The following is a 72089-nucleotide window of genomic DNA, read 5'->3' as shown; positions in this document are numbered from 1 at the left end:
GCTTTTTTTTCTTTTTTTTTTTTTATGTTTTTTGGGGTTGATTTACAATGTTGTGTTAGTTTCAAGTGTGCAGCAAAGTGAATCACTTATACATATATGTTTGTATGCTGTGCTTAGTTGCTCAGTCATGTCCAAATCTTTGCCACCCCATGGAGTGCAGGCGCCTCTGTCCATGGGGATTCTCCAGGCAAGGATACTGGAGTGGGTTGCCATGCCCTCCTCCAGTGGATCTTTCCAACCCAGGGATCAAACCCAGGTCTCCTGCATTGCAGGTGGATTCTTTACCAGCTGAACTACCAGGGAAGCCCATGCATATATGTATATCCACTCTTTTTTAGATTCTCGTACTGAGTAAAGTTGATGCTGGTAAAGACTGAAGGCAGGAGGAGAGGGGAATGACAGAGTGTGAGATGGCATCACTGACTCAATGAACTTGAGTTTGAGCAAACTCTGGGAGGTAGTGAAGGACAGGGAAGCCTGGCATGCCGCAGTCCATGGGGTCACAAAGAGTCAGACATAATTTAGCGACTAAACAACAAATGAGTGAAGTAAGTCAGACAGAGAAAGACAAATAATCACACAATATCATTTACATGTTGAATCTAAAAAAGAGGGGGAACAGAGAGTTAGTGTCTAATGGGGACAGAGTTTCAGTTTAGGAAGGTGAAAAATTCAGGCGATGGATGATGGTGAGAGTTGCAGAATAATTGAATGTACTTAGTTCCACTGAACTGTACAAATATGATTAAAATAGTCTTTTATATTATGTGACTTCTACCACAATTAAAAAAAATTGAACATTTTTAAAAGGCTACTGATGAACTTATCTACAAAACAGAAATAGAGTTTAAATGTAGAAGACGAACTTATGGTTACCAGGGTATAAGGAGTGAGGGAGGGATAAATTGGGAGATTGGGATTGATGTATACATATTATTGTATATAATTAGGTAACTAATTAGGACTTACTGTATAGCACAGGGGACTCTCCTCAATACTCTGTAGTGGCCTGTATGGGAATAGAATTCAAAAAATCAATTTCCCAATTTTGACATGAATGTGGATATTTATCACCTCTTGAGGAACTAGGAGAATTCAGGTCTGTAAAGTGCTTGCAGGGCTGTATTTGAAGACTCTGTGGCTGATATTGTCACAGGAACCTTTATGGTGGGGGCACGCTTCATGGGGGTCATTGCGGGGGCTGGCCAACCACTTTTTTCCTTCTTTCCATACACTCTTTTGGCATCTAGTAAGGCCAATGGACTTGATATAGACTGAATGTTTTTGTCTCCCAAATTCATTAGCCCTAATTCTCAGTGTAATAGCACTTGCAGACATGCCTTTGAGAGGTAATTAGGTCATAAGGGTGGAGCCCTCACGAATGGAATTAGTGCCTTAAAAAGAAGAGATATGAGAGAGATGATCTCTCTCTGCCACATGAGTGTAAAACAGGAAGTTAGCTATCTGCAAGCATTTCCTCATCAGACACTGACCTTGATCTTGAACTTCCAGGCTGCAGAACTGTGAGAAATCCGTGTCTGTTGTTTAAGCCATTCAGTCTGTGGTATTTTGTTATAACAACCCGACTAAGACAGGACTCATCCTCAGAGTGTTTTTAAAAGCAAAAAATAAAATATATAAGATTACAAAGGAAACTAATAATATTGACATACAGTTATCAAAATACAAATAAAACAGATATGTGGTATAGTCATATGTGTGCTTCTTTATTATTAACTCATCAAAAAGCAAGCTATGCTTATGGGTTTAATAACTGACATGTCAGAAATAAATAATATTTTGAGAAATCTGCAACAATCATACTAAAATAGCTGATTTCTACTGTTGACAAATCATGTGTGTGTGTTTGTATCCTCAGTCGTATCTGACTCTTTGTGACCCCATGGATTACAGTCTGCCAGGCTCCTCTGTCCATGGGATTTTCCAGGCAAGAGTACTGGAGTTGCCATGGGTTGCCATTTCCTTCCTCAGGGGATCTTCCTGACCCAGGGATCAAACCTGAGTCTCTTGCATCGCCTGCATTGGCAGGTGGATTCTTTACCACTAACACCACCTGGGAAGCCTGTTCACAAATCATATCATTGCTAAAATAACTGTGGTTTATTGCCACATTTGTCATTGAAGGAAATGCTATAGTCCAACTAGAGGCTAGTAAAAAAGAAGACAGACATTTTCCCCATCTGAGTTCATTGACCCTCTGACTTCTGTCCATGGGCCTTTGGATGAGTTTCTGCTGATGAATAAATGGGTTTCTTAGGAAAATGATGGAAACATTGGTGACTTCTACTGAGTCCTTCTATAAATTCCTCTGCTTGTGGGGGTTCTTTGTCCCTCTCTGAAGGGGAACTGAAAGATTGATTCCTTGGAGTCAGGTGTCACTGAGGGTTGTTGCGAAGGACTTGGAGAAGCGAAAAGACAGAGATGATAAGGGAAACATCACTATGACTTGTGCATTTTAAGAATCGCTGGCTTATTGGCCTATGCTGTGAGCAGAGGGGTGAAGGTGGATGTGCGCATGGTTAAGGGATGCAGGGCCACATGCTTCCCAGAGGGGAAGCCTGGATGCTTAAGGGGTAAATTGGCAAAAGGGAGGTAACATGAGGCTAGACAGGGTGCAGGGAGTGAGTGCTGGGCCATCTTAGCTCTTCAAGGTAGGCTACCTCTTTGGGCTGTGGGCAACTGGGGGCTCTCAAGCTCATCAGGATAAGGGACGTAGACTTGTGTTGCAGGCATATGAATTCTCAGATGCACCTAATCACATGGTTTGAAGTCCCAGTCTTCCATAAGTTCTCCACGAGCCAGGTTTCAGCATTATCAGGTGTACTTAAATCATTTTCACCTACAGGTCATTGACTTCCTCCACAGCTCCTTCCAGATTCAGGCTTCATGAACAAACATTTGTAAGCTGGTTGCTCATTTGCCATCTATTCAGTGCTATGATAGCTGAAATCATCTCTGAATAGGAAAATATTTTTATCTGTCTTAGTTGCTATTCAGAGGACCTGGGATGGGCCATTGAACGTCTGTACTTGAGAAAGATAAGTTGCTCCAGGTAATGTTTAATTTTACTAAAGAAAAAATCCCAAAATGACTTTTCCCCTTAAGTTAATAGTTTTTGTCCTTGAAAACAAAGCCGGCACAATACAGGTGAATAATACCTTGAAGTCTTTGTTCTCTGGGCTGAGTCTCAGAGCTGAATGCATCAGACAGGGTGCTAAAACTTGTAGGCAGAGGTATAGAATCCCAATCTCTACCTTTTAACATGAATCCAGGCTCTTCTAGATACCAGGTCAATCAAGCGCCCCTCTGGAGATCTCATGGGAAGAGATGAGAATAGATGAGAATCCCTGTTGCATATTAAAAACTATTGTGACTTCCCTGGTAGTCCAGTGGTTAAGAATCGACTGCCAATGCAGGGGACAGGGGTTCGATCCCTGACCTGGGAAGATATATGCTGCAGAGCAACTAAAACCAGTGTGCTCCACCAGAGAGCCCACTGCAATGAGAAACCTGTGCTCCGCAACTAGAGGGTAGCACCCGCTTGCTGTAACTAGAAAAGCCCGCTTGCAGCCACGAAGACCCCCGTGCAGACAGAAAAAAAAGAATGTTAGTTATATTGTATTTTTTTTTTGTACAAAGTCTTCAAAATTTGGTATGCGTTTTATATTTAGAGCACATCCCAGTTTAGATTTGCCTCATTTCAAGTGTTTTGTGGTCACGCGTAGTAAGTGGCTGCCACACTGGATAGTGCTTCTCTCTCCCTCTCTTTCTCTCTCTGTAATAAAATGTAGTTGACACACAATATTATGTTAGTTTCAGGTGCGCTGCATAATGATTTGATGTCTGAATACATTACTAATGACCATCACAAGAAGTCTAGTAATCCGACTGTCCCTATGCAAAGTTATTACAGTTTTATTGACCACATAGTGAAAAGTGAAAATGTTAGTTGCTCAGTCATGTCCGACTCTTTGTGACCCTATGGACTGTAGCCTGCCAGGCTCCTCTGTCCATGGATTTCTCCAGGCAAGAATACTGGAGCGGATAGCCATTCCCTTCTCCAGGGGATGTTCCTGACCTAGGGATTGAACCTAGGTCTCCTGCACTGCAGGCAGATTCTTTACCATCTCAGCCACCAGGGAAATCCATTGACCACATTCCTTATGTATATTATACCCTGTGACTTACGGGATTCCCAGGTGGCTCAGTGGTAAAGAATCTACCTGCCAATGCAGGAGATGTGGATTTGATCCCTGGGTCGGGAAGATCCCCTGCAGGAGGAAATGGCAACCCACTCCAGTGTTCTTGCTGGGAAAATCCCATGGACAGAGGAGCCTAGCAGGCCACAGTCTGTGGGGTTGCAAAGAGTCAGACATCACTGAGCAACTGAGCATGGCTTACTTTTTATATAACTGGAGGTTTGTGCCTCTAAATTCCCCTTGCCTATTTTCTCCTATCACTCACCTCCATTCTGGCATCCACCAGGGTGTCCTCTGTAGCTATGAATTTGTCTGTTCTGTGGGGAGCTCTTCTCTGAGACTTGCTTTTCCCCATGAGCTGTGTGTGCCACACCCTGGCTAACCTGTCCATGGGTCTCAGAGGTTAATCTGTTAGAGCAATGTTGTTATTGTTCAGTTTCTAAGTTGTTTCTAGCTCTTTGCGACCGCATGGACTGAAGCACGCCAGGCCTCCCTGTCTCTCACTATCTCCCGGAGTTTGCCCAAGTTCAAGTCCATTGAATCGGTGATGTTACCCAACTTGTTAGAACAGTGGCTCCAGACAAAGGCGCAATGCGATGCAAGGACCTGGGAAGAAGCTCAGTGGAAGGCAGAGGCATCCATGGCATGAATCCTTTTTCACAAAAGAGAGTGACTTGAGATTACCATCCCCTCGAGAAATTGGAAGATGCTCCTCCTAGAGATGCTCAGATGCTCTGAGACCTGGAAAGATGTCTTCCTGAAGGCTGACATACACAGAGCTGCACGGAGCACAGGCAAGAGGTTTGCTCCTTCATAGACACTGTGGGTGAAGCAGCCACGCCTATAATGCCAAGACCTTGGCAGGAAGAGAAGGGAAAAGCCAGTGTCTCCAACTTTCCCTAATAGCTTCTGGGTCATTGCTCTTCTTGTATTCGGTTGATAATCCTGTTGTTTACCTATTTGCTTGTATTCCATTGTGTTCCTCAAGTGGACTAGATGCAGTTCACAAAGATAGTTGGATTATGGCATGATGACATAAAAAAGACAAAAAACGAAGCATAGGAGATGGAAGAATAGGAAAGATGAATGGAACTAGGTGTGAGGTTGGTTCAAAATATACATCCCTGAATGGCTCACTTATTTGCTAGAGATGGGCTGTATTGATCTGAGTCTCAGCTTTTCAACAGCCAAGGCAAAGGAAGGCACGATAAGTGACTTGAATCACAGCACAGGAAATGAAAACAAACAGGAGCTGAGTTGGCACAAAGTCATACTGTAGAGCAAGGATGTGAGGACATAGGACAGAGCACAGTGGCAAGCATACTGGTAACACCAAAATCCTATCACATCCTCAGAGCAATGATCCTCCTGGATTCTTGAAAAGAAGCTTCATCAGGCCCCAGCTTCCAACCTCAGTAGTAGCATCTTATACTCATGGGTATTAAATCTGAGTGTTGCTCTTTTGTCTCTGTTTAGACTAAGGGCGCACCTCCTTGCTTTTCTAGAGAAGCCATTCTGCAGAGCCCACCTTATGCTCTCCTGATACCGGGCTCTCAGATGGACTGCTTAATCTGGGTCCATTTAAGAGATTAGAGAGAGCCACACATTTCCACAGCAGGGAAAGTTCACCAGTGACTGTTTCCTTCCCTCCTGGGTGCATGAATACTTTTCCTAGACTTCTTTGCAGCCAGGCGTGGTCTTGACCCTGAGCTTGAGCAGAAGCGATATTCATCACTTCTGAGGTGAAATGGTTGGGAAGTAAATGCATTCTTTCCATAATCCTCATCTGCTGGCTGAAAAATGAAGGCTACAAGAGCCCAGAGGAAGATGGAGCCACAAGAAGGAAGAAGCCCAGGCTACTGAGAGTCTGGTGGAAGACACCCAACCGGAACACATTCACTAGACTGTGATCTGCACAAGGAACAAGCTTCTCTTGTGTTAAGGCACTAAGATGTCTGGATTTGTCTGTTAGAGTAGCTAGCATTATTTGAACTAATACAGTTCTCCTTGGGAAATGCTCTCTAAACACAATTCCTCTCCTCCAAGAGGAATTGAAATGTTTGAGTGACACCAAGTTCAAGGTTACGTTCCCTGACAACTCCTAAGAGTGCAAATATTCTCTGTTGCAGGGAAGTGGGTAGGTGTAAAACCTTATGTTTTAATAGTCACCCAAGGTGGGAGTAAGATGAATACACTCTTGTCAAAATTGTGTCACCTTACAAGAACTCCTGCCTGAATAGAAAGCTCTTGTATCTCCTTTTGGAGATAAGCCAGGATGTACCTGTGTGTAAGACCAAGATTCTCCTCAGAAAGTCACTTTGGATCTGCCTTAGCACACAGAGAAAATGGTAACCAAGGCCACATGATTTCATACAGTGTAATCTGCTGTAGTAATTTTAACCTGAAAAAAATTTAAACAGCTATATAACCCTTTGACTGCTGCAGCCCTTATAAACAAAAGAGAACTTGGACAGTCAACTTGGCCAAGTCTCCGTCTCACTCTGGGCTTTAGTTTGCAGGCATGACCTTTGACAACTGTATGTGGTGGGCCAGAACTACAATTTATAATCTATGTGTACAACGCCAAACAAAAACTCTCTGCAGCACACATCTGTAGCAGGTCGATAGGAACTATAATTCTGTCCCCATTGTTCTTACATGATGTAAGCACTGAGCACCAGCTATGGTGGCAGAACAAGCATTTCCAGGTGCCACACACATCACACAAGGTAGATGGTGGTTTAGTTGCTAAATTGTGTCCGGCTCTTGCGACCCCATGGACTGTAGCCCACCCAGCTCTTTTGTCCATGGGATTTCCCAGGCAGGAATTCTGGAGTGGGTTGCTGTTTCCTTCTCTACAGGATCTTCCCAACCCAGGGGCTTCCCAACCATGATTCCTGCATTGCAGGCAGATTCTTTACCACAAGCCACCTGGGAAGTCCATCATATAAGGTGAGACACTTGTAATATCTATGGACCAGGTCCTGGGGGGAAAAGCCAGGAGAAAAAGGTAGTCCCTGATTCTCCTGGAGAAGAACTGCAGGTCTGCAGTTGCACTCAGAGATCATGGGGGCTGGGTGGTTATGTCACCATCACATTAGATGTTGTGGGAGGATCCAGGTTTGTGAGCCTGGCTGGTGTGCATGGCGACTTTCTTCCTGATGGGTCTTTGGTGATGAGTCATCTGCAGAGCTTGGTGATTTGCCTAGGAATGAGCTCATAAGGGCTCCAGATTAGTGACCAGACCAACAGCATTGAAAGAACCAATTGCTGAGACAGGTCTGGGCTCCTCACTTGGGCCAGTGCTCCCACAGTGTGGCCTGTGTAGCCGATGTCCACCCAAGGGACACAGATACCCTGAATTTCCAACTTCACCCAGGTTGCATGGGACCTGGCTCCTTTGTGCCTATAGCAGGTAAAGCCAAACTCTGGCTAAAGGGTGAAAAGTTCACAATGAAGAACCCAGATCTGATTTGTTTATTTACTCTCATTTGATGTCTTGGGCTTCCTAGATGACTCAGATGGTAAAGAATCTGCTTGCAATGCAGGAGACTAGGGTTCAATTTCTAGGTAGGGAAGACCCTCTGAAGAAGGGAACTGCTACCCACTCCAGTATTCTGGCCTGGAGAATTCCTTGCACAGAGGAGCCTGACCTGTCTACAACCCATGGGGTTGCAAAGAGTTGGATATGACAAGTGACTTTCACTTCACTTTGATGTCTTAAATCATCCTGGAATCAAGCTCTACCACTTTGCTCTTCCAAAAAGGTGAAGGGAGAATATGAGAAGATGCTCCCTCAGTGTAATGGGTGGGTGGCTGCAAAACTTGAGCCCTGGGGGCTGTGGGATCTGTAGTCCAAGTGCCTTTTACCCAAACCCAGGCTGTGACTGGGGACTGCTGTGAGCCAGAGGGCCTTTGTCGCTTCGTAATTCACTGATTGTCCATCTGTCCTTCTCCACTGGCAGGACCGTGGAGACACATGTGTCCAATTATGAGAGTGCTCCAGGAAGTTGCCAGGCAGTGCCTGTAAAACTTTCCATGTGCCTATGAAACACCTGGGCATCAAGATTCTGCCTTTCTTTCTTTTTATAAAATAAAAAATCTATTTATTTACTTCTTGGCTATGCTGGATCTTCCCTGTTGCGTGGGCTTTTCTCTAGTTGTGGTGAGCAAGGGCTCTTGCAGTGTGAGGATGTCTCATTGCGGTGGCTTCTCTTGTTGCAGAGTACGGGCTCTAGGTACTTGGGCTTCAGTAGTTGCAGCACACGGACTCAGTGTTGTGGCTCCGAGGCTCTGCAGCACAGGCTCAGTAGTTGTCGCACACAGGTTTCGTTATTCCACGGCGTATGGGATCCTCCTGGATCAAGGATTGAACCCACATCTCCTGCATTGGCAGGCAGATTCTTTACCGCTGACCACCAGGGAAGCCCCAAGATCGTGCATTTCTAACTAACCTCCTGGTGAAGTTGATGCTGCCTGGAGGACCCCACCTGAGTAGGAAGGTCTGGGGAGGTCATGCCATGTGTGGAATGATACTTGGACAAGCAGCACTTCTGTGCAGCTCCCTAGAGCCTGCCATGGAGGCTGGAAGAATCTGTGATGAGGAGGGTTTGAGTGTGGTCCCAGGAAGAAGAAAATATCCAGGAGGATGGTTGCCCGGGGCCTGTGAAGAACACCTCTCCTGGGCCTCCATCTATTTACCTTGACTTTGTGCTTTCCATCTTTGCTTTTACACATTAGGAAAAAGTGAAAGTGTTAGTAGCTCAGTCAGCTCTTTGTGACACCCTGGACTGTGATCCACCAGGCTCCTCCGTCCATGTAATTCTCCAGGCAAGAATACTGGAGTGGGTTGCCATTCCCTTCTTGAGGGGATCTTCCCCACCCAGGAATCGAACTGGGTCTGCGTTGCAGGCAGATTGTTTACCTTCTGAGCCACCAGGGAAGCCCTGGAGGGGCCTCATTATACCTCGCATCTGAGCTAGGCATTTAGACCAGTCTGAGAATATAAGCAAACTGGCAGAAGGCATCTGATGGAAAGCCCAGCTGCGGGGTGGGGGTCTGGAGTACATCCTCGGCCCTTTGCTCCCTACCAGGCATCTCAGGTCAAAGCTTAGCTCAGCCTGGTCCTCCCCATCCTCCCGGGATGCAGAGGAGGAGGAGGCCTTCACTCTTGAAGAGGCTTGGCTTCTTGCATCCTGACACGTGCATGTTTTCTGTTTTATAGGAAGAAATGTGTCTTGGCTGGAGGCCCACGTTTCGTTCCAGCACATCCTTTTTACCAAAAGAGCCATCCCTGGAGCTGCCAACAGCATTTACGAGAAAGCCATCCAACAATACTTTGGATCTGGGAGCGTGGCCTGACCACAGACATGGCCTTCCCTGCCCTGAGAACCATCCATCAGGGTGCTGGCACATGGTATAGTATCTTTATTTCTACTCCAAAATGTAAGAAATGTAAAGCTGGTTTCTTTCTTTCTTTTTTTTTTTTTCCAGCTGGGAAAACTCCTGTCAGTGGATGCAGTGTCCTTTCCAGATTCAATATTATGCAAACTGCATATCAGCAAATGGAGTAAACAAATATGTCCATGGCGCCTCCTGATGCATGGAGAGACGGGGTGGGAGAGATGGGCCTGTCCCAGAACAGAGATGCAGCCCTGCTGGTCTGCGTGGGAGCTGCTCAGACTGCCTCTCTGCCGGCTCTGCCGCCATCTCTCCTTCAGAACATACTCTGAGAGACTGAGGTGATAGGCCACTCGGATGATGGATGCCCAGCAGCAGGGGCATCGCTGAAGTCACAAGCAGACCTAGGGTGGCTGCAGGCCAGATTGGAGCTTTCATTGACTGGGGTGGGGGGTTCACCACCCAGCCAGTCCTGCGTTGGCTCTAAGCCCCAACCCCTTCAGGCCCCCCCAAGGGAAGGTAGAGAAGTTGAGTTTTCAACTCCATCTCCCCTTTTTGGCAGGCTGGGCAGGAGGCAGTACCCCACATGGCATGTTTCTGGCAGAGAGACCTTGGTCAAGTCCCTATCGAACCATGGTTTTAGTTTCTAGGCGTGCAGAGTTTTAATATGGGTGTGATGGGTCTGGGCTGGCTTCAGTTCTGCACTTCGACAGAATGTAGGATGCTTCTGTGTGTTGCCGGGTCCCAACACGCTCCCGTGGCAATAACTCAGGGAGATTAAGTGCCTTTTAAATGTTCCCTCCTAAGAAGATGAGGAAACAGATTTAAGGGGATTAGACTGTTCTGTTGAAAGGTGGGCAGAGAGTAAGTGGAAAAGCTAGCATTTAGACCTAGGCCATCTTTTCAGAAATCCCATACTGTCTTTTTTTTTTTTTTTTTTTTGCAAAAATGGCATCATGCTTCCACAAACACCTGTGCATTCAGAAACCAACCCCACAAACAAACAAAACCAAGGGGCAAGGAGCACCCAAAGGGCCCATCGTCAAAGTCACAAATGCAATTTTTTGTCCATCTCTCCTCCGTGTATCACCTCCCCTGCCCTGGCTGGTCGACTGTTTTCTCCTGTAGCCTCTGTCCTCTTTGTTTGTGATGGGGTAATGGTGGGGGCGGGGCAGGTGAGAAGTTGCCTGTGTGCCCTTTTGGGTGAGCTGTATTTCCCACATTGTTTTTTTTTTTTTTTTTTGCGGGCGGTGGGGGGTGGCAAGCAGAACTTGGCATGTCCTGTGCTGGTTTACAATGAAGCAAGAGTCCCTTCTCACCATTATCTACCCCATGCACTTTGGTGTCACAGACACAGTTGCTCAGGCAGACTAGGTTCAGTTGCTACCAAATACACTTGAAGTCTCAGAATTACTGAGAACAAAAATTTGCAGCCATGCTCTCTGGATCCCTGATAAACCAGGCATGTCTGTCCATATTGTTTCAGAAGGGAGATGAGTTCTCAGGTGTTCAGAGGAAATGGCCCTGTACTCAGTTTCATGTCCCGAACCAGGGTCCCTGGTGCCTGGGATGCCGTATTGCTGAGCAGATGGCAGTGTCATGGGCATGCTTCTGGTGGAGAAAAGATGGAGATAAAACCGCATACCCCCTCATGTTGACAGCTTTGGAAAGTCTCTGCCAGCTCTTCCAGAGCAGGCGCTGGGGTGGGAGGTCACTTAGGGCACAGGAGGAACAACCCAGGCCGGAGCTTCATGTGTTCCGCAGGTTGTGGATAAATTGGTTATCTGTGATCTGATTTCTAGCCCCTAGCCTATATCTGACATTTCGTGTGGGTTTTGATTATTTTTTTAATTTTTTAAAATTAGAGTGTAATTGCTTTACAGTGTTGTGTCGTGTTAGTTTCTGCTACACAATAGTGTGAATCAGTTATAAGTATATATGCATCCCCTCCCTCTTGAGGGTTTTTATTACTGACTTGAGGAAGTTTTCAAATATTTCCTCTTTCCAGAGTCTTATCAACTCCATTCTTCCTGGTGGGAAAGTGGAGAAATAAATTAACCAAAATATTCTTTGACCAATCAGTGTGCCCATTCAGTGATTAGATGTCCCAAGAATATCCCAGGTGATGTATTTGGAGGGTTAGTGTCAGCTGCACTGCTTTTCTTCTCCCTCTTCACCCTTCTGAAATACAGGAGAGGGACCCTCATAACAGAATTATGCCAATGAGTGTATTTTATAAGTGGTTAACACGTGCAGCTGGTAAACTTACTTTCCTCACTGCACTGCCAAAGTTTGTGGTCTTTTGCACCTTGTTTTGTGACTTACCATGGCAGGATATGTGGTGGATGTGCCTCACTCTGCTGTATGTTAGCTGCTTGGAGATAGATGACTTTTCAACTCTGTGTCCATGCCTCTCCCACGCACACAGCATGTGGCAGACAGATTCTGAGGTAAATGACCCTCTGTGGTCCCTCTCTCCTATTCATGTCCTGTATAATACCTTCCCTTTGAGTGTGGGGGGATCAGACTAGCTTCTAACCAATTGAATATGGCAAAAGTGATGAATGTCATTCCTATGGTGACATTGCATTATACCAGACTTCGTCTTACTAGTGATTCATTCACTGTTTTGATCAAGTAAGTGGTCATCTTGGGAAAGTCCACGTGGGCTTCTCTGTATGGTGGGTGACCTCTAAGAGCTCAGGGCAGCCTCCAACCATTAGCCAGCAAAAATTGGGGCTCTCAGTCCTACAGCCACAGGAAATAAATTCTTCTAGTAATCTAAGTGAGCATGGAGTCAGGTTCTTCCCCAGTCAAGCTTTCAGATGAGAACACTGCCTGGCTAAAACCTCAAATGCAGCCTTATGAGATCCTGAGCAGAAGACTCAGTTAAGCCACACCCAGACTCTTGAACTGCAGCAATAGTCAGATAATAAATGTGTACTGTTTAAAGTGGCCAAGTTTGTGATAATCCGTTATGTAGTTGTTAAAAATGGATACCTCACATTCAGAATTTCCTGGCCACGTGCACTGTAAGAGCAATTCAGTGCTGTTGCTCTAAAATCTCCTATCTGTCATCTGAGTCATGACCTCTGCATGCTCTTGAAAATAAGAAACTAGGTGATTTCCTGGAGAGTAAAAACAAATACCCCTGGACTTAGGTTGATAGTTGTTAACATCTGTGTCTATAGCTGATGTCCTTCCTGAATTCTAATGCCTGTTCATATATCTTTACTTGGTACTTACCCTTCAAAATAAAAATGTCCCGAACTCAACTCTTCATCCTCCAAATTTTCTACTTCTCCACTGCTTTTTTGCCTTAAGAAATGGCACACCACCCTCATCACCTTAGATCCTCACATCTTCCCAATAGTTCCCTTGGAATGGCCCTCTGATCAGAATCCCGCCTTTATGTCTGGGGTGGAGACACACTGCAAGGATCTGTAATCTCTGGGCCTTTGTAAATTGTCCCTTGGGCTTCTGAGGGTGTAGGTGGGCGATGGAGGCATTATCCTTGTCTCCAGGGCCAAAATGCTTCTTTCACCTGGAAGGCAAAAAGTCCCAAGCTCCAAGTCAGGATAATAAACCAGACAAATTGAAAAGGTATTGAGTCCTGGAGGCTCTCAGGTTTTTTCTCAGGTTTGCTCCAAATAGTCCTATATTCTCTGCCAGGGATATGTGACTCCCTTCCTTGCCTTTCCAGTCTATTGAATCTATAAGCTATTAAGAATTCAGAGGAACTGTGTACAAATTTCCTCCTATATTAAGTGACACTAAAGTTAACATCCAAAGTTAGAAAAAGATTTATTTGATAGGGAACATTCTCACATCCTTACAAAGTCTCAGTGTAGATGCAACCATCCTTGACAAGTATAGGTTAACATGTCCCTCTGTCTCAGCAATATTTGTCAAGATGAAGAGTCCTACCAGTTGCATTGTCAAATGCTTCTAATGAAAAGGGTATATCTTTTCAGATATGAAAAGGCAGAGGTGCAGAAACAGACACTGTGCATGTCCCTGCAAGAGTGATACAAGATGACTGAGAAATGTCATCTGAGAGAAGGGGAAGGACCAGCCCTACATTAAAAAGGTAAAGAAATAGAAGAAAAAAATAAATCATGAAGTTAGTGTGTAATTATAGTTGATGCATGCATTGTGTTTTATAATGCCACCTGACCTGCCTCTTGAGAAATCCATATGCAGGTCAGGAAGCAACAGTTAGAACTGGACATGGAACAACAGACTGGTTCCAAATCGGGAAAGGAGTACGTTAAGGTTATTTATTGTCACCCTGCTTATTTAACTTATATGCAGGTACATCATGAGAAATGCTGGGTTGGAGGAAACACAAGGTGGAATCAAGATTGCCAGGGGAAATATCAATTACCTCAGATATGCAGATGACACCACCCTTATGGCAGAAAGTGAAGGAGAACTAAAGAACCTCTTGATGAAAGTGAAAGAGGAGAGTAAAAAAGTTGGCTTAAAGCTCAACATTCAGAAAACTAAGATCATGGCATCTGGTCCCATCACTTCATGGGAAATAGATGGGGCAACAGTCGAAACAGTGGCTGATTTTATTTTTTGGGGCTCCAAAATCACTGCAGATGGTGAGTGCAGCCATGAAATTAAAAGATGCTTACTCTTTGGAAGGAAAGTTATGACCAACCTAGACAGCATATTAAAAAGCAGAGACATTACCTTGCCAACAAAGGTCCGTCTCGTCAAGGCTATGATTTTTCCAGTGGGCATGTATGGATGTGAGAGTTGGACTATAAAGAAAGTTGAATGCCAAAGAATGGATTCTTTTGAACTGTGGTGTTGGAGAAGACTCTTGAGATTCCCTTGGACCGCAAGGAGATCCAACCAGTCCATCCTAAAGGAGATCAGTCCTGAGTGTTCATTGGAAGGACTGATGTTGAAGCTGAAACTCCAATCCTTTGGCCACCTGATGTGAAGAACTGACTCATTGGAAAAGACCCTGATGCTGGGAATGATTGAAGTCAGGAGGAGAGGGGGACGCCAGAGGATGAGATTGTTGGGTGGCATCACCGATTCAATGGAGATGAGTTTGAATAAACTCCGGAAGTTGGTGATGGAAAAGGAGGCCTGGCGTTCTGCAGTCCATGGGACTGCAAAGAGTCAGACATGACTGAATGACTGAACTGAACTGAATGCAGTGCTTGGATGATTAAGCAAAGAAACATCAGGATAGGAAACGTAAGATGGAGCCAGAAGCAAGGTCATTGCTGAACCTGTGTGCTGTAAGCTCTACCATATTTTACGGATGTGGATATTGGGTCCTCAGCAGCCACTGCAGACTAGCAGTCTGGTGAGTCCTGCAACTTGTTTAGTTATGGGACAAACTGGGCACAAGTGCAGACCAGTGTTCTCTGAGAACATCTTTGCTTCTTCTCTAAATGGTTGTCAAAGGAGAAGCTAAAATCACTTTAAACTGTTTATAAAAATGTTTTACATTTTATGTGCAATATATTCTTGAGTATATTATATATTTTGTGGACATTTGAGATTTATTTTCCCATTTTATTCTCTGTCTGATGCTAACATAGAAAGTAGTCATTAATTTCTAAATAATTATTTTTAAAAATGTCTAATAACCTCTCATCTACACAGTCATCTAATTCTCAAACAGTAATAATTGCACCTTCTTATTTCTTGTGGCTAAAGATTTTTTCTTTTCTTTTACCGTATTACACTGTCTAGAAGAGCACTACCCAACAGAAATATAACACTTGGTAAAAGAAAGTAAACAGAAACATGAAAAATTATTTCAATAATATATTGTTTATTTTCTAAAAAAATTTTTATTGGGGTATAGTTGATTTACAATGTTACATTAGTTTCAGATGTACTGCAAAGTGAATCTGTTACATGTATATCCACTTTCTTTAGATTCTTTTCCAACATAGACTGTTACAGATTATTGAGTGCTTATTAAGTCCTTATTAGTGATCTATTTATATATATTAGTGTATATATGTCAATCCCAATCTCCCAATTTATCCCTCCCCCCTAACCCTTACCCCTTCACAGTCATATATTCATTTTCTACATCTGTAACTCTGTTTCTGTTTTGTATTAGATAAATTCATTTGTACCCTTTTTCTCAGATTCTACATATAAGTGATAGCACGTGATATTTGTCTTTCTCTCCCTCACTTACTTCACTCAGTATGACAATCTAAGTCTGTCTATGTTGCTGCAAATGCTATTATTTCATTCTTTTCGTGGCTAATATTCCATTGTGTAAGAATGGCTAATTATCCATTCTTCTGTTGATGGTTATTTAGGTTGCTTTCATGTCCTGGCTATTGTATTGTAAATAGTGCTTCAGTGAACACTGGGGTGCATGTATCTTTTCAAATTATTATTTTTTTTTCTGGATATATGCCCAGGATTGGGATTGCTGGATCATATGGTAATTCTATTTTTAATTTTTTAAGGCACCTCCATACAGTTCTCCGTAGTGGCTGTACCAGTTTACATTTCCACCAACGGAGTAGGAGGGTTCCCTTTTCTCCACACCCTCTCCAGAATTCGTTGTTTGTAGATTTTTGATGATGGCTATTCTGACCAGTATGGAGTGATACCTCATTGTACTTTAGATTTGCATTTCTCTAATAATTAGTGATTTTAGCATCTCCTTCTGTGCTTTTTAACCATCTGTGTATGTTCTTTGAAGAAATGTCTACTTAGATCTTCTACCCATTTTGATTGGGCTGTTTAGGGTTTTTTGTTGTTCTTAAACAGCATGAGCTATTTCTATGTTTTAGAGATTAATTTCTTGTCAGTTTCTTCAACCCAGAACAAAATTTCAACCTAAATAGATATAAAAATTAAAAATTAGATATTTTACACTCTTTAAAAATTACTAAGTGTTCAAATTCTGGCATGTATTTTATAGTTACAAAACACCTCAATTCAGATGAACCCCATTTCAAGTGCTCGGTAACCATATGTGGCTAATGGCTGTCATTTTGGATAGGTCTAGAACTTCTAGAATTTGATAAACAGTGACCACGGTTGCAAGCAGCCTTGTCTTATTATTTCCTGTTGAATGGGAATATCATTTACTTATAACTATCTATTATTGCCATTTGGCTTGGGGTTCCCTGGTGGCTCACTGGTAAAGAATCTGCCTGCGACGCAGGGGAAGTGAATTCGATCCCTGAATTAGGAAGATGCCTTGGAGGAGGGCGTGGCAACCCACTCCAATATTCTTGCCAGGAAAATCCCATGGACAGCGGAGCCTGGTGGGCTAGTCTATGGGGTCGAAAAGAGTTGGACATGACTGAAGTGACATCACACATGTACACCATTGCCATTTGGCTTGGAACAATTTTTTTTTTATCATATCAAGAACAATCTTCCACTGCTAGCTTATGAAATATTTTTGTTGTGGTGGTTAGTGATATACATTAGAAATGCTATTGAAGTCACCTCCTCATTTTTTAAGAAGCTATGTTATTTTTTCTCCTTTGGTTTAGTGATACGATGTTTTAAAATTTCCCCTAATATTTAGCTATCTCTGCATTACTGAAATAATCATTACTTAGTGATGGAACACACTTCTTTTTACTTGGCAGGATTTGGTTTGCTTTGGTTTCACTTCATCAGGTCATCTTGCATTTCACAAAGCCAGACTTTCCCTTGAAAAATAGAATGACTAATAATAGTAGACCGGCACAGGTAGGCCTTGGATTGAGTGAGAGAAGGACTGCTTTTACTCCTGAGGGCCAGGAAGCTGAGTGTGTGGGGCAGGATGTTCAGGCAGGGTGTGCGACTGAGTCTGAAGGCTCCTGGATTCAGTCACCTGGGCCCCATGCACGTTCCTTAGGGAAAGTACTGAGCGCAGGAGGAACGTACCTCATAAAGGAATGGCAGCCTTGGGAGCTCGGTGTTCAGTGATGTGGAACCACAACTGCAAGCATCATACTGGGATAGAGCTGTGTCCCCTTCCTTCGCTGCATCCTGAGAAGCCCTGGGGGACTAGCCTGGGGGGTGCATGCCTCATGCACTTCCATACTTGTGACAGTGGCCCAGGAGCATGGACAGTTGGTGCTCCTGGACCAACTGGCTGGTATCTGGACCATTAATGAGCTCTGGTCCATGGGCAAGGATAACCTCTGTTTCTGGGTCACATGCTTTCAACAAATTCTGTGTCTGTGTGATCTGAGAATAATAGCAGTACACTTGGCTGTCTGGTGGACTGGTCAGATTTCCTAGCACTTGTTCTGTAAAACTAGTAACCAGGACTCTTTGCGCAGAGTAAGTATACTTAAGCTTCTTGGAATTTCCATGAACATAGTGCCCAGAGAGAAAGAAAAGAGATATTTTTATCATGAGGAGATGAATACTTAGTAATGATTCAAACTTGACTATTAAAACATAACTATATTAGTTTGCTAGGGCTGTCAGAACAAATCCCACAGACTGAATAGATTGAACAACAGAAATTTATCTTACAGTTGCGTAGGTTAGAAGTCCCAGACCCAGGTGTTGGCAGAGCTGATTTCTCTCCTTGGCTTGTAGTTGGCGGCCTCCTCACTGTGTCCCCATGCAGACTTTACTCTCTGTCTCTGTGTTCACACTTTCTCGTCTTATACTGGGTTGGCCAGAAAATTCATTTGGGATTTTCATAAGACATGATGGAAAATCCTAAATAAACTTTTTGGCTAGCCTAGTACTTATCAGGACACCAGTCATCTTGGATCAGGGCCCACGTTTGTAACCTTATTTTAACTTAATTACCTCTTTAAAGACCCTGTGTCCAAATACAGTCAAATTCTGAGGTATTGAGGGTTCCAACATATGAATTTGGAGGGACCCATCAGTATATAACAAGACTACATTTTTTTTTAACCACCAAGTTGAAAAAATAAAAAATATCATTTATCAAAGCCTTTGGCTTCCATAGTCAAATGAAATCAGACTGTAGTTTTCTTTTTGAGTGAATTCTCCTTTGCCAAAGGTTAGATCAGTGTTAGCAAACTTCTTCAAATAGTTGAGAAACTTTCACCTTTTTTAATATGCTGTGTACTAGTTTGTACAGGCCCACAAGGCCTGCTCTGAAACCCTTGGAACCATATATATTTCAGAATTCAGAAAATTTGGCTTTTTAGAAAGGTGATAAATGACATATACCATGTATTACATGTCGCACCCAATGAGATCTGGGATATCAGGGCATAAATAAAGCATGTGTACTGCTTCATACCATGACATGAAAACAGTAATTGGAATGATTATTATATACATGTATATCTATATGTATATATAGATATATGAATTCAGGTCAAATTTAACATTAACTGAGTTCCAGTCAAGTTTTATCTTTAGATGTTTTATAAAACAAACTCAGAGTGTTTGGAATTTTAGAACTGTAAGTAAGGGATTGTGGGTCTGGGTACCATTGGGATTGTATCATTTCCCTGAGAACATTAACGTTTTACCTGAATGCAGCTTGCTTAAATATATAAACATATATGCATGTGTGCAAAGTTGCTTCAATCATGTCTGCCGTTAGCCCACCAGTGTCCTCTGTCCATGGGTTTCTCCAGGCAAGAATACTGGAGTGGGTTGCCATGCCCTCCTCCAGGGGATCTTCCTGACCCAGGGCTTGAACCCATGTCTCTTATGTCTCCTGCATTGGCAGGTGGGTTCTTTACCACTCATGCTACCTGAGAAGCCATTATGTATTTATATGTATGTGTGTAAATATATACACAGTTGGTAAAGAATCTGCCTGCAGTGCAGGAGACCTGGTTTGTTCCCTGGGTTGGGAAGATCCCCTGGAGAAAGGAAAGGCTGCCCACTCCAGTATTCTGGCCTGGAGAATTCCATGGACTGTATAGTCCATGGGGTCACAAAGAGTCGGACATGACTGAGCGACTTTCACATAAATACATATAATCTCTCTCTCTCTCTCTCTCTCTATATATATATATATATATATATATATATACACACACACACACACACATATATATAGTCTATTGAATGCTTTAAGGTTTGCCTATAATTATTGAACTACTTGGGCTGTTTGTTTAATGAATCAATTTTGGTGATTTATAGATTTTCTAGAAACTCTCCTCCTAGTGATTTTCAAATATACTAACAGGGCTAACATAGTACTCGTTTAGCTCTTAAAAAAGTAAACTTGATATTTATGGTTAAATCACATTTTTATTCTTAACCGTTTTCCACTTAATTGTATCCACTATATATTTTTCTGCTTCTTTTAAGTCAGTACTTGGAATAATTTACCCATTGCTGTAGATTTCTTTCTAAAAAACATAATTTGTAATATTATCTTTATCACATTCTTATACAACCTTTCCTCCTATTATTATGTTCTCTTTCTGACACCTTGAGGTAGATGCTTAGTTTTTCTATTTTATTTCTTTATGAAGCAAGTAAATTGAGTCTCAGAGTTTCTCTCTGAGTGCTGCTTCAGTCTCATTCCATCCTTTGGTATGTAGCTGAGGAAGCAGGCTTGATTAACTCTGAGGCCAGTGGCTCCACGCTTTCCTGATCCTCTTTCTCTCAAAACTTCAAAACTGCCCTCCTCAAAACTTGCCACTATTGATTTCCTTTTCTTGCCTATTAGTTCATCATCTTACTTTGTGACTCTTTCCATTGGCCTTTTCTTTTAAACAAAAGTAACAGAATCTCATTTTCTTCTACTAAAAGCCCAAAGAAGCCAAAGCCTTGTCTTGAACCTGTCCTCCCTACTTTTGCAGCTGAAATGTCAGGAGATGTGAGCACAGTGACTGGTTTGGTTGCTCCTGAAGGTGGGACGCCTGTAGGGATCACAGGGTCTAATGAATGACAGTGGCCGTGGTAGCTGAAGTGGAGAGAAGTCAGTGAGATGAAGAGGATGAGATGAAGAAATGAAGGAACCTGGGGCCCAGGGGGAGTGGGCATAATGCATCACACAATCATCAGAAGCAGTGGGTGTTTTCCATTTGGTTTGTCTTTTAGGAAAGCATGTGTGTGTCAGTGGCTCAGTCGTGTCTGACTCTGTGACCCCTTGGACTGTAGGTCACCAGGCTCTTCTGTCTATGGAATTCTCCTGGCAAGATTACTGGAGTGGGTTGCCATTCCCTTCTCCAGGGGATCTCCCCAACCCAGGGATCGAACCTGGGTCTCCTGCATTGCAGGCAGATTCTTCACCATCTGAGCCACCAGGGAACCCCTCAGGAAAGCAGAGTGTGTCTTAATTCTCCTCTCTTATTTTCTATTTTCTCTTTTTTTCCTCTCCTTTTTGAAGGGGTGGTGGTGTTTTGTTTGTTGTTGTTGTTGTTGTTTTTACTATTTTCTTGCTTCTTCCATGTGGTTCGTTTTCTGATTTCCTCTTGGCAGTTTCTGTGAGCTATAAAGCCTTTTACATTCTATTCGTGGTTACATTAAATAGCTTATATGTCACATATTATCAGTGCCAGGTATATCTATGAATGCCTCTCTGTTGTCTAAGATGAAGAGAGATGCTTAGTTTTAACTCTACCCTCCTCTCTTCTGTTTCCCCTGCACCTGGCCCTCTATCCCCACTCTGGGCTTGTGCTGATAAACTGTTACTTTGGACTGAATTTCTTACAGTTAAATTGAATTTTTTTAAACATTATGTATATTCTACTGGAAGGATTAACTATGACATTTGCATTCTGTTTTGTGACCACATTTGTAAAAGTAACTCATTATATAGAATTGCTTTTTAGTGTAAATGCTTTTAGTGCCTCATTGAAAGGCAGGAAGGAAAGCGCTGGGGAGAAAACATTATATGATATTCTGGGTGAGCGACCCGGCTTCAGCCCACGCTTAAGCCTGTTGGGTGCTCACTGGGGACTTGGGAAAGATTTCTTCTTTCATCTCATCTCCCATCCTTGACCACTTCACGTACTCTGTCTGCAATGATAATGGACCTGCCTATAGGACCAGAGGTCAAAAATGATACCAATATTGGATGGCTTTCCTGGATTTTAGCCACATCAGACATCTTTTCTGAGAGGCAGAGCCCCATGGAAGTCCTCTGGCTCTCTTGCTCTGGGTTTCCTTCCTGCCCATTTTTGTTGTTGCTCTATACAAGCCATAATACCCTTCCAACATAGCTTTGGGCTTAGATATTTGGCCTATGAGTGTAGTTTGGCAAAGGTCAAGCATTTTCCTGGGAGCATCCAGGTATCTTTCCCACCTTTCATAGGGTTGATACATGTTTGAGAAATTTCCCAGAAACAATATGCAGATGGGAAGTTGGCAGTGCTCTGGGTAGGGATTTCAGGGCTGTGGACACAGAAGTGATAGCCAACATCCTACATCGTCTCCATCCCAGTGGTAACCCTGCTGGTGGTAGTCCTTGTAAAGGACCCAGCAAATGTATTGATGTACCAGATACTAAAGATACTAAAGATGCTTCCCAGGGATGCCATCCAGGCCTCTATCTGAGTGTGACTGTGTTAATGAACTCCTCTCATTCAGTCCTGAAGGCTTCTTGGGGGGTAAGGCAGCACTTTATTTTTCTCCAGAGAAAGGACTTGAGCCACAGGACATAAACTCCAGTTCAGATTTGGCTCACTACATGTTAATGTTTGAATTGTTTTCAAGAATTTAAGAAAAGTTATAGACTTGGATTCATTGAGATTGATTTACTAGCTTAGGGTCCTCCATTTTTACTCTTTGTACTGAGAGAGAGCGAGAGAGCGAGAGAGTGTGTGTACACATGACATTTCTTTTTCAGGAACTCATGCCTCCTATTTAACTTGAGAGTTGGTGCCTGCATCTTAGAGCAATGCATTTTTAGGTGTGATCCACAGACCAGCGCCACTGGTGAGCTCGTTTGACACGCATATTCTCAAGTGCCATGAATCAGAAACTGAGGGTGGTGCCCAGCAATCTGTGTTTTAACAAGTCCCCCAGGGGACATAAAAGAAAAGGAACCACTGTCTTAAAGATAATCCTCTCTACCTTTCCCAGCCTGCACTTGAGGTACTAAGACTCCCCCAGAGGGAGAGTGATTTACCCAAGATCCCATGTAGGGTCAGTGGCAGACCAGGGATTAGAACCCAGGTGTTATACATGAAGACAGCTGACATCACAACTGGAATACAATAGGTATTCAGTCATGTGATTTTTCCTTCCTCTTGCTTCTGCCCCTGCCTAGGAGCAGCAGGACATAATCAGCTAGTGATGCACTGCTGTCTCCCAGTGCTTTCTCTCTTTCTCCCTTTAATTCAGACAGAACCCAGAGAAAGGTCCCCACACGTGCTGTTAACTCACTGTGCATCCAGGAGCGAGCCACCTTGCCTGTGTCCCCATCGCGATGGTGAAGAAGTGAAGGGTTGGCTGGCCTCCCTAAGATCCCTTCCAGTTCTGACTTCCTAGGGCTTCATGGCAGGCTCTGACACACACGTTTCCCTGGTCGGCTATCAGCGGCCATCTGGCAATTAGCAGTCTCTGAGGCAGCTAATCCCACTCTGAGCTGGATTAAAGCTGAAGTTTAAAACATGGAGATAGGCAGGTGATTTATGTTTGAGTCTTTGGGTCCTGCTGTCCCTGGCAGCCCAGTGATGGAGGACAGAAAAGCTGATTTGCTCCCTTATCTATCTCAGGAGGCTCAGCGAAGCCGGATCAGCTTTCCAGGGGGACAACCTGAGCTGGGGGGTGTGCTGGGCTGCAGGAGGTGCCGGGGGAGCTCTGGGAGCCCAGCCCTTAGCCACCAGGGCATGGCCGAGCTGGCCGGAGGAGACGAGAGAGCCAATTTCTGTGCTCAGTGCTGTATTGCTAGAAGCACGTGCAATGGAGGACCCGGGGGACAAAGGCCAGATCATTTTGAACCAGGACTCCCAGATGCCATCAAGGGCCCTGGGGTGGCAGCCGACAAGCCCTCTGGCTCCTGTGGGGGTGCCCTCTCATTAGGCAACATGGTCAGAAACCAAACCCGTGTGTTTGTTCACAGCCTGAGGAGATAATTAACTTATCTCCACAGAGGGACTTGATTACATTCCTAGCATGATCAGAATGAGAAATCTGAACCTGGAAACGCTGGTGGTGGTGGGACGTATTCGCAATGGTTGGCTAAGGAGCCATTTGTTCAGAAATTGGCCGAGTAATCAGACAAATGCCTCTTTTCCTAATTCTTGATAGGAATCAGCTAGTATGACCCAGCCAGGGACTCACACCTGAGACAACCCATTACTTAAGGTGAGCCTGCCTCCAAATATGTTAGGATGATCTAAAAACAGCCCACATAACTTGAGTTTAAAAACAAGTTGTGCCTGTTGTGAATTTTGTACAGAACTGGGCACAGAGGAGCATGATTTGTTGCCTGTGTTTCATGGCTGGCTGGCTACTACTGTCAGGAATTACCTTTCACAAATATTTACTCAGGATAGCTAGCTTATTGAGCACCTATTGTGCGCAGCCCTGTGCCAGGTGCTGAGGAGCTGAAGCAGACAGGCTCTCTGTCCTTGAGACGTTTACTATTTGTCTTAACACAGAAGTTTTATCCAGTATCCTTGAACCCTGAATTGTGCAATTTTTTTCTGTAAGGGGCATGGGTATTCCATTGATGGAGTGGACTGGAAAGTAACAGCTGAAACTTCCTAAGAGCTCACCTGTACTAAAGGTGGTGCTAAGCACCAGCCCACTTGATTCTCACACCGTTTTATAAAGGAGCTGCTACCATAATCTCCTTTTTATATACAAAGAAGGGCTTCCCTGGTGGCTAAGACGTTAAAGAATCTGCCTGCAATGCAGGACACCTAGGTTCGAGCCTTGGGGCGGGAAAATCCCCTGGAGAAGGGAATGGCTACCCACTTCAGTATACTTGCCTGTGGAAACCCACAGACGGAGGACCTTGATGGGCTGCAGTCCTTGGGGTCGAAGAGTCGGACGTGACTGGACAACTTTAAGCACCTCAGACAAAGAAAACTGCGGCAGAGAGGTTAAGGGCCTCCATCACAATGGTGGGGTCAGACCCAGGAGGTGCACGCAGATTTGCGGGTTTGCAGAGCCCATGCTTTTAACACTGAGGCTACAGAGACATTGGTTTACAAAGGTTGCATCTCTACCTTTAATCTCTCCTCTGCCACACCCGCCCTGGGTAACTCCTGTCTTCAAGCTTTTATCCCAGCTTCAAATGCTCTTGTCTTCTCAGCATAACTTTCTGCTTCCCCTTATTCAAATCTCTGATTAAATATCCATTCCTTACAGAGAGCTCCCTTTAGCCATCTGATCTCAAATCACCCTCCCCACCTTCTTTCTTGAATCTTTTCTTCTATTTTGTTTTCATAGCATTTTACCTTTATCTGAAATTATTTGTACATTTGTTCACCTGTTTGTAGTCTGATGCTCTTACTAGATGGTAGGATGATATGGAATTCTTGGATCCTGCAGTTCTTGAAGCCCTTTCCTATGGGATTTTCCAACAATTTGGTGGCATAGGCAGTTTAGGTGCTTTTATTCCTAGTTATTTCCCAAGGATGCTGAAGTTCAGAAATGGGAATTGATTTATTCAAGGTCACACCACATTTATGGCAGAGAGAGAATTATACCATGGATGGGCCTTCTAATGTCTGGTTCATTGCTCTTTTCCCTGCACTGAGAAGGATCCATTTCATGTGACAAGTTGTAACCAATCTCCAGGGCCCTGGAAAGCAAAAAGTCACTGAATTAACTGATCACACTGAATTTAAGTTTTTCATGGGTTCTTTCACCAACTCTCCTTCTCCAACATATCATGTCAAGTGGAACAAAGTAAGATAGCCCCAGCTGATAAGAAATTTGCTCTGGAGATTTGAGACAGAGCGCTTGATGAAAAAAGAAAGTATAGACAATTTTATTAATTAGTTTATATGCCTATCTCAGTCCACAGAGTTTCAATTTGGCTACAAAAAATACCTAATAAAATAAGATGCATAGATAAGAAAGTGGAGCTAAAGAAGAAAGCAGCACAAGGTGGAAACAGTAAATGAGACTCCAAAATACAAATTTAAAAGCCTAATCACCATGAACCACGCACTATTTAAGTTCTAAGTTTTCCAGCAGTTATTGTCAAAAGGAAAAACTTGGCTGGTTACATAATTCAAAATGTCTTTGCATAAAAACAAAAAAATTTACTTAGGAGGAAAACAGCCATTCCATTTTCTAAATTGGAGGTTAATTTCTCTTGAAAGAAGAGCCTCTAGTACAGTATTTTTCAACTTTTGTAATCCTGTGACCTGTTGAAAGCAATAACAATCTCAGCCTTCTGTTGTGAATTATTGATGCACAAAAAATGGATGCTATGTTGTCCATAGCACCACCAACTTGGAAAATTTTGTGATATTTACTTTCTATGGGTGTGTGCTAAGTTGCTTCAGTAGTGTCCGACTGTGCGACACTGTGGACTGTAGCCCACCAGTGTCCTCTGTCCATGGAATTCTCCAAGCAAGAATTCTTACTGAAGTGGGTTGCTATGCTCCAGGGGATCTTCCCGACTCAGGGATTGAACCCATGTCTCTTAAGTCTCATGCATTGGCAGGCAGGTTCTTTACCACTAGAACCACCTGGGAGATTGTAGTAAAAATAGGTGCTATTTTCTTTTCTAAGTTACAACTTAAACCATCTGACTGCCCAGAGATGCTGCTAGTCACCCCTTCTATAGATCACGAATCTCTTCTCATGGAACCGTTGCAATAATAATTAATTTAGACAAGAGTCATCAACAGATGTTGAAACTATTGAATGAAAATTTGGTGAGGAAGAGGATGTTTGGTTAATCTCAAAGTATCTCCACTTATGAATTACAAAGGGAAGAATAGTAACTTTACAATGGATGCCACTTTAGTGAGATGATCAAAGTTATTATCACCATTTATGAGACAAATGAGCATATGCTCCTGATACCAAGACACATCACCTCCATGGCATTCCTGCCAAAAATGTGCAATCTGAACATAATCATGAGGAAATATAGACAAAACTAAGCTACTTTACATAATACTGGCTTGTTTTCAAAAAGTAACGGTCAGAAGAAAACAAAGACAGAGGTTCTCTTCCAGATTAAGGGAGACCGAAGAGATATGACAGCTAAATGCAATGTGTGATCCTGACTTGCACCCTGGACTAAAATTTTCTTTTGATTTCTCTTCCTTTTTTAGCTATCTCATTTTTAAAACATATAAGGGCTGTTGTTGGGGCCGTCGAACCAATTTGAATAAGATCTATAAATTAGATAATATTAAACATTATTTTCCTGATTTTTATGTTCCCTGATTTTGTGAAACAGTGCCCTCAAATAATATACACTGACATTTCAGGAGTGAATGGGTATCATAAATCAGCAACTTACTCTCAAATGATCAAATACATGTATATATTTAATTATATATGGAATTTGAATGTATACAATTTATATATATAGATATATGAAAAAGTGATAAAAATGTAACAGGTGTAGAAAATCTAGAAAAAGGAAACTGCAGTTCTTTTTATTATTCTTGCAAGTTTTCTATATATTTGAAACGATTTCAAAATAAGTGCTGACAACTGCCCAAAGATTGACAGATCTGATTAGTTGATTTTAAGGACTCTCTGGCTCACAGACAGCAAGTCCACCTGTATAGGTGGGAGGCATATCTGTTGAATTGAGTGTAAACTTCAGTCACGTATTGGACTGCATTTTCATAGACAATATTTGCCACTTCCAGGACACTTTCTTTTTAATTGACTTATTTTGTAGACATATTCTATCTCACTATTTAGGTCCCGTCTCCAGATCTTAGTGTGAGAGAATTCCTTGTTAGTACAGAGAAATGAATGGGATTCAAAGAGGATTTAAGTATTTCTCACCTTAAAAGATCCTACTTAATTATTAGCACCTTCCACTGCCTCCATATTACTGTTATTTATGTCTTGCTGGGAGGGTTTCCACAAGCATCTTTCTGTTCCTTTCATCACCTCTTTTTGATATATTTTCTTTTCCTCTGCTTTTCCTTCCAGTTTTTGTATTTTATTTTATGCCGACAGTTTTATAAGGAATGGTTTTAATAGGTACATGTTGTAAAATGGAAATATTTTACTAGGATATTACATAAAATACACAGGAGAAACTAGGATATAAATTATATTTTTTATAGTAAGATTTTACTGCAAATAAGTTCGCATATACAATCTTTTATTTATGATAAGAGCAAATTCTTTTTACTTATAGCTGCTTTTGAATTTGGTGCTTCAGTAAGGAAGCTTCTGTGCAGCTACATAAAAGAAGGTTCTATTTTGATGAGAAATGAATCTCTTATTTGGGGAATGTAATTTTTCCTGTTGACTTATAGAGGGAGGAAAGAGCAGAGGTGGTGTTTACTGGGGGATGGGTTCAGTGTCAGTCTCTGATTGGAAGAAATGGCTATGCTGTTCCCTTACACTCCTTGCAAAGGAGTGTGTGTTGTCAGCCTCAGGGGGTCCTCAGTCCCAGGGTAGCCCCACCTGCCCTTCGTCCACCACCACCCCCCAGCTTACCCTCATCTTTAGTCACTTTCAGGCAAAGAGAAAAGAGTGATGAGGCCCATCCTGGTTATTTCTGGGCCCTGCGTATGATTGGGAATACAAGACCAAGGGAACGATGCAGCCTGTCTCTCTTTCTTGCTGACTTGCACTTTCTATCTTATTGAAATAGAAAATTAACTGAAATGTAGTCTTGCCCCCTGAGAGGAGGTGTTCCTATTTTGGCAGGCCGTGAAAGATGTCCTATTGGAAACTGAAACACAACGAATAAGATGCTTTCATTTAATGACCTTCATGCAAACATTTATTGAGTTCTCTTTATAGGATTCTGCTCCTTCCCAAAGCCTCTCCTCCTTGTGATTCCCCATTTCTGTTACTGGCACCCTCATTTTTTCTGTTCCTTGGATGAAATTAAACAACAACACATTGTGAAATGCAAGAATTCGGGGAAGGACTCTTAAGAGAACCAGTATGTAGATGTATTTGAGTTTTAATTGCCTCTTTTTTCCCTTTGTCAAGTTTCATGTAGTTTCTTCATCTCTCACTTTCCTTCCTTTTCTCCTTTCTCTTCCCTTTCTCTCCTACCCTTTCAATGCATTCTTTGCATAAAGTGGAGAACTTACTTAAAGATCCATCTCTGGAATTCATTTCTATGAAATGATGCTGGCAATTTCTGGTTTTATTTACTCTCCAGGCAAAATCAAGGTTTTGTGCAAGTCTTCGTTATGTTTGGCAGCTCAGCAAAAGGAAGTTGGCATTTCTTCTCCCTTTTTGTAGCTCCATTTTCCCAGCCTGCTGACGGGTGTACACTTTACACCAGAAATGTTCAGTAGCTAACCAGTTAAGACCCCTGGTTTTTGTGTTCTAGTCAGTTGCTACCTTTGTGTTTCCCGGAGCTCTGATGGTGGAACAGTGATGAAGCTACTCTTTCGTGAATAAAAGTCTTGGTAAGCAATTTAAAAATACCATGCAAGGGAAAAATCAATTTTAAAATCGCCAAAATTCTATTTCCTTAATAAATTGACCTTTGCTGTTATCAGGTTCACAAGTCTTTGTCAAATATGCACACACAGTTTTTATTGGATTGTAATCAGTGAGTAGATCCATTTTTATATTCTAACTTCAGTCTATCTGTTGTAAACATTTATCCAGCTACCATGTAATTTTATTTTTATAACAATCATTGAGCAACTATTCTGTGTCAGCTACGTCTGCAACGCAGGAGACCTGGGTTTGATCCCTGGGTTGAGAAAATCCCCTGGAGAAGGGAAAGGCTACCCACTGTAGTATTCTGGCCTAAAGAATTCCATGGACTGTATAGTCCATGGGTTTCAACGAGTCAGACACGACTGAGTGACTTTCACTCACCATATTAAAAAACAGAATGAGATAGTATGGTGGGTGGAATACATTAGACCATAGCTCAGGTCTTGGCTGTGCTCATTCTGTGCATTGGACAAGTTTCTCAACTTCTTTGAGCCGGTTTCCATTATTAATATTTTGAACTGACACTAATAAACAACATACTTTATCAGAGTTGTAAAATTTTAATGAGATATGGAAATAAAAGGCAAAATGCATGTCACAGTTCTTGACATGTAATAAGCATTAAGTAAATGCTGATGAGTAAGATGTTGATCTGATTGACTAGGTGTGCCACGTCCTCAAGGAATTTAATAGAGAGAGATATATATAAAAACACATGCAGTGAGGACAATAGATGCCATGATAAACATCCATATAATCATGACAAACCATCCATTGAGGTCCCAAGGAAAACATGGTTGATTTCACCTGGCAATGAAGGTATAGAAAATTAAGAAATTATTTTCAAAGAGGCAGTTAGTTAGCTCAGTCTTGAAGGCGAAGTTGCATTACTGCACAGATGTAGCCCTACACATTCTAAAGGCATGTGAGCAAAGCCCAGCTAACATTCTTGGCTGGGTTGTGAAGTATGTGAGGGATTTTACCAAGTGGAAATGAAAGGAAGGATATTCCAGGTAGAGGCTATAGCATAAGCAAGGCCATTGGATTATAGATGTTTATTCAGGAAATGAATGTGTCTATATTGCATTGGATACACTAGGAACACAAAACTGCAGGTGGAGTAGGTGCAAGAAATGAAGTTGGACAGGCAGTGGAACAAAGTATGCAGAGGCCCCAGGGGACTATATCAGAAGTTGGGACTTCACCAGGTTGGCAGTGGGAGTGCCATACTCAGAAGACCCATCTGGTGGCAGAGTGGAGCCTGGATTGGAGAGGACAACGCTGGTGGCAAGGAACAAGTCTATTGCAGTGGTCCAGGCCAGAGGGGATAGACTGAGCTAATTCTATAATATTCCATCCACCATGTAACACAAACATCCTCTTGTTTATGGGCATTTACTTAATTTTAAACTATTGCTGTTTTGAATGTTGCTATGGTTTGCATCTTTAGCTATATAAATACATTTCTTTCTGTCAGATATTTTTCTTTAAGATAAAGGGCATAAACAGCAGCATGACTCTTGATAATTACAAGTAAATTCGTTTCAAATAGGTGTTTTATATTTTATATATTTATATATGGCCTCACACCACATGGGTAATGTTGAGCACCACCATTCTTTGTTATTTTAGGAGGCATAAAGCTGTTGTTTTAATTTGCCTTTCCTTGATATCTACAGAAATTAAATGTTTTCCCCATTTGTCTTCTAATTATGGGTCCTCACTCGTGAATTCGTGTCCTGTCCTTTGCCCATTTGATAAGCAATTGTGTTAAATCCTTTTTTGGCTGGCCTCTCTTCTGGCAACTCTCCACATACACATTTCCCTACAGGCTCTCTTTCTAATTTCTTTTCTCTTTGATCTATTGAAACCAAATCCTTTTCCTGACTCCATATTACAATAGACATAACAATTCTAATTTCTCTATTGATTCATGGCCACTACAGTGGTGGGCACATTAGGAAGAACAAGATTTTGCTATGAGAGACCACGGTTTAAAAGCCTGGCTTCATGCTTTCTAGCTGTGTTGTTTGGTGCAAAAATCTTAATCTGTCTGAACTGGTTTGCTTACCTATGAAGTGGGAGCAGCAGATTATGTTGGGATGGATTAGAAACTCCATTTGGCCATTGGTAGCAGAAACCCAAGTACAGGAGCTTAAAAAAGTAATAGTTTATTTTTTCTGATGTTAAATTATGTTGGAGGGGAGGAACCTAGGACTGGTAGAACAGTTCCATGAGGCTTTTCCCCTGCCTTCAGTGTAGTTGTGGGGTGAGGTTGTGGGATTAGGTTATAGGATTGGACAGCCTTACTCTTTGAAGACTAGGGAAGTAATTGGACAGTGGTGGATAGTGGCAGATATGAACCTATTCACTTACTCATTGAACAAATATTTGTAAGTACCTGCTGTATGCAGAATGATTTTTTTTTTTTTTTCTGATGGGAAATATACCTGCTAGGTCAAGTAAGAAGATCTTATTTCATTGATGTCTAAATCATACAGAATGAGTATTCCTCTTTTAGGAAAATCCAGACAGACTGTGGCCTTCTACATACAAGTATCCTTGTAATAATCTCCCACCCCAGAAAAGGCATCCCTGTAGATTCACCAAATCCAGGCTAACAGACTTTCAGGATTTTTCAAAAGAGCAGTCCATGTCCTCAATGGTTGATTAAGTTGGTAATGGATGGTTACTGTCTGGACCTATGCATTCTGGTCTATTGGCTAGAAGAATCAGCCTCATGATTTTATAGTCATACTATTTATACAGATGCTTCTGGAGCATCATAAGACTATGTCACAGACAGGGAGGTCTCACAGGTCCCCTGCCAGCTCAGAGAATCCTCTGGTTCCTGTGATCTGTTTATTATTATTATCATCTGTAGAATCATCATAATTCTACTTCTGTCAAAATGTATTCATTACAAATGAAATTTCTGTTCAGATCTCATAGTTCATGCCTGAAAGCAAAGATATTAGAATTAATGAGCATTTTTGCTGATGAGAAGAAAAATCACTGAAGGGTGATTGGACTTTAGCCTTTTAATGGGTCTGATATTCTTTTTTCATTAGGGTTGACAGGGACATATCTGGCTCTCTTATGCTGTGTGCTATGGTTTAAAAATATATTTTATGTGACATGAAGCTAGCTTTTCTTTCACAATAAAATAGCCCAATATCAGGGCCACATGTACACAGAGCTCCATTGAAGCTGGGCAGAGGGAAGGTGACAATGTTACCCTAATTAACAGGTGGTAGGTAGGCTTTGCGGGCTGCCTAGGTAGCACTTCATTTCAGTTGCTCAGTCGTGTCTGACTCTTTGCGACCCCATGGACTACAGCACGCCAGGCCTCCCTGTCCATCACCAAGTCCCAGAGTTCACTCAAACTCATGTCCATTGAGTCAGTGATGCCATCTGGTAAAGAATCTGTCTGCCAATGCGGGAGACATAATAGAGGCAATTCAATCCTTGGAGGATGGTACAGCAACCCACTCCAGTATTCTTGCTTGAAGAAACCATGGACAGAGGAGCCTGGAGGACTACAGTCCATAGGGTCACAAAGAATCAGACACAACTGAAGTGACTCAGCATGACACAGCAGATAGGCTTTGAATGGTTTATTAAAATGTTAGTGTAATTTAGTTCCATTTTTTTCATGGAGTGGGCAACCGGGATTTACAAAGAACGAGTCTACTCAGAGAAGCATGCAGCAATTCTGAAAGAACTGAAGACGAGCCCTGCAGACAACTAGGGCAATGTTGATAAGCATGGAATACAGCCTCTAACACTTTTGACCTGCAGTTCAAATGGATATGGCTCTGCACTGGGACATGCTCTAACAGAGGGTCCAATGTTGAGTCAAGGGTAACATAATCCAGAACCTTCCAGACTTCCTTATTAATGGAGTTGGGGAGGACAAGCATTCAATTTTTTATATCCAAGGCTGTGAAATGATAGAAACCAGGGAGAAGAATTGAGGTATCAATTTGAATAAGTTTTTTCTGTCACCATTTTGTGGACATACCATTCAGATGGATGGGATGCAAGACTGGTGAGTGTATAGTTTGATGTATGGTACCTCTTAGCTAGCATATTTCTAGTAGATGGCTGCAGATTTCCATATGAACCTAATTGGTCTCTCTGAACTGGTTTTACTCACACTTCACCAAATGGGTGTTTTTTATATTTTTTCCCACACCAACCAATTCTTCAACTCTCTGGACACCAACTGGGTAGCCTACAATTCAATTCAGTCTGACACGAACAACCCAGATTAAGGGTACAGTCGCATAAAGCTTCTCAGGTGGCACTAGAGGTGAAGAATCGGCCTGCCAATGCAGGAGACTCAAGAGATGCAAGTTTGATCCCTGGGTCAGGATGATCTCCTGGAGGAGGAAATGGCAACCTGTTGCAGTATTCTTGCCTGGAAAATTCTATGGACAGAGGAGCCTGATGGTCTACAGTCCGTGGGGATGCCAAGAGTCGAATGCAACTCAGCAACTAAGCACATACACGCACTCATAAGACTACCTCCTTGCCAGGTGCAAGCTCAGATTGACACCTGTGCTTCTAACCAACTGCCTATAAACCTGAGATTCCCACAACTCTCTCCTCAGATTCGATTAGTAGCCATAACAGTTTAAAAGCCTTATTATGTCTTCTGGTTTATCTGAAAGAGTATTATAAAAGATAGAAATGAATGGCCAAATGAAGAGGTACATAGGGTGAGATCCAGAAGGGTCCCGAGTGCAGGAACTTCTGACCTGTGGAACTGGGGTGCCCCATTTTCCTAGAATATGAATGCATCTGTTAATCTAGAATCCCTTTCAACCCTCTTGTTCAGGGGTTTTCATGAAAGTTGCCCTAGGCAGACATGGTTGGTTAAGTCATTGGTCATTGGTGATTGGACTCAATCTCCAGCCCTTCTCCCCTCCTGGAAAGGTAGGGGAAGGGGCTAAAAGTTCCAAGTTTCTAATTAAGAGTTTATCTTTCTAATGAACAACCCCCATTCTGAAGCTGCCCAGGAACCCCCAGAACCAGTCATCTCATTAGTCCACGGAAGACACTCATCACTCTGAAGGTTTTGAGGGTTTTAGGAGATGTGTGCCAGGAAGCTGGACAAAGATCACATATTCATTTTTGTTATATCATAGCCTTATTAGCCTAGGGACCAGGAGAAGTAAGACTGAAGTGGGGAGGCACTTGGGGAAAATGCCATCTGCATCTGAACACAAAGTCACAGGCGGGGATGTGGTGCTAGAACAGGATTGTCAGCCTCATGTCCTCACCCTCCTTCACAATCAGTATCTACCATCTGCCATGTGCCAGGCACTTTCTGGGGGTGGCATGATGGATATAGAGGGCAGCCAGACAGTGTTCATATTACCAAGGACCTCACAATATTGGAGATAATGGCTTGTAAGCAACTATACATGATACATTGAGGAGAGCCACATGCAGAAGCTTGTAAAAGTGCTAAAGGAGCACAGAGGAGAGAGCAATTAATTATGCCAGGAGGTTCGGGTAAGTTGTCACAGGGGACATAACATTTTCAGCTGGGCTATGAAAGATGAGAAGGATATTATCAACTGGAGGCAAAGAAAGTATGTTCTAGGTAGAGAATACAACATGAGCAGAGACATTGAGTTGTAGATGTTTACTCAGGGAACAGTGAATTTGATCAGTGTGGTTATGGCATAAGATGTCTAACAGGGAGCAATCATAATAGTCAGCATTAATCAAACATTTATTATATGCTAGGGACTTTTTTATGCATATGAATTTATTTAATCCTAAGAACAATCCCATGAGGTAGTTACTAATGTTTTCTCCACTTTCTGGAGGAAAAGGAAGACAGAGCGAGAGGTTAAGAAAATTTAGAGAAGTTAAGGAAATTTCTTAAGGTTGTAACCTATGGCCTGGAGCCAGGATTAGAGAGCACACAGCCTGGCTGTAATTGACTAGAAAATTACAGTCGGACTTTATATCTTTATAAGTAATGCACTCTTTCTTAATCTTTGTCCCTTCCAGAGTCCTCTAATGCAAGTTATACATCACAGTCCACTTCGATGCAGGAAGAATAGTCCTGAACTTTCTGTTCATTTTTTATCTCATCTTTTTATGATTTTTAGTATGTTTCATGATGTACCCAGTATGTTATACATTAGAACATGTATTAATATATCATCTATAGATAAATAGGCATATTTATAGACAGGGAGTTGCACTGAAATATTTTTCCTGGAAGAGATACAAATCAAGCAGGTTTAAAGACTAGTGGTCTAGGACTTCCCTGGTGGTGTAGTGGATAAGAATCTGCCTGCCGATGCAGGGAGCAGAGGTTCGATCCCTGGTCCAGGAACACTCCACATGTCTTGGAGTAACTAAGCCTGTGAGTCACAACTACTGAGCCTGAGTGCTACAACTAATGAAACTCGTGTGCCTAGAGCCTGTGCTCTGCAACGAGAAGCCACTTCAACGAGAAGTCCATGCACCACAACAAAGAGTAGCCCCCACTCACTGCAATAAGACAAAGCCTGAACAAAAGCAACGAAGACCCAGCACAGCCAAAAATTTTTTTAGATGTCTAAAAATTTTAAAATAGACTAGACTAATGATCTAGGCCAGGAATTTTCAAGTGTGATATCCTGACCAGCATCAGCATCGCCTGGGAACAGATTAGAAATGCAAACTTCCAGGCCCCTCTACAGACTTCCTGAATCAAATACCCCGAGAAGGAGGCCCAGCAATCTGTACTTTAACAAATCACCCAGGGGAGGCTCATGGGTCTAGTCACTATAGCTTCTCAGGTGGAAAGTGAGAAGGTCTAATTTGAGTTCCAGAAGGATAATTCTAGTTGAAGACAATGAGATGCTAGAAACCAGGAAATTCTCTAAAAGATTATTCACATGGTCATGACAAAAATTGAGCAGACCCGGAGTCAAGTAAGAGAAATGGATTTCAGAAATATTTACAAGGGCAGTGTAAATATGACAATTTGAGGATGAGCTAGAGGGAGTTAAATCCAGACAAGGCACCAAAGATTCCGACGTGCAGAGGTGCTGTCGCCCTGCGTGCCTTGGCGTTAGTGAGTCAGAGCAGCTGACGGTAGGAGCAGGGAAAGAACGATCCTGTTTAATTTGGAGTGTGTGGAGGATATTCAGGATGAGGAGGCGGTTGGAAATTTAGACTTTCCATTTCAAAAGTGGCATGAGATTTGTAAATGTATGCATTTGAGGGATTACAGCATATAGATAGCTGTAGAATCACTGGACACAGATAAAAGGAGGAAGTTCCAGTTTCTCTATAAGGAAGTGTGAGGCAGAATCATCTGTGATCAGAGAGGTCAGAAGTGAGATTGGGGGCCTATGTGAAGGGCTGATATGAGAGTAATTAAGGTAGGAGACAGAAAGAAGAAGCAGAGTGTGAGAGAGAACTAATAAATTAGCGTGTTGAATTCTGGGACCACATTGGGCCTGTGGCAGAGGCTTGGTGTGTGTTGGCTGGCTAGAGAGTCTAGGGAGGGGTTTGCAACCTTTTGGTGCCATGGACGCCTTTTCTAGATTTAGAGAAGGTTATGGATTCTTTTTCAGAATAGTTTTCTTAAAAATTCATGAATTTAAAAACATAGCATTAAAAAGCAAATTGTAATATAGTAGGATTTGCATATTAGCAACATATATATTTTTTCCTTTAAATAAATGTTTATTTATTTTATTAATTTTTATTGGACTGTTCCTTTTTTATTGGCATATAGTTGTGTTAGTTTCTTATTAATGCATTAAATAATGACTCTCTCCATGGGATTAATAACCCTACATTCAAAGTTGTGATGAATGTAGATGATAATTTGAGAAATCTGCAACAACTGTTATGTGATATGAAAATACTGGTGATTGCTACTAGTGACAAAAATCCCAGATCCTGCTAATACTTCTCTGGCTTTCTATCTGCATGCATAATTGAAGTTAATGCTAAATTCAGTTAAAGGTCAGGGAAAAGAAATAACATTTTTTTTTTCCCATGAAAGTATATGAACCACCTGAACTCTATCCATGGACTCCTTGAGGGTATGTAGACTCTGAGTTAAGACCTCCTGTGCTAAATAGATAGACAGAAGTATATACATTTACCTGTATATACATAGTCACCAATATGTTTGCACATAAGAATTAATTTTCTAGATAATTTTCTTATGTCTTATTCAAGGGAAATTTTGTTTGAAAGACTTAGCTGTTTTAGATATTAAATAACTTGGGTGCATTTAGCTAGCCCCTATGGAGAGTCAATGAAAAGAAATCAGTTTGTCTCTCTATAAAAACATTAACCTTGCTAATCTATCTTCAGCTAGAATGGTGCTTAGTATGTATTGACAATAATTCCCCAGTGTTTCAACTCCAGCTCTGATATTTTAGTCAGAAGTGACATAATTTGTAATGCTTACTATCTGAAAATGGTTTTATAAGTGAAATCATGGAATTTTAGTAAAATTATTGTATGTTATTTTGCTATTTTTCTTAAAATTTGAAGAAACCTAGAGATCTGATTTAAATCTCACATTTTGTTGGTGAGGAAACCAAGACCCAGAAGTAGAAAGAGACCTTGTTCTCATCTACTGCTGCAAAACATCCCCCCACCGCCCTGCAACATAACAGCTTAAATTTTAAAATATTTTTATTTTTTCTCACAATTTTGGATGTCAGACATTCAAATGAGGCTTAGCTGGGTGATTCTTCTACTCCACACAGCACTGACTGAAGTCACTCCGTAATACACAGTTGGTGGATGAACTGGTCCACAGATCCAAGAGAGCTCCATGTTATGTCTGATCCTTGATGTGTGAAGATGGGGGACTGTTCTGAGTGGAGGTGTCACCTGGAGGCCTACCTGTGTCCTCTCCAGCCTGGTGGTTCCTGGTTCCCAGGAAGTGTCCCAAGAGGCCACCCAGATGAAAGCTTCAAAACTTTTTATGATCTAGTCTCAAAAATCCCAGAATGTTAATTTTGCTGCCTTCTATCAAACAAGTCAAGGAGGCTGTCTCAGATTAGAAGGGAGGAATATTAGACTCTACCCTTCCAGGGTATCAAAGAAATTGTGACCATCTTTCATTTATCACAATCCACCTTTGGGCCACAAACCATTTATATTCCTTCTACACACAAAAACATTTACCATCTCCCAAGACCTGCAAAATTCTCACCTCATTCTCGCTTCAGGCTCAAGCTAAAGTTAAGAATCTTGTTATATAAGTAAGTCTAGAAGCTGATTGTGTTTAGCATGTTGAATAAAGAGATGTGTTATCTGCCCCTTCACGCCAACAGACAATGGTGTTATAGGAAGAGGTGAAGTATAACAGATATTCTCATCCAAACAGGTGGAAATAGGAGGCAGATAGCCATCACTGCTGCTGCTGCTGAGTCACTTCAGTTGTGTCCGACTCTGTGCAACCCCATCCCTGGGATTCTCCAGGCAAGAACACTTGAGTGGGTTGCCATTTCCTTCTCCAATGCATAAAAGTGAAAAGTGAAAGTGAAGTCGCTCAGTCATGTCTGACTCTTCGTGACCCCATGGACTGCAGCCTACCAGGCTCCTCCGTCCATGGGATTTTCCAGGCAAGAGGACTGGAGTGGGGTGCCATTGCCTTCTCCGATAGCCATCACTGGTCCACACCACTTCAGAACTCCAACTACATATAAAATAGACCTGGGCACCTGTGGCCACTTCCTTGATTAAGCCCAGCCTTCCTCCCTGGGAATGACTCTCCTTGGCTCCTGTCTGTCTTCTCTGGGCTCCTGGTTTTACCCTCCGAGTCCTTTCTTTTTCTGTAACAAATAGCCTATGCTTGCTGCTGAGAGGCTCTCTCAGTCTGCTTCCTTTATGGGTACAAAGGTCTCTTTTCATTCTGGGTTGTCACTATTCAGCTAACTGCTTCTATGGAACAATTCTCTTAAAACTTACTGTGTTTTTGCAGGCCTCTTTTTGGGGGTTAATTCCATTAGATAAAAATCACACTCAAAATTATCCTCCAGGTAATCTCCTGTCTGACTTATGGGTGACACAGAAGTGCTGTAGGACAAAGCCTTCAAGATTCTTGAAGCCCTTTTGTCTAGTGAGAGATTTTACATTTTACCCTTATATTCTTAAAGGCTCCTTTCCTACCAAAGAGAATCCACTAGGCATCATCCCTTAAGATTTTTATCAGTCCTACTAGGCACACCCTTAAATCTTTCTGAGTCACAACAGAGGTCTTAGAGCAATACCCTTAAAATCTTTACCCTTTCTTACTTTGAGATTATTTTTACCATCCAGAGATTCAAAACAAAACATTTTTGTTTTGAAAATGGGAAGTCTTGGCCTCTTTGTATGTCCTCTAAAATCTGTTGGAAAATTGTGCATTTTCTCATTTAATCTGATTTCTCTCTATGGGCATTTTTATCACACAAAGTCAAAGTAGACCAGTTGCTACTTTTGATGTTGTCTGGAAATCTCTTTAGCCTTATCTAACCGTTCATTATATATATATATATATATATATATATATATATATATAAAACATTTTTTTCCCCCTAGTTTCTACATTACTATAGGCAATAGTTTCACTAAATTTCTACCACTACCTCTTTCCTCCAGGCTAGGGAAACATTTTTCCCTTTGTCCCTTGACACTTTATCAGCAATCTCCTCCAAGCTCTTCTACCTCTCACCCACTTCTCCACTCCAAAGCCAATGCCACATGCCTTATGATTGTGTTCTCATAGCACCTGCTTCCAGTATAAAATTCAGTTTCAGTTACCTATTACTGTGTAACAGGTTACTCCAAAATTTGGTAGCTTCAAACAGTGACTCTTTTTATGTATAATAATTATAGAATATATCATTGTATAATTTTGAAACAGTGTTGTGCTTCACAAATTTGAGAAGGACTCAGTTGAGTGATTCTTCTCTTCTACATGATGTCACCCGGGTCAGTCCCACCCATGGCATTTAGCTAACAGAAAGGTTGGTATGGAGGGAAACTTACTCTTGGTTAGTGAAATGGTTGGGACTGGAAACAGATCTTCCAGTTCCTACCACAGAAGTCTTTTCTATTATCTCAGGTGGCCAGATTCATCTTTTAATTTTTAGTTGTGGGAAGATTTCTTATACTTTTATCCAAACTTTTAGGTAGAAGAGAAGGAGGAGTTTTCTGTCATAGAAAGCAAATCATACCTGATACCCCTGAACCTACATGTGTAGATTCATTCATGGGATCTCCATGGGGTGTTCCAGATTTCCATGCTTCTCAGATGCTCCTTGCATGCTAGTAGCACAATTGGGAATCATATGTATGTACAGTGCTTTTTAGTCTTACTTTGTCCTTACTATCTGAGCAACAAGGTATTCAATTATAACTCATATTTAATTCACTTAGCTCTTCTCTGCCTAACCTGCCTTCCTGGTGATGAAGCAAATTTCCTGTATTCATATGTCCCTAACTGTTATAACTTGGGCTGCCCAATAAGGAGCTATAATCCTTGCCCCTAGATATAGGATTCATAATCAAGAGGATATCAAGGTTTCAGTGTCAGTGGAGCCTGGTAGTAAGTTCTATCCTAACCTTGTACTGAGATTTATAGAACTCTTAAGCCCTTCCTTATTCAATTGACTAAGTTTACAGCTGTGCTCTCAGCATCTGTATTGCCTTTCACTTTTGGTTCATTTTGCTTCTGTCTATTCTTGTGTGATGGGGGTCCATCTTGCTCTCATTCTATCAGATAGAGTATGGGGATTATTTAAAAACAGTGATAAAAGCACATCAGAAATCTTTCAGTGGGAAGGATTAATGTGGATTCTGGGGGAAGAAATCAGTTTGCTTCTTTGCTCAAAAAGCACAATAAGCAGAGGAAAAATGAATCAGAAGAATAAAAAAGACACAGGACATTATCTCAAGCAAAATGGACATGAAAAACAAACTGCAAAGCAAGTACTGTGCACAATTATTGACCAAAAAGGAAAGAGGCTGAGATTTGGAAAACAAATATTTTTCAACACAGACACATACAGAGCCAGGAGGCATTTTAATGTTTTGTGAGTTTTTTTTTAATATCATCTATGCCAAGAGAATTTATGATCACAACATTTCTTCATGATTTTTGAAATTAATAATGTCAAAAAGGAGCTTGGCATATTAAATGAAGATTCTGTTTCCCACAATGGATTCAGCAAGACACCCTAGGATATCCCAAAAAGCAGCAAGGAAAATTGTGGGGATTCAGGGGTCTCCACACTTAGATTTCCATCTTTTTATTAAAAGAACTAACATATGACAGTCTGTGGGTTCAAATAGCACATGAATATGACCAACTGTAGAGTTTAAATGGTCAAGGCAGTCAAACTCTGATGCATAATAAGCTACTTATAAGAATTATAGCTACTTCTCAAAGCAGAGCTATTTTTTCCTCAACAAAAATGGTTTTGTGAGGCCACAATATATCATAGGCTATATGTGTATATTGTATACCATATGTATCTGTAAGTAGACCGTCACAATGAAGGAGCAGACTGGATACATGCCAGACCAGTAATCCAAACAGCACCCCATTTTTGTTTCTATAAACTCAAATGTATAGAAAATATCAACTAATTAGATTACTATATCACAGTGTTGCATTTGAGACTGTTCCATAAGGTCACAGAATAAGTGTTGAAAGACCTTTACTGCACATGTGACAGCCTGGAATTCAGAGGGACCAAGAGACCTTTCCAAAGTCACAGAGCCACTCAGTGTAAGAGCTGAGGCAGAATCCATTCTCCTTATTCCTAAATTTGAGTTTCCAAATCTGAGCCTCTCCTCACTCATGCAATAGTTTCTGTATTTACTATTTTAAAATCTGATGTATGTCTTGATTTTTTATTCATATGGCTTTGGATTTTTCTTATTTTTCATTTACTCCTTTATTCAATTGACAAATACTTGAGTGGCTACTGTGTTATTTGCTGGGCATGTTTTATGTTGTGGATGATACAGCATGTAAGTACTTTGTAGCCCACTAGGAAAAGGTAGTCAGTCAGTTAATCAATAAATAAAATCAAAATAAAAGGGCCAAGGAAGGAATGGACTGAGGGGCAACTTCTCTAATACAAGACAACTTTGAAACAGAGATATGAAGGAATCAAGGAGCCAGGCAGGGTAGTACATTATGGATGTACTTACCTATATAGCCACACTTGATTTAATGCTCTGCTGTTGCCATCTTGAGATTCTTAATAATTTTTAACATAATAGATCTTCATTTTATACTGGGCCCAACAAATTATGTAGGTGGTTCTGGACTAGGAATGAGCCATGTGATCTTTGAGAGAAGAGCACTTCAGGCAGAGGACCCAGTGAGAACACAACAACTGAAATCAACAAGGAACAGAAGGCCAGTCAACTGGGGTGGGGCAGGCAAGAGGGGAGAGTGACAGAAGCTGACATCAGGGAGGTGGGGAAGGGTGGACCCTTGGAAGGACTTGCCTGTCATTCTGAGTAATCCTAAAGGAAATCAACCCTGAATATTCATTAGAAGGGCTGATGCTGAAGCTCCAATACTTTGGCCACCTGATACAAAGAGCTGCCTCATTGGAAAAAAAAAATCAAAACCTGATGCTGGGAAAGATTAAAGGCAAAAGGAGAAGGGGGCAGCAGAGGATAAGCTGGTTAGACAGCAACACCAACTCAGTGGACATGAGTTTGAGCAAAATACAGGAGATAGTGAAGGGCAGGGAAGCCTTGCATGCTGCAGTCCAAGCGGCTGCAAAGAGTTGGATGTGGCTTAGTGACTGAAGAACAACAACTGAGTCAGATAACAAAGCCTTTGACCAAAGTGGTGACATAATTTGACCTTCGTTTTAAAGCACTTTTCCTGGATTTGCCCTTTTTGGTTATAACAAGTTCAGTGTAAGGTTTACCTATTTCCAAAAAATCGACTAGTAACAATTTTACCAAAAGTAGCTACATAACTAATAAAGAAGCCTTTTTAATTAGTTAAATTCAAAATGTTAAATAAATATATTAAAAACTTTCAATTCTCTATGGTTATATAGACTAAACCTTTTAAACAAATTTATTCCTTTCCTAGATACTTCTAAAAAGAAGCTTACGGCTATAATTACTAACCACAAATATTCCTGTCCATAGAAATATCCTTTTCTTTATCTAGTTTTACTGGAAAAGGGACTGTATATGTCCTAGAGAATGTTTAATCTTCTGCTATGTTTCAATTTCCTCCCTTGAGAGGGAGAAGGAAAAAATCATGCTTCATTGTTGAGTAACACCACTATTTCATGGAAGAAGATGTTTCTGCCAAATGTCCAAGAGAAGGAATCTTACTCAATTCTATTGCTGGTTAGAGCATTTCTTTTTGAAAAAATTAAAAATTACAAGTTTCTGAAATGAAATCTGAAGTTTATCCAGTATTAAGTATATAGAATTTTAAAAAGTGATATAAGCACATGAAAAGAAGATTTGAAGTTGCTGAAAGATATTCTAGAGGGAAAGAGAGAAGTACTAGGTACACAAAGTCTATTAGAGCTTTGTATTTGTAGTTACAAACATGACTGTCAAAGCTGATGGGAGGTTCGTAGAAGAGGAAAATATAGTGCATGTAGCATCCTTCCAGCACTTTACAGGTACTTCTGTACCTTTCATCTCATTTTATTTTCATCATTCCTGAAATTGAGTGAGTAGAGTTTTATTTCTAATATAAGATGAAAAAATGGAAGTCTAAAGGAATTTAAATAACAAACTCACAGTTGATAGCAAACCAATGACAAAACAGGAATCTAGACATCCTGACACTCAGTTCACTGTTCATCCCATGTCCTCACACTTGTTCCCTTTATGCTAAGCACAGAAAGTGGTAACTGCATCTGCCTTGTGAGATAGACCAGAACAGAGTTATTGTACAGTGATCACTGATGGTGGTGCAAGGAGAAAAAGGGGCAGGATAAAATCACACACACAGATTAAAAAGAATGTAAATTGGAGTTCTTCACAATTTAAAACTTCTGTCTGGCAAAAGACACTTGCAAGAAAATGAAATGGCAAGCCATGGACTAAGAGGAAATAATGGTGAAATAGAAAGGACTTATATTCAAATGCTTTCCAAATTCATTAATAGGTTAACATCCAACCAAAGGAAAAATATTTGAAGACATTTAACCAAAAAATATGGATGACAAATATTCATATCAGGTGAAGTTGTTCATCTTCATTAGTCATCAGAAAAATGCAAATTAAAACTACAATGAGATACCACTACACACCTAATGCTTAGTCACTTCAGTTGTGTCCAACTCTTTGAGGCCCTATGGACTATAGCGTGCCAGATTCCTCTGTCCATGGGATTCTCCAGGCAAGCATACTGGAGTGGGTTTCCCTGCCATTCTCTGGGGGCTCTTCCTGACCCAGGGATCAATCTTGCATCTCCTGTGTTGCAGATAGATTCTTTACCACTGAGCCAACTTGGAAGCCCACACACCTAATACAAATGCTAAATAAAAATATCAGACAATATCAAGAGATGATGAGCATGCTAAATGACTGGAATTCTCATTTACTGCTGGTGGGAATGCAAAAGCAATAAATTAACAAATCACTGTATAGCTCAGAAATGCCACTCCTGTATATGTACCCAACAGAAATGAAAATATGATCACGTAAAAACCTTTGCCTGGGTGTCAGTAGCAGCTTTATTCACAGTTTCTCTAAACTGAAAACAACTCAAAATGCACTTTAGTAAGTGGATAAACAAACTGTGGTACATCCATGTAAAGGAATAGTATTCTGCGGTGAAAAGCAGTGATGCATGTAATGCCCTGGATGAATCTCGAATGCATTCTGCCAAATGAAAGAAGCCAGCTCAAAAGGCTGCATACTTTATGATTCTATTTATATAATAATCTGAAAAATGCAAAAACAGAACAGTCGCTGCCAGGGGCTGAAAGTAGAGGGAGAGCTTGGTTGCCAAGGGGCATAAAGACATTTTTTGAAGGAGATGGAACAGATCTACATCTTGACCCTGGTAGCTGTTATGTTGTAATCTATGTGTCAAACTCTTAGAATTGCACATCATAAATGGCCAATGTTATATGTAAAGTATGCCACGTTAAAAAGGAATATAAATACATAAAAACTGGTTGAAGTCAAAAGACATGAAACTAGTTGATGTCAAAAATAAAATATGCCAGACCATAAGAAAAACTCAAATTGTCCTCAGAATCTTCCATTTAACAGTAAACTTAAATTAGCATTTGAAATGTCCAGTTACTACCTTTGAAAGTGAAAATGAACCAAACATCTGATTGGTTTGAATCTGTGTACAATTTTGAAAACTACATATTAATGATAACCTAAGAAAGAAATAAGAGCAATGAGTGATCTACATAGCTATTTAATTTCAAATGAAATCATTAGCTGTAAAAGCTTTAACTTACATATTTATTTGGCTATACAGAAATGATCTGAATAAACAAGCCTCCAGGATGTAAATTGGAAAATCTTTACTCAACAAAAGGCGAGTAGAGACCAAAAAACATTACCTTTGAAGGCTGTTCTTTAACTGGTCAGAAGGAGTAGATGCTCTGTGAACCTGGGGACCCATCACAACTTCAGTTCTTGATATTCTATATGGTTGTAGCTTATTTGCCTAAACTATTTGATTCATAAATACTTGACATAGTGCCAACATGGTAGGTTTGCTCTCAGAGCCCTATCAACCTTTGTCATATTTCATTTCTAGTAATTTTCATGATCTAGTGGAAAAGCCTGGTCATTCTATGGAATCTCTTTTCCTGTCTTGGCCTTTCATGATGTCTCTGTTCTCTATTGAAAATGAAAAGATCTTGAGTTTAGAAAACAAAGTCACGTTTGTGCACAAGGTAGAAAAACACTGCTTTGTATTGTGTTGATGAGAAGGTTTGTTCAGGTTTTTCTGTAACATCTTATGGAAAAACCCAAAAGAATTTTTTGGTCAACCCAATGTTTGGGCAATCAGATTTTAAAAGAAAAAAGCAAGAGAATCAAAGAAGAAAAATGAAAAAAACCTTGAAACAGCATTTCCGCAACTACTGAAGTAACGACTGTAAACAGACAATAGTAGTTCTCAGTCTGGCTAATGCTAAGAAGAAGAAGAAGGTGGTACATCAATTTTTGCTCACATGGCCTTAGACATTTCTGAAATTATTTGTGGTAACAAAATGGAAGTACATTGCAAGATCTGAAAAATGTACATTTGATTAAATAATTCTCCATTTAGGAATTTATCCAAAGGAAATAATTTGATGGGAGAAAAAATGATGCCTGACCCATATATCATCCCAGAATGAGCTAAAATAGCATTAAAATAGAAAGCTAATTAAATGTACACCATTAGGGGAATTGGATAAAAAGGAAAAGAAATTTAGTGGAATACAGACTTGGGGGACCTCTTAGGTAGCTTGAGAATTAGCTTTAGCTACCTGTGGTCAGTACCTGTGTTTATACATCCCCTTCTTCCTCTGGTATCACCTCTCCAATGGTTATAAGCACCATTTAGCAAACTATACCTTTTGTTTATTTTCTTCATTATTTGCCTCTTTTAACAAGAGCCACCCCATGAGTGCAAGGGTTTTTGCCTGTGTTCTTCAGTGTTGTCTTCTCTGTGCCTAGAGCAGTTCCTGCCACATGGCAGATACTAAATAAATATTCATTAAACAATTACCAAAAAAGAAAAAAAAGAATGAAAAGATACTCAGTAAGGACTTTTTAGTAGCCTACTTTTGATTCTGTTTTGGTTTTTGCTTTTTATTTAGCCTTAAAAAAATTATCTATTAAGCAAATGTTGACTAAGCCCTGCTTTGAACCAGGCACTGCAATAGTTGCTGTTCCATAGACGTGGCCCAGACAGTCATGATCCTGTAGTAGCATATGGGGTGCGTGTAGTCTGATGGGAAAGAGGGCCCTGGAATGGGAATCATGAGGGGAACGAAAGGGGAGGAGAGGGAGCTGTAGGGATGTATTATAAAACGACTTCCCCTGCTTCCCTGGTGGCTCAGACGGTAAAGCATCTGCCTGCAATGCAGGAGACCCAGGTTCGATCTCTGGGTTGGGAAGATCCCCTGGAGAAGGAAATGGCATCCCAATCCAGTACTCTTGCCTGGAAAATTCCATGGACAGAGGAGCCTGGTGGGCTACAGTTCATGGGGTCGCAAAGAGTCGGACACGACTGAGTGACTTTACTACTTTCTACTTTCCCCTGCTTAGGGATTAACTATCCTCAGGAATCAAAGTCTTGGGTGAGGAATGTTCCAGGCCTGGCAGACACACACATGAAGGACCAGAGCCAAGACTCTGGCACTTCTGAGGATAGAAGGAGGGCCAAAGTGGCTGTGGATGGGGGCACGCGCATTGCAGGGGGCACAGTGCATGCTGAGAACCTGGAAGAAGACAGACTGGCTCGAGACATCACTTGGGTCTCTTGAGGGTGATGGGAAATTATTGAAAAAGGTAGATGTAAACAGAAAAGTGATCTGTCATACTTGAGGTTTGTGGAAGGGCTGTGGTTCCATGTAGAGTGTAGGCAGGAAGCATATAAGACTGGAGACAGCTGGTCCCAGAGGGTAATACAAGCATAGGCTGCAGCGCCTGGGTCCAATCCCCATTCTGTCTGCCTCGTTAAGTGTATTTAAGAGGTTCCCTACTTTTGTGTTTGTGTTTAGCTGTAAGCTGTGTCTGACTCTGTGACCCCATGGACTGTAGACCACCAGGCTCCTCTGTCCATGGGATTTCCCAGGCAAGAATACTGGAGTGGGTTACAATTTCCTTCTCCCCACCCAAGGGAGTCTTCCCAACCCAGGGATCGAACTGCATCTCCTGCATTGCAGGTGTATTGTTTACCACTGAGCCACCAGTGAAGCCTGTTGCCTTGGTTATAGGGCAGCTGCAAAATGCTGTTAATGTGAGGTGTGTTTTATACTCTTCATCTGGCCTGGGAAAGGAGAACCTTGAAATGAGGAGAAGGCTTGCATTGTCTCAATATTCATATGTAAGCTGAGAAATGGGCTTATTCTCCCTGATAATCCATCTGGAAATAATATAAAGACATTTGTTTGAGTCATACTTTCAATTCCTTTGATCAGGTTTCACAGGCATGGCGATGCGGTATTTTAAGTGATCCCTGCTTTCTTGCTTTCACCATATAGATTAATTTGGTAGCAGAAACAGAGGGTTACTATGGAATTATGAAGATGCTAATGCTTGCAAATTTCTTCCGGCTGTCCCACAAACAGGCCTGAGCCCCAGCAGCAGGCCCTGAGGGAGGCAGTGTCCCTGTGGAGTGCCCAAACTCACCCGGGTGATGCTGGCTGCTGGTTCTCCCGTTCTCCATTTCTAATCAGTTCCTCGCCTGCTGCGGCTTGGGGCCCAGCCTTTCAATTATTCAAGAATCAGAAAGTATTTGTTGCCTGATGCAGGATTTGCTTTTATTCAACAGAACAAAACCCTGGTAGGTGAGATTCACCCCGTAGGGCAGCTAGGTCTCCGGATGTATGCAGATTGCCGACAGAGGGCTAGTTGCTCTGCGAAGGGGTTCGGTTCAAACAGCATATAGAGTGGATGGAAGAAGGGAAAAGAGACAAACAGAGATGAATAGGGAACATCCTGATTTCACCTTCTGTTTGTCCACTGGAAAAGCAGAGCCTGCTGAAATATACAGAAACCTCAGGCGCTGGTTGAAGATAGAGGCAGCTTTGCAGGGGAGAGCCCTGGGTCCCGCCTAGGTTCTGCTGGGAACCTGTGTCTCTGGGACATCGTCTCTCCTCTTTGGGCCATTGTCTTCACCTGTGAAATGAGGAAGATGGATTATTTGGTCCCTAAGGTTCTTTTACTTCTCTGACTTTGAATTTCAGAGTGATTCTCAGATCTTGGTGCCAGTCCTTATTAGATCTTCTGCTTTGGCCAGACTTGGTTTTGTTATAATCTCTTCTGTTCATTGTCCATTCAATTCTTTATTCTTCCTTTCAACCAATATATCAAGCACATGCTATATATGCAAGGGGACCACTTCAGGGGATCCCAGACTGTGGGTCTTGTGTGCTGCAGCCAGATGACAAAGGGCAGGTTGGGTATCTCTTCTGTGTTGGCTTTCTCACTCAACTTTGAAGACTTCCTTAGTTCTAGAAGCCAGGAGACCTATTCATTTATGCATTTATTCATCCAACAAACATTGACTGAGCATAAACTATAAGCCAGGTGGCATCTAAGGGAAAATCAAAGTTGAATCAGATCAAGGGATTGCCCTCAGATTCACATGGTTTTGTCGATGAGACTGATATATTATAGGAAAACTATAGTCCAAGAAATAAATGCAAATAACTTTACATGTGCTGGGAATTGAGAACACAAAGGAGCAGCATCTTTGAGCACTGACCAGGGAGCCAGTGAACACCTCTCAGAGGGTCTGGAATCTGAGCTGAGAGTTATTTTTAAATAGTTGTATTACTTTATTCTGGTTATGAAAGTTGTATACATATATGTGTATGTATGGGATATATTATTTATATATAATTGCAAAATGCATTTGTATGAAACAAAATTCAGAACAGTCAAAATAGAAAGTAAAGGTTAACAGTTATCCCATAACTTGAGGAATTTCTCATCACTATTCTTTTTTTCCTTCATTTACCCTGTGTAAATCTTGGCTTCCCTGGTGGCTCAGATGGTAAGGAATCCGCCTACAATGTGGGAGACCTGGATTCGATTCTTGGGTTGGGAAGATTCCCCTGGAAGAGGACATGATAACCCACTCCAGTATTCTTGCCTGGAGAATCCCCATGGACAGAGGAGGCCGGTGGGCTACAGTCCATAGGGTCACCAAGAGTCAGACTTGACTAAGTGATTAATTAAGTAATTAATTAAGTAATTAACTAAGTAATTAATTCTTTTTTTCCTTGATTTACCCTGTGTAAATTAGCAAAGCTGTAGTAACATGGAGCTTCTCAGGTGGCGCTAGTGGTAAAGAACCCTGCTGCCAATGCAGGAAACATGAGACATGGATTCAATCCCTGTGTCAGGAAGATCGCTGGAGGAGGGCATGGCAATCCACTCAGGTATCCTTGTCTGGAGAATCCCACGGACAGAGGAGCCTGGTGGGCTACAGTCCATAGGGCTGCAAAGTGTGGGACACGACCGTAGTGACTTAGCATATAGGACACAGTAATATATGATGCCTGGAGGTGGGTGTTTGGGGAATTTTGATCTAATGCATCACAGGTATTCATTCAGTGGTAACTAGCAAAATGTTAGGCTTCCTCCTACCTTTCTAATTATAAGCAAATAGGCCTACAGAAATAAAAATGATGGCTTTCTCTCTCCTCTTAGAAAAAACTAAATTAACAATTATCCCATAATTCAGAGAAAATGACTAATTTTTTAAAAAAAAATGTATACTTTGGTTTGCATTTTCATTTGATAGTATATTATTGAATTTTTCATATCATAAATAAAATTCTACTTTATTATTTTTGAGCACTGTGTGTCATATTGTATTGTATAGATGCTCTGTTATTATTTTAGCCAATGTCCTACTGATAGATTTGGATTATTCTAATTTTTCAATATTATAAACAACATTGTAATAAATGTGCTTCTCCTTTAGGACAAATTCTTAAAAGTTGGATATCTAGGTGAAGGAGTATTTTAAATATTGATATCCATTGCCAGATTGTGCTTTAGTTGAAAAGCAGAGTTATATGTGTGTGTGTATACACTCACACATGCACATGTGATTTGACTAGTATTAACTGAGCCCTTCCTATACTCCAGGTATTAGATTAAGTCCTTTAGAAGATACATTATGTGATTCAGTGATTGTGATGCTTCAGATTCAGCTGAAGTCATACACTCATTAGAGCAGATACTTTAAGAAAACTAATCCAGAACCACATTTTATTTGCCAACCCAAAAACCTTAGTGGAAGTAGAAGGGCAAACAAACTATGTGTGTGTGCTCAGTTACTAAGTCATGTCTGACTCTTTGACTCTATGGCCTGTAGCCCACCAGATTCCGCTGTCCATGGGATTTCCCAGGCAAGCATACTGGAGTGGGTTGCCATTTCCTTCTCCAGGGGATCTTCCTGACCCAGGGATCAAACCCATGTCTCCTGTGTTGCAGGTGGATTCTTTACCACTGAGCCACCAGGGAAGCCCATAAAATACGAGAGCGATGATAAAATCTTGATTTTAGCCTTGTTAAGATGTGAGTCTTAGCTGTTTATCAGAGTCCATGACCTGTAAGCATAAATCCAAATGGAGAGCTTGCCCCAAAAGAGCCTATGCTTGCTTATGATGAACATCCAACGTTGCACAAGTCCTTTATTTTCCTTGTAGTCCACAGTAACTTCAGTCCTTTGTACCAACTGTTGTCGATGCAGAGTTTCCTAGAAATAGGGAGACCCTCGGTCTTGATTTGCCCAGGACAGTCCTGCTGTATGCCCGTTGTCTTGAAGTAACTATTGATATTGCATCCTTTCATTCTCAAAAATGTTCCACTTTGGAAAATAATTAACTTGGAGGAAATCTGTCAGACTAGACAGGGATTGTTGATGAGACTGAGGCAAGTTTGAGCAATGAGATGACCAACTCCTGCCCTTTACCTTACACTACAGAATAGGCACCTGTGACCCTAGCTTTATAAAGAAACTCACCTGTCTGATCATGCAACAGGAGATCTTGATCACCTCACTTATGCAAGTAATAGCTGAGGCTCAGAGAAAAAGCAAAAAAAAAAAAAATGTATGATAAAAATTAGTGGGTCCTATAATAAAATTCTTGCCTTTGTCTATGGGAAACATTCTTATTCAAAGCCTATCTTCTCTTCTTTAACTCACAGACCCCCAAAAGCTTGGGTATCTTATTTCCTACCCACAGGTGATTAAAAGGATAGGTTAGAAAGAGAAAGAATGCCTAAGGCAAACACTCCGGCATGAGCAAGCAGTGAAAGTAGCTTACATAAGAGTGAAAAGGCGGAAAGCTTAAAAAGAAATGTAAGAACTGCCAGGCAAGTACAAACAAGCCAGCCTGCTGTAGAAAATCCATGCAGAGGGCAGTAATGGGAGTTCATAATGATGACCTTGAATTATCAGGAAAATGTTTCCTTGCATTTGGTAGGCTGCATTTAAGAAGTTAGGGTAGCATGGAACATTTTCGATTTGATCTCTATCCTAGACACTTTGTATTCCTTAAATTAGACATATAAGAGGTAAATCTTCTGTAAGCTGAGCACCTTGATTATATGGGATGACTTAACCTTCTGAGAGTCCTGGGCAGCTAAGACTCTAATAGATAAAGAAAGACACTTAAGTCATCTTTTCTGTCTTCAATGACTTCATATTCTTGTTGATATTACAAGTTTTCATCCTTCCTAGATGTCTTTGCGTTTTTATAAAGGACTTTAAAAGGCCAAAATGTCTTATAAGCCTAAGGGAGTCGAGTTCTGGTAATATAATTCTAGACACTGAGAACACAGGAGGAAAATTTTAGGGGCCAGAGGATGTTTCTGGTTATCCATGCAGAGACCATCCGGGCTTTTCTTTGTGTCAAGATAGTCCTGTAAAAAGGGTGAATTTCTCAGCAGCTCGTGTCCTTGGGAATCATCAGCTCCCACCTCTGAGGGACCCTCTGGGCCTGAACCATGTCCAGGGGACAAAGAGCAGAGTGAGTCAAACATTCTCCTAGCTGAACAGAAGGTGAAAGAGTCCGCAGAGTAACTGAGGTACTACTTGGTACTAATCAGAAACAAAATTAGCAATCATTTAAGTGCCAAGTGGTCCTGAGCTCTCAGAGTCAAGACTGCTGGGGTTCTGAGAATTCTGGCTGCATATCCAGTAGGTTTTTGCTCATTAATTCCATCCATGGCAATGTTTAAAGTGTAATGAAAACTCAGTGGAAAAAATTAGAAGAGTTGGAGCTTTTCATAGTTATCCTCAGGACACGCCAATTCTAAAACAGAGGAAGAAAAGATGGATGAGGCCCCCTCTGCTGCTTTGTTGTCCTACTTCAGGGGTGTCCCTGCTGGAAACTCAACCTGGAAGGTAGAAGCACTTCTGGGAGGGGGATAAAGGCTCCTGATGGAAGGAGGGCCCTTTCCCCTTCAGAGGGTCAGTCCACCCTATTACCTAAACCCTCTACTGAGCAGAATAGCTCTGAGATTGGGGACAGTCACTGTGATGCATTCTTGTATGTCGTTCCCCAGAGAAATCCAGGTTTGCATTTCCTTGATAGTTTTTGGTGCCCTTCCCAGAATGTCACTAGCTGGACACTCACTTCCTCTGGGAGGTGAAACTTTGGTCTCTGATATCCAGCAGGAAAGACAGTCACTGGGTCTAAACAGTCCTACGTTAACCCCACTTAGCACTTCTGTGCTTTTGGAGTGCTGGTTTCTCACTCTCCTCTGCTGGAGAGAAAAAGACCATAAGGTCATCAGTAACTGGTTCAGATATTCAGGAACCAATTAAATCTTATCATCTGGATCTTGGGCCGAGGTGGGGAGAGTGGCTACTTCTGCTTCTGGTGCATGATCTCAGGTACATGGACATCTTTATAAAAAACCTGTTTATTTTCTGTGGTTAGTATTTATAATTTCCTCATGTTCGAAGGGTCGGACACAGCACACAGCACATGGGAGCTAGAGGCTTATTCTCCTGGAGCCTGGCTGGGCTCCCCTTTGTATGGCAGCAGTCATGGCACTGTTCATGTGGGAAAAGATGCACAGAGGGAGGGGCGCTCGGGGTGATGGGGACCCTTGGCACTAAGAGCTGGGAAGGCAGCCCCCAGTGCAAGAGGAATGCTGACGACAGCAGACACGGTTTCCTTCTCAGTTTCTGGTGCGTGGCTCACTCGGGTTCCATGCCGTGACCCCGTGTGTTATGAACTGAATTGTGTCCCTCCAAATTCATGGGTTCAAGTCCTACACCCCAGTGATGCAGAATGTGATTGTTCTTGGAGATAGTCTTTGGGCAGTACTGAAGTTAAAGTCATTAGGATGGGCCTTACTTCCATCTGACTAGAGTCCTTAGGAGAAGAGGCGATTAGGTCATAAACATGTACAGAAGGAAGGCCATGAGAAGACACAGGGAGAAGATGGCCATCTACAAGCCAAGGAGAGAGGTGTTAAAAGAAGCCACCCTGCCTATACCTTGGTGTCAGACTTCTAGTCTGCAGAGTTGATAGAAAACACACTTTTGTTGTTTAAACCACCAGTCTGGAATACTTTGTTATTGTGGCCCTAGCAGACTGATATGCTATGCAGAATCTCACTTCTGCCCACTCCCCCTCCCCCACCAACCCAGGCAACTGGTATCATGGTCGCCAGTGGGGAGTAAAGTCACTGAGTTAGGTTTACCATATGCCACCTGACCTCAGAGTACTTGCTACTTTAACATCTAAAAAGATTACATCTGCTGTTTTACTCAGAAAAGCCCAACTTAAAATATATTAGGTTTTATCTAGTTCAGGCATTTAAAACTCAATTGCTGTGACTAGTAACAAGGACTCTCAAGAAATTAAGGGAAGAGTGGCTGACCCAAGAGTAGAGGCTTCAGAAACAGTTTTTGTTTGTTTGTTTTGTTTTTGTTTTCTTTTTTACATTTTGCTTTTTTTTTTCACGGAACTATACTTGATTTACAGTATCATATTAGCTTCAGGTATAGCACATAGTGAGTCAACATTTTTATAACTTATGCTTCATTTAAAGTTATTATAAAATAGTGGGTGTATTTCTCAGTGCTGTACAATATGTCCTTGTAGCTTATTTGTCTATCTAAAATATTTATTTATTTATTTGACTGCATCAGATCTTAGTTGTGGCATGCCAGATCTTCATTTTGTCATGCAGGATCTTTTGTTGTGGTGCATGGATTCTCTAGCTGTGGAGTAGGGGCTCAGTAGTTGTGGCACTGGGGCTTAGTTGCTCCACGGCAGGTGGGATCTTAGTTCCCTGACCAGGGGTTGAACCTGTGTCCCCTGCATTGCATATATAGTAGTATGTATGTTGTAATCTCCTACCCCATCACATCCCTCCCCCTTTCCTCTCTCCACTGGTAGACACTAGTTTGTTCTCTATATCGGTGAATCTATTTCTGTTTTGTTATATTCATTCTTTTGTTTTATATTTAGATTCCACATGAAAGTGATAAAATGCAGTATTTGTATTTCTCTGACATATTTCACTAAACATACCCTCTCTGTCCATCCATGTTGTTGAAAATGACAGAATTTCATTCTTTTTTATGGCTGAGTGATATTCTATTGTGTATATATATATCTTCTTTCTCCATTTGATGGGCACTTAGCTTGCTTCCATATTTTGGTTATTATAAACAGTGAGGCTATGAACACTGGTATACATATATCTTTTTGAATTAGTGTTTCCATTTTGGGGGGGTATACTCAGCAGAGGAACTGCTGGATCATATGGAAAAAAACTACAAATAATAAATGTTGGTGAGGATGTGGAGAAAAGGGAGGTCTAGTATACTGTTGGTGGGAATGTAAACTGGTACAGCCATTATGGAAAACAGAAACAGCTTTTGATGTTTCTTATAGAGTCATTTATCCCCATTCCTAGGCCAGAAAAGAGCCTCAGTCTAGACCTGGGATATAATATAAGGAATTCTAGAGTTCTGAGGATAGCCCAGGTTTAGTTGACCCAACAGGAAGCAAGGTGTACTATCTCCCAGGGAAAGTCCAGACTGAGATGATAAGGCCTAGTGGATGGGCACAGAGGCTCAATGTAGGTATGCACACACACACACACACACACACACACACACACACACACAATGGTGGAAGATTGAGACTTGTCTGAGCGAAAGGGTTTCCCAGGGGAGAAAAATTCTTTACATGGAAGGAGGGTTCATAAAAGCAGAATGATGAAGGAGGCTGGATGCTGCCCAGATAAGAGATAAAAGACTATATGTAGTTCATTCTTGAAGTTAAGGAGACCTCCCAGACTAAACATGTGCAGAAAGACTCCTTGGAAGTCAAAAAGGGAGGAGGTGTTACCTCATAATATGTGATGCAACTGCCCATAGGCCTCTTCAATAGAATCCATCTTGGCTAAGGGATGAGCAAGTACTCATGGGCTGTTCCTGAGATATACCAAACATGGCCTCAGGATTAGGAAAATAAAAATTATTGGCCCAAGGAAACCCGGTAGAAATGCCCCATAAAAGTAATTGAAACTGCCACGAGGGTGCGACTCAGCCACTCTTTCTCTGAGCCTGCCCATGTGTCTATCCAAACATACTATACTCTTTTTCCTCTTAATAAATACTTTCTGTGCACATGCTCAGTCACTCAGTTGTGTCCAACTCTTTGCAATCCTATGGACTACAGCCTGCCAAGCTCCTCTGTCCACCGAATTCTCCAGACAAGAATACTGGAGTAGGTTGCCATGCACTCCTCCAGTGGATCTTCCCAACTCAGGGATCAAACCTGAATCTCATTATGTCTCCTGCATTGGCAGGCAGGTTCTTTACCACTAGCGCCACATGGGAAGCCCAATAAATATTTTACTTATTTTATTAAACAAAACAATAACAACAAAGGACAATAAGAGTCAGAGGAAAACAAAACACTCAGCTTGATTTTACTGCCCCAAACAGAGGTGTTGCACTGAGCTAGCAGAGCCAGCAATCAAAGAGGCCCTGTCACCTGTCATATCTGCCTGTCCTTCCCAAGGTGCAAACCAGAATAGCCCACCCTTCTGCGTAGCTCATTCCCACATCATCTACACTTTCCAATAAGCTCTTGCTCTATTTGATTGCTTCTTGGAAGAGCCAAATATTAAAAATCACTGGTCAGTCAGTTCTTTATTTTGTAATTCACCAAACTGATTTTTTTTAAGCTCAGAACCAATAAAGCTGTGACGGTGAAGAACAGATATAGATTTCTCGTTCTCACACACTCATATATAATAATAATAATAAAACTTTATTAAACAAGAGACATGTTGTTTCAGGGAATTTTTCTTTTCCCTTCTCTGGTGCCCCAAGGCAAAAATACACAATCTTATTAACTTCCTGGAAAAAATACTCCATTCTCTTGGTGAAAATGCTGAGCATTCATCTTCTTGGACCTGGAAAATGAGACAGGCCCTTTACATGAAGTAGGTGGGCCACAGTTCCATCCAGGGAAATCTAGGCCCCTGAGTTTGATTAGGAGAGGCCCAAGGAATCTGCATGGAGTCTATGAAACCTTCCAGAATAGATCCTCCTGGGTGTCTCAGGCCAGGAAGCGAAGGACAGAGGACCTGAGAGCAGGTTGCAACAGCAGGGCATGCCACATCTGAGGGGACTGGCTGCTGCTGACTCATCATGTCCCACTCTCTGCAACCCCATGGACTGTAGCCCACCAGGCTCCACTATTTGTGGGATTTTTCTTGGCAAGAATATTGGAGTGGGTTGCCATTTCCTTCTCCAGGGGATCTTCCCAACCCAGGGATCGAATCCTGGCCTCTTGCATCTGCTGCATTTACAGGTGGACTCTTTACTACTAGCACCTTCAGGCTCCTGGTCAACCATTCAGGGGACTGAGGCTCAGACAGGGGCTGCCAGTTACCTAGTCACACAGAATAACTGATGGAGCTGGTAACAGAAGCCTGGCTTCCTGTTCCAAGCTCCTTCTTCCTTTGTTTCTCATTCCACTGTCCTGGGTTGATCTCTAAGCATCTTCAATTCCTCCATCTCCTATGAAGTAGCTTTACATTCCTCTGGAAGATCAGAGCCTTGTCTTCCCCTCCAATTTCTGCCCACAGCGAAAGGAGGAGCCATGCCACTGACACAAGCTGGGGGTTCCATCAGTATCAGTCAAAATCTGTTGAGGAATAAACGACCTCTGGCAGGTGGTGAAGATCAGGACTCAGCAATCTCTAATTCATGGCATTCCACCTGACCATGGATGATGTTTGCTCCAGGGAGCACTGAGCATCAGTGAGAATCCTGAAGTGGCCTGAAACTGGGAACTGAAGCCCTGTTTTCCTGGGCCAGAGCCTGTAGTGGGGGAGAAGGCAAGGAAGCAGGCGGCCATCAAGGGTGTCTAGAACAGAAATGCATTGATTCCTCAGGTAAGACCACCTTTGACCATCCAGGGGATTACAGTTAGTTTGGGAGGAGAGAGGAAGGGATCCAGGACTAGCTGATGGGATGATGACCACTTAGAGACAACCTGAGGATCTCAGACAGGGCCTGGATGCCTAGGCAGAGCAGTGTTCCCACCTGTGACGCTTAGCTCCACCTGACTCTGCACACCGGCATCAGGATTTGAGGTGGTGCTCATGAGTGTGTGGCTGTCATGGGCTGGATTGCACCTCTCTGAATGTCATATGTTAAAGCTTGAACTTGTATTTGGAGATAAGTCCTTTAAAGAGGTAATTAAGGTTAAACGAGGTCATAAGGATGGGGCTTTAATCTGATTGGACTAGTGTCCTTATGAGAAAGGAAAGTGACACCAGAGTTCTCTCTCCACACGTGCACCTAGAGAAGAGGCCATGTGTGGACACAAGACCACATAAGAAAGCCAAGGAGGCGAGCATCATACAAAAGCTGCTGGCACTTGATATTGGGTTTTTAGCCTCCAGAACTGTAAAAAAATAAATTTCTGTTGTTCAGGGTCCCCAGTCTGTGATATTTTGTTATGACAGTCTGAGCAGAGGATACAGAGCTGGAAGTCTCAAACCAGGGAAGAGCAGAAAGACTTTGGGCATTGCCCAAGCAAAGGGGGCTCAAATTCTGTTGCCAGCTCCAGAGGGGCATGTAGCCTCTATCTGTGAGTCTCAGCAGAATGGCACAGCCCTGGGCTCTTCACACACTGATAGTCTGTGCTTTATCCTGTTCTGAGGTCCTGAAGACAAGACATATTCCTATCATTAGCTAGGGTCTTTCCATGAAGGTGGTAATAGGACCACTATGGCCTTTGTAGCCATAGGACTCTACCTATAGGAAGAATGCACATAGTGATTCATCATTGAATTTAATGGGATTTTCATTAAAAAAAAATTTTTTTAGTGGGATTTTTAAACTACAAGATTAGAAATCTTTTACTTCCAGAGAGAGGAGCAAAAATGGGCTAATTATAAATGAGTATTTACCTGTCTCAGATTATATGTTCCAGATACTGTTCAGTGAAACCAAATAAAGTGACTGTCAAATATATACGATGTTCAGCAGAAATTATCAAGATATTTTCACTGGAGAGGAGAGAGTTCTAATATGTACAATAGCTGCAAAGCATGAGACAGATTCCCTCGTCCAACCTCCTGCCCACCATTAGCAGAGTTAATTTCCAGGGATCCTCCCAACGTTTCTCTGACTACCACTCAGGCCGTATCAACAGCCAAGTTCTGGATCCTGGGTCCAGCTTCCACCCTCAGCCCCTCTGTCTGCTGCCTTTTCCTTTAGATCCCATTTAAGATCAAACACCGAATGTTGTCCAAGCAATTACTGTGCACTCAGCTCCACGCTTTGCTGAATGGCGAGATAGCGACTGCAATGACCTCTGTGGTCACTTCCAACCTGAGAGACAGGGTGGAAGGATGTTGTTCCTCCTCAGAGCTCTCAGGTCTTGCTCCCTCCAGGAAGGCTCCCTGACTTCAGACAATGGAAGTGTTCACTAAGCCCTTTTAATTCCCTTTCCTCCTGCATATATAGAGAGACTATATTTTCCTACCTCCTCTTTGTGGCAGTGTGGTCCATGTGACAATAGATAGAATGTGGGTGGGAGTGATGTATGTCATTTCCAAACTTGGCTTCTAACGCCTTCACTTTTTGCCTGTCTGCCAGTGGGAGAGGGATAAAGCAGTGTAAGATGCCAAGGTCCTGGGAGATGGTGGAATCTGCTCTATCTGAAAAGCCTGGATCCCTTAGTGAGTACATGGAGCAGAGCCCCCTCCGCCCCCTACTGCATTAGACAGTGAGAAAAGTAAGAAATAAACCTGTATTGTGGTGAAGTTACTGAGAACTGGAAGTTGTTTGTTACAACAATTACCTGTCTAGACTAATACACTGACTCTCAAAGTTGAAAATAATAGTCATTTGATCTCTAATTGAACATGGCCTCAGATAGGAGCTCGTGAACATATGTAGACAATTTTCTAATACAGTAGAGTTATGCATGCAAACCGTGGCCTGTCTGACTCCAGAGAGTATGCTCCCAATCTGTTTCTTCTTGAACATTCTCTGGCTGGGCTGCAGTGTTAACCATCAGGTGCTATGCAAGAGTGTAAGAGAAAATCTAACTCTTGCTATTCCTAAGCTCGAGAAAAATTATCAAACATGCATACAGGCATTTTCATTGTATTGTGTAAATTGTGTCACTGCTTATTTCACCAGCATGTTCCCATCTCATCCTCTCTCTTCCCTGAAGAAACAGAAGCAGCCTTGGGGCTGGATCTCGGATCATCTCCTGGGTAACCATTGGACTGAAGGCAACAAACTCAAAGAGAGTAGGCTTTTAGAGATGCCCTCTGTGGCACTTTGCAAACCCTTCTGGGCTGCCCAGAGCTCAGCTGAGATGCAGAAATCTGTGGTGACAGACTAGGTCTGCAGCCCACAGGCACATGGTGGCAGACAGGCCAGCAGGGTCTAGGGCTGGGGGTCCAGGATTCCTGAGATGCACTTCTTCTATTTAATTGGAACATTCACAGATAGAGAAATTTGTGGATTCTCAATTATTCCTTTGCTCAGCTGCCTCCCTAGTCTGGGCCTTGGCATCACTTGCTTTGGTATAAATCATATTCTATCAGCGTAACTGCAGGGCTTTGGGGATCATTTTGGAATACGACGATGTTAATGCACTGGGTTTTGTTCCAAGCAGTGAGCCACCTCCTGGGATTTGGGGATCTCTCTTTTAAATCCAGATAGCACTAATGAGCTAGTAAGGGCTGCTGACCCCCTTGACTCAGCCTCTCACTCCTGGGGCTGCTCTGAACATTGGAACTAGCCATATCAGCTCTGTACTGCAGCCAGCCATGGGCCTGATACAGCCATGGCTTTCCATGCAACTGGTTCCACCTGGAAGCATGCAAACTGCAATTTCTTCTTTCTTTCTTTGTTTTTTTTTTTTTTTTTTTTTAATTACCAACTGCACCTAAAAGTGCTTTGCCAATGTAGGCTCTGGGTAAACGTTTGCGGTTATTTTGATGTCAAGTGCACTGTTGTCCTTTATCACAGGGTTTGGGCAAGAGCTTTCTCTAATCCTATCCCCAAGCAAAAAATGATGCTGGGATGCCAAGGAAATGGTCCTTGAAGATGAGGGAAGTGAAGAAAGACACATAGCAACAGGCAGTTGAATATCATTTAACTTTTTAGCCAGGTCTGTCTCTCAGTGCGCCAGATTTACATTTACCCATGCAAAAAAGCCTGATATGAAACTTACTATGAATGAGGGGTGGTTCTAAGTGGTTTCTAACCAACTTACCATTCTGTACCATTTTACCATTCTGTACTAATTTGCCATTCTGTACTAGGCTTCCCCAGTGGCTCAGGGGTAAAGAATCCACCTGCAGGAGATGCAGGGAGGCAGGTTCAATCCCTGGGTCGAGAAGATCCCCTGGAGAAGGAAATGACAACCCTCTTCAGTATTCTTGCCTGGGAAATCCCATGGACAGAGGAGCCTGGTGGGCTACAGTCCATGGGGTTGGAAAAAGTTGGATATGACCAGCTGACTGAGCACACACTATTTCTTAAAAACTATTTTGCAGTAAGAAACATAAGACAACAGAGAGGTTAGGGAACTTGTCCAAAGTCACACAGCTAGTAAGTGGTGGCACCAGGATTTGAAGTTGCAAAGTCTGGTTCCAGGGACCACATACTTAATCACTGTGCTGTTACCCCTGAACCCAAAACTAGTCTCAGATGGTTTGTACTCTCTGGAATGTTGTTCTTCCTCCTCTTCACATTTCTAAATCCTAGCTCATCTTTCAAGACTAACTTACAACCTGGTTCTCACAAGAAGCCTTCCTGAATATTCTGCAGCATACTCCAATAACTCAGTGTCTCGGAGCATGGCATTTGGGATTAAACTGTATAAACCTGGTTCCAAATCCAGCTCTGCCACTTACTAGCTTTATCACCTTAAGTTAGTTACTTAACTTCCATAAGCTAAATTTTCTTATCTGTAAAATGGCGAAAAATATTGCACCTACCTGACAGTGCTGTTGGGATGATTAATTGAATTATGATATCCAAAATGCTTAGAAGAGTGCTTGACTTATGCTGTATGCTGTTTATACATTTTATTGTTATTATTGCTATTATTAGCATGGCTTCAAATTCTCCTCTCTTATTGTTGTTGAGTCAGTTCTTCTTTCCTTGCCTAATCCTTATCTCCTGCAAGATTGCAGGCTTATCTACTCCTCTTAAAGATTAGTTCTGTGTGTATATGTATAAAATATATAAACAGTATTATTAATATTAATTATTAATACTTATCAACTAGTAGTAATATGTATTTTAATTCCATGGCATTTCAATTAGTATACTGCAGATAATAAACATTCACTTAATGCAAACAATTAATTAATGACTTGAAGGTACCTAGTATTACATCCATGACCACAAAGATTCAAACATCTCTCTCCTACTGAATTGCATATAAATATGTCACAGGTCTTCATTGATTTTGGAATGGTGCACCTCAGGGGAAATTGAATGTCATTGTTTAAAGAAAACCATCTCTTAAATAAATGAACAGTTGCACTCATTAACTGGGGTGATTCAGTTAAAATAGGGCACAGACTTTGTGGGATTTAAATATCAATAGTCCATAGAGAAGCATCAGCCTCCAAGAAAGTGTGTCTCCTGATGTGATCTTCTTAACCTTTGCCTCCTAGTCTGGTCTTCAGAGAGGCAACCACTTATTTACAATGAAGCTGCAGATACACCACGCCAGGTAATGGAGAAACAATTTGAAGACCAATGTCTTATTATCACTTGAGGGACCCAGCAAAGAACCACTTACAAAACCTTTTCTATTATTTGACTCTTTAGGTCCTCAGGTTCATTGTCTTCAGAATATCTTTAAGGAATCCTCCTCAAGTCAGTGAGTCTCTCTGACTTAAAAGGAGTCAGAAGGCTGCTAAAAGCTTTCTGCGGTGGATGGTGGTGAACTAGGTCTCTGCAAGGCAGATGCATGCTGCTCCTGCTGAAAATAGGAACCAGAGTTTAACTCCAAGTGTGTGGCTTGGTTCAGCTCAAGGAGATGAACTCAATTTAAAGGGGAAGGATCTCCTGCAGTCTTCCTGTGGGCTATTATTGTTTTGGGGGTTAGCCTTTGGAAAGGAGGCAGGGGAAGGGTGATGGATGAAGGAACCTACTTTTCTTAGAAAGAACAGAACCACATAAACCTGCTCTGGTTCCCCAGAGCACTCTGTCTGGAGCACTGGCTCCTCGCCCATCCCTGTGGTCCTCAGTAGGGCTCCAAAGAGCCATGATAAGGAAAATGAATCACCAGGAAGCAGGTGTGAGGTTAACGCTTCAACCCCCTAAACTCCATTCCTTACTTCTCAAAGTATTTCCTACCTGCTTCACATAAAACCCTGGATAGTTTGAAGGTTTTTTCTTTTTTTCTTTCTTCCAGTTCAGGGGCAGGTTTGGGATCAGCTGGTATATCATCTCATACTCTCCTGGCCACCCCGAATAAGCTATCCATGGAAAACATCCTACTGATTGCTTAGCTTTTCTATTTATTTTTGTATGACTGTGCTGGATCTTTGTTGCTGTGTGGGCTTTCTCTAGTTGCGGCGAGCAGGGACTACTTTTTGTTGTGGTGTGCAGGCTTCTCATTGTGGTGGGTGGGTTCTCTTGTTGCAGATCACAGGCTCTAAGGCTTAACAGGCTTAACAGTTTTGGCCACTGGCTTAGTTACCCCGCGGGCATGTGGAATCTTCCCAGACCAGGGATCTAACCCATGTCTGCCTGCATTGGCAGATGGATTCTTAACCACCTTACTATCAGGGAACGTCCATGTTTAGCTTTTTATTTTTTGCCTTCTGGCTTGGGAGGTATGTAGGAAAGAGGATGACTGAATAGGCTCAGGGAAGAGGAAGTGGCAAGTGTCCTGGTAGAAAAGCAGTAGCCACCCTGTGGGGGCTGTACTTCTGAGTGGTTTTCCCAGTGCTTCTAAAATCACATTCTCCATAGTTCTTTTAAAGCACGCTTAGTATTGTGAGCCATTGTCAGGAGAATCCTTTTCCTTGTTACACCTCAGCACGTTCTCCATAACATTACGCCTTTCTTCACACATTTTATTTGATTCAATGTTTCAAGCACAGTGTAAATCACCGTCTCTAATCATCTCTCCATTTGTTTCACTTGTCTCCATGTCAACCAGCAGAACTCTGTTCCAGTTCTCATCAGTTCACACTCAGAGGATGGGGATTCAACTGGACATTCTGTGTCTCTTCTCCTTGTTGTTGTTTAGTCGTTAAGTCATGTCTGACTCTTTATAACCCCATGGACTGTAGCCCATCAGGCTTCTCTGTCCATGGGATTTCCCAGGCAAGAATACTGGAGTAGATTGCCATTTCCTTCCCCACTCTCTACTTCTTGGACATCAGTTATTCCATGCTCCACAAGAGATTTATCTTCTTAAGTCATTGTCTTGATTTGGAAAATTCAAGGGTCCCTCATTGTCCACTAAAAGTTCAGCTTAGCCTGGCTTTTAAGGCTATCTAGAATCTGGCTCTAATTTTTTCTTTTCTGGGAGTCCCTAATATATACTTAATTTTATCATTCCCCAATTTACACTACACTTGTGGCTCTTTGCATTGCTATGTAATAATGCTCTGTTCCTGGGATGACCAATAACCTTGTCCTTGCCTGTCAGCCATTCAGTTCATTTGGCAAAGAAAGAGTGCATGCTTCTCCTTCAAAGTCTGCTCTCTTCAAGGACCTGGCTTGTTTTAACCTCTTCACATCTATTAGCTGCTGCCCTGTTTTCAGAAATATGAGTGCCTTCTGCCTATTTTACTGGACCATTAACTTGATACCTTATAAAGTATAACATCAGTTTTGTCAGCCCTATCCAGATTTTCACCCTCTTACATCAATATTTATGGACATAGGGCCCATTTATGTGATCCATAAATATTTAAAAAATAACTGGTCTAAATTCTACCTTTGGGGACTAGATGGCTGGGGTACAATTCTATGCAAAAGAAAAATAATGTGCCTTTTATTGTCTATATTTCTTTGAGTGACATACCTTAAGGTACCAACTCCTGCTGGAATATTTCTTGCCCTATAATGACCCTAAGTGGAAGGAAGGCCCACCCCTCATTGTCAGGAGGGCAAATCTCCTTGCTCTCCCTCACCTTTGCAAACACTGTTTCATTCATTTGGAATTTCCTGTTTTTCCTTTTCCTTTGATGTACTCTTTCCCAGGCTTTAATGTTAACATCAAGTATTATCACCCTCGGAAGCTCTGGTGGCTCAGGAGTGAAGAATCCACCTGCTAATGCAGGAAACATGGGTTCGATCCCTGGGTCAGGAAGATTCCCTGGAGAAGGAAGTGGCAACCCACTCCAGTATTCTTGCCTGGGAAATCCCATGGACAGAGGCTCCCTGGCAGGCTGCAGTCCATGGGGTTGCAAAGAGTTGGACATGACTTAGTGATGAAACAACAATAACAATCATCACTCTATTGACCCTTTGCCAGACCTTACCTGTCCATTGTCACTATATGCTGTTTAAAATGAGAACATAAATGTAAAGGTTAGCACAATTGCCCAGTACATGTATAACCTTACTGTTGTGTGAATTTCCATCTTTCCATGTCTATGGACCTGTGGCTTGTCTGGAGCTGGTCTTCCATGTTGCTTTTTCATTGTCAGGGAGAGATGCAAGCTCTGAGCATCTCTCCCTAGCTCTTCCCCCCAGAATGTGGTGATATTCTGGCTTTCTCCACTCCTTTGTGTGAGAACCACATTGCCAAACCAAAGATGGGTGCTTATTCTTTGGTCACCTAGGATAATATATGGCCTTAGAGAGATTTCGGCCACTGCCTGTGTCCCCCATGCCTGACACACATGTGTGTAGCCTTTATTCCTCTGAATAAATCATTTTTATCAACCCCCTCCCTCCCCCGATATCTCCTGGAATTCTTCAGTTCTTCAATGTGAGAGGCATCATCTCTCCCATACCATTTGACTCTTACTGATTATCACTATAGGAGAAATGAGGAAACATAGTAAATATGGAGATACTATGTGTCATGCTGTGCTTCATCGCTCACTCATGTCCAATTCTTTATGACCCCATGGACTATAGTCTGCCAAGCTCCTCTGTCCATGGAGATTCTCCAGGCAAGATTACTGGAGTGGGTTATCATTCCCTCCTCCAGGGGATCTTCCTAACTCAGGAGGATTGAACCCAGGTCTCCCACACTGCAGGCCGATTCTTTACCATCTGAGCCACCAGGGAAGCCCAGCCATGTCTGCCATTCCATTCTTTGCCTTCTTAGTATGGTACCTGGCTGAGGGAGGCAGTGTAGCACATTGATTGCTTTGGATCCCAACTCAGCCCCCTGATAACTGAGGAGGGACTTGGGTAACCTGTGTGACCTTTGTGCTCTCTTGATTTTACCATGTGCAAATAGGGGACACTGAGTCTGCTTCTCAGGGTGGTTGTGAGCATCCTAGTGGGGGACTGACACACGTGTGCCCTTACCCCAGGGCCTGCAGTGTCATTACAGCTCAGCTCAGCTAAATAACTGCATTTAATATCATGGCTGCTGGTCTTGCAAGAGTTATTAGCAACTGTGTTAGGTACTGGAGCTGGTATAAATTTTTCTTCACAGGAGTGGTACTCCCTGAAATTCTGCTCCTTCCTTAGCCATTTTTGAAGGGCAAGAGCAATCTGCCTGGAGCTTTATTTGCCTTCTCAGCAAGACTTAATGAGCCAATTCCAGAAAACTCAAGTCAAGGAGAGGGGATAGTGTTCTAGTTTCATTCTTTTGCAAGTGGTTGACCAGTTTTCCCAGCACCACTTGATAAAGAGGTTTTCATTTTTCCATTGTATATTCTTGCCGAAGATAAGGTGTCCATAGGTTCGTGGATTTACCTCTGGGCTTTCTATTCTGTTCCATTGATCTATATTTCTGTCTTTGTGCCAGTACCATACTGTCTTGATGACTGTGGCTTTGTAGTATAGTCTGAAGTCAGGTAGGTTGATTCCTCCAGTTCCATTCTTCTTTCTCAAGATTACTTTGACTATACGAAGTTTTTTGTATTTCCATACAAATTGTGAAATTATTTGTTCTAGTTCTGTGAAAAATACTGTTGGTAGCTTGATAGGGATTGCATTGAATCTATAGATCGCTTGTGTAGTATAGCCATTTTGACAATATTGATTCTTCCAATCCATGAACACGGTATATTTCTCAAAATGGATTAATGATTTAAATGTAAGACCAGAAACTATAAAACTCCTAGAGGAGAACACAGGCAAAACACTCTCCGACATAAATCTCAGCAGGATCCTCTATGACCCGCCTCCCAGAATATTGGAAATAAAAGCAAAACTAAACAAATGGGACCTAATGAAACTTAAAAGTTTTTGCACAACAAAGGAAACTATAAGCAAGGTGAAAAGACAGCCCTCAGATTGGGAGAAAATAATAGCAAACGAAGCAACAGACAAAGGATTAATCTCAAAAATATACAAGAAACTCCTGCAGCTCAATTCTAGAAAAATAAATGACCCAATCAAATGGGCCAAAGAACTAAACAGACATTTCTCCAAAGAAGACATACAGATGGCTAACAAACACATGAAAAGATGCTCAACATCACTCATTATCAGAGAAATGCAAATCAAAATCACAATGAGGTACCATTACACGCCAGTCAGGATGGCTGCTATCCAAAAGTCTACAAGCAATAAATGCTGGAGAGGGTGTGGAGAAAAGGAAACCCTCTTACACTGTTGGTGGGAATGCAAACTAGTACAGCCAATATGGAGAACAGTATGGAGATTTCTTAAAAAACTGGAAATAGAACTGCCATATGACCCAGCAATACCACTTCTGGGCATATACACTGAGGAAACCAGATCTGAAAGAGACTCGTGCACCCCAATGTTCATTGCAGCACTGTTTATAATAGCCAGGACATGGAAGCAACCTAGATGCCCATCAGCAGATGAATGGATAAGGAAACTATGGTACATATACACCATGGAATTTTACTCAGCCATTAAAAAGAATTCATTTGAATCAGTTCTAATGAGATGGATGAAACTGGAGCCCATTATACAGAGTGAAGTAAGCCAGAAAGATAAAGACCAATACAGTATACTAACGCATGTATATGGAATTTAGAAAGATGGTAATGATAACCCTATATGCAAAAAAGAAAAAGAGACACGAATGCACAGAACAGAATTTTGAACTCTGTGGGAGAAGGCAAGGGTGGGATGTTTCGAGAGAACAGCATCGAAACATGTATATTATCTATGGTGAAACAGATCACCAGCCCAGGCTGGATGCATGAGACAAGTGCTCGGGCCTGGTGCACTGGGAAGACCCAGAGGAAATGGGTAGAGAGGGAGGTGGGAGGGGGGATTGGGATGGGGAATACAAGTAAATCCATGGCTGATTCATGTCAGTGTATGACAAAAACCACTACAATATTGTAAAATAATTAGCCTCCAACTAATAAAAATAAATGGGGGAAAAAAAAAAAAAAGGAGAGGGGAAGCAAAGGGAAAACCAGTCTAATGAAAGGATAAATACAAGTTGGTTTCCTTAAAAAGGCTTCTAGAAGGATCTCAGATACTCATAGTTGAAATCAAATGAACCATAGGTGAACAGCAATACAATTTCTTTATTTGACTGAAAATTATTTGGGCAAGATAATCATTGCTAAGGATTGATGTTCTTATCAATCTGAGTGTTTAGGTTCTCTACCCTAGGAACATGATTCTCCTAGGAATCCTGTCACCCTCCTTAATGGCAGAGCAAGAGCCCAGACCTCCCCAGATATCCAAGATGAAACGATAAATTCTTTTTTAATGAATAAATAAATGAGTGAGTGAATGAATGAATGAATGCATGCATACATGAAATAAGAAAGACGAGGCCCCTGTGGCAACCAGAACTGTCTAGATACAGTAATCCCAAATCCAAACTTCCAGCATTTCCTAGGAAGGACAATATATATGTAAATAGAGCCATCACATTGAGAATGTCAGGCCTCAGAGGGTTCATCTGGCACTTACAAAGGCCACTTCACATTTCTCCATGAAATTCCAAAACTTGACAGCTTTCTTAACACAGTGATGGTGAGGAATAAAAACTTCAAAAATGATGCTATTTGAAAAGTAAACTGTTTACTGTTCCGAGGGAAAATTCTGAACTTAACTACTTGGCAGTCATCAAAATGTAACCTAAGGACACAGCAGGGATTTAAAATGTAAATAGTTCTTTGGACATGCAGATAAGGGACCAGCCAACTCCACCCAAGCCTAGCTCACTAGAACCTTAGCCCTTGCAGGGACAGGAAGGGGATTCACGACCTCATCTGGGTACTGCCTGGAAGGAATCTTTTTGGTATTGTCTGTGGCTCAGCTGGTAAAAAATCTGCCTGCAATGCGGAGACTTGGGTTTGATCCCTGGATTGGGAAGATCTCCTAGAGAAGGGAAAGGCTACCCACTCCAGTATTCTGGCCCGGAGAAGTCCATGGACTAGCAGTCCATGGAGTCACAAAGAGTTGGACAAGAATGAGCCACTTTCACTTCCATCTTTTTTTAATTGGATGATAATTGCTTTACAATGTTGTGTTGGTTTCTGCCATACAACAATGTGAATCAGCCATAAGTGTGTGTGTGCGTGTGTGTGCGTGTGTGTGTGTGTGTATGTGTGTGTGTATATATATACACACACACATCCCTGACCTTTTGAGCCTCCTTCCCACCCCCCTCCCCCATTCCACCCCTCCAGGCTGAGCTCCCTTTGCTACACAGCAGCTTTCCACTAGCTACCTGTTTTGCACATGATAGTATATATATATGTCAATGCTACTGTCTCATTTCTTCCCATCCTTTCTTTCCCCAGCTGTGTCCACAAGTCCATTCCCTACTTCTGTGTCTCTGCTCCTGCCTGTTATACAGAGTAAAGAAAGTCAAAGAGAAAAAAGATGTATATTAATGCATATATATGAAATCTAGAAAAATGGAAAAATGGCACTGATGGGCTGGTCTTTACCGAAATTTGCAGGTTGAGACTCCACCTCCACCCCTGTCTCCCAGGGCTATAAAGGAAGCACTACAAATGAAAACCCTCAGATACATTTTTGTGAAGGAAGTGTGCACTAAATGAAATCTCGGTTAATAAGCAAATCAGGTGTTCTTTAAGAAGTAATAGGCGACCTCCAGGAGTAAAATGTTGTGTGTGAACCACATTGTCCTTTGTGCCCCCTGTGTGTCCTCATCTTGAGTATTAACTATATCTAGATCTTGAAATGTACATATGTGCCCATGTGAACACATTGACACTCTAGAGCTCTATGCCTTCAAAGCATATTCGATTCAATAAACCTTGCATATTCCTGTTTAATTTCATAAGATACAGTCCACTAGGCAAGAATCCTTGATATACAGTGGTCAACACAATCCTCACAGGCCTATTAGCCCCTTCTTAGCTGTGGGCATCTGGTGCCCCAGGGCCTGGCAGTGTGAACTGGGGTTGGTGCCAGGGCCTGTGGAGCCAGTGCTGTTCACAGTTTCCAAGATATGAGCTGGCAGACATTGCCTGGTGTGGGGGTAGGACTAGATGACCTCTAAATTCCCTTCTAATCTTAAGACCCTGCCACAGTCTTAGAAGCCATGACACTAATATTCTGCAATATTAAACTCTCATCCCTGGCCATAATTCTAAAGCCTTTTTATAGATCTCTTCTACTTTTTTTTAGAAGACCAGTCCAAAATAGGTGGTATACAGATAGAAATGTGATCCATCAGTTTTGTTCTTTTTTTTTAATTGCACCAGAATATTAATGTAATTATGTGAAAGCACATGATCAGATATAAAGCTCTTCATACACAAAAAGTCATACATATTTCTTAACTTCAGCCAAAACACTCAGAGGCTCCAGGCAGGAATAAGCCAAGCTTCATTTTTAGAGGAATATTGAAGCCAGTAAAGCAAACCAAGGAAGCTGCCTATGGATATAAAATTTGGGGCACAATTCAGTTCAATTCAAGAAGTGTATATTGAGTATGTACTAAGTGTTGGGCATTGTGCCAGGTTTCTGTTCCATACAAAAGGGGCTTGTTTGCTTTTGGGGGTTGATATGACACAGATGGTTTTCATAGAGGTGGTGAGAGGTAGATCAGAGCAAGAGCACAAATAAGCAGTTTTGCATTTAATAATCAAGTTATGAAAGCAACACAAAAGCTACCATTTACTCAGGGCTGATTATATGCCAGGGCTTATGCCTCACCAAACATTACATGTGTATATGAATGTTTGTATATATATAATTCCCAATCTTTACAACTTAACAAAGGTAGCTATTCTTTCTTCCTATTTTATGCATGAGAAAACCAAGTCACAGACAGGTTAAATCACTTGACCAAAGTCACCCAGCTCTTAAGGGCTGAGCCAGATTTTGAAAATATAATGGTCTGACTTCAAAGCCAGCAGGCTGTACATTGCACCTACATTAGTCTACATTTTACCACCTGCCATAATGGCCATTAGTACTAGGCAGAAGGGAGGAGAGAGGGGCCTGTGGCACTTGGTAAGAGTGCTCAGCACCTCCCCCCCCAGGCCTCCCCACACCACCTAAGCTAGGCACCTCTAATTATTAGCTCTCTATACAGGCCAGATGGGTGATCCAGACAAGAGGCATAGAAACAGCTTTTGAAGCCGGCTTTGAGCTATGTTCACTACTCCAAGTAGTCAATTTAGGTCAAGTATTTCCCAGCCACCTTC

Source organism: Muntiacus reevesi, chromosome 3, assembly GCF_963930625.1.
Source record: "Muntiacus reevesi chromosome 3, mMunRee1.1, whole genome shotgun sequence".
Taxonomy (NCBI): Eukaryota; Metazoa; Chordata; class Mammalia; order Artiodactyla; family Cervidae; genus Muntiacus; species Muntiacus reevesi.
This window is presented reverse-complemented; position numbering follows the sequence as displayed.